Source organism: Pinus tabuliformis, chromosome 6 (assembly GCF_031772625.1).
Source record: "Pinus tabuliformis cultivar Carrire ecotype Pingquan chromosome 6, CPIR1, whole genome shotgun sequence".
In the NCBI taxonomy this organism is placed as follows: domain Eukaryota; kingdom Viridiplantae; phylum Streptophyta; class Pinopsida; order Pinales; family Pinaceae; genus Pinus; species Pinus tabuliformis.
The window spans coordinates 799,578,004-799,650,092 of record NC_142292.1 but is presented as its reverse complement, the minus strand read 5'-3'; positions in this window follow the sequence as shown (position 1 = coordinate 799,650,092).

Below are 72,089 nucleotides of genomic sequence, written 5' to 3'. Positions count from 1 at the left end.
ACCATTGTTCAATCGTCTAACAATGCATCTGAGGGTGAACAATGGTATAGAGTGGCAACTGGGGGAGTTCTTCCAAGAGGGAAACTCCTTACGGCATAATTATTATCCAATTTTATGGTCACGACCAAGACAAACACCACATTGGTCTATGAGACCCCCTTCTTTGTGGGACAAGGGACCCATCACCGACCATCACCGAACAATTATTTGACTGCTAAGTCTACAAAGGCATACATACTCTACCCCCCTCCGGTTTTGAACCCATGGCCTCTTAGGAGGAAACACATGCTCTTAACCATTAAGCCCACTCAAGCTATAAATATAGGTTATAATTTTTTATGCAACTTTTCCAAATTATAATTTATAACTTCAGTGACAGGGACTACGCTTCCTTGAGCACTTGTGATTCATAATGTTTATAACACGCTATTATAGATAAATCAAAGTGATGATTTTCACATCGACACATTTCAAACCACATAATGTGTATAATACCTCATAATAATAATAGTAATAGTAATAATAATAAGTAAATAAATAATAAATATGATTTAACATACATTCATATAAATAAACTTATAAGAATTGTAGTTTTTTTAATTGTATCCATTGCTTATAAGAATTATATTGTATCCACTATTTAGGAAATAGAGTCTTATATTTAATATTATGTCCCCTTTTTCTGCTTACACCCTCCTTGGGGGATTCCTTCTCTATATTTTCATCGGCCAACATTTTCCTTTTCATATTTACAATCAGTTGGACTTGTTTGGTCAAAATAGTGGTTGTTGCCATAGTGGTGGGTTTCCACATAGCGACCTCCACTCGAACCAAAGGATCGAGACCATGCAGGAATATTTCATCTTGGTGTTTATCATCTGCTATATAGTCTACATGATGTACCAATGCATAGAATTCAAATTCATAGTCCTTGATTAATCTACCATTTTTTCGTACTACATGGAAGACCCCTATTTGTTGGTCATATTCCTCTGATAGGTACATGGTTCTAAAAGCTTCCTCAAACATCTACCAAGTAACTTGCAATGAGGTGAATTGCATCTTAGTCTATTTGTTTACCCACCTTAATACAACTTCCCCTTTTAGTAGACATTACTATTTGGGACTTTTCCCCTAAAGAGTATGCCTTAAAGTTAAGTGCTCTCTTGAAACCAATCACCCAAGCTTCTGCTACTGAACCCCCATCTTGACTTGTGAACTCTGGTAATTTGGATGTTTTTACTTCTTCCATAATATCGAGGTTTGTTCGTCTATCATTGACATTGAACTGAAAATTTAATACTTGTCTCTATTTTTTTTCCAACCCCCTTTCTTGACTCTGATCATTTCTTTGATCTTGATCTTGATTCATGACTCAATCCTTAAAGATGTTTGTCATTTCTCCTAGGGAATGTAATATGGCTGTTTTGGAGAATTTGGTATCTACGGATAAATACTAATACCCTAGATAAGTAGCCATATCTAAAACAACAATTTAAAGTATTTTAGTCTTTTCCTATAAGAAATAGATAAGATGAGAAGATGAGAAGACCTACTTGTAGTTCTGCTTTCCTCTCATCTCCTTTGTATCGATCCTGTCGCTCCTTCCCGTACTTAATACGCTTGAGAAGTACCTGTAAAAACAATAGAAAACAAAGAATTGATTAAGGAAAAAGATCTATTGAATATAAGTGAATGGAATTAGATACATTTCACACATATAAGCATTATAAGACAATACAAACATATGGGAGAAAGGTTCAAATACTTTATTGAATAGAAGAAGGAATTACAACCATTATGTCTGATTCAAAGTCATTCCTCCAGCTTGGATCCCATCCACATCACATCAAAAGCATGACAAACTTGTAGCATTACAATACTTGCTTCAAAGCCAATTCTCATAGCAACATTATCTCCTTACAATTCAACATAGTCCAACCCCTGATCACTTAGATGAGTGGTCAATTTATAGGGAGATGAAGGAGGTTTTGTCATAAATGGTGGTATTGAATGGCCTTCCATACTTAGAATTAGTTCCATGGAGGAAGGGATGAGAGGATAGGATGCATCTTAACTCATTCCTCATCCATTTTCGAGCTCATAGGAGTTGATAAGTGAGGGAACCTTCTAGATGATTCCAAAAGATACGAATATTCCCCAAACCCTATGTGAATTTCGCTCAAACTCACCCAGTGCAGGTGAAAGGAAGCCTAAGTGCTCTGTAGAGCACCCTGGCATGGACTTAACTGCTCTGTAGCGCACCTTTACATGGGTCTACCTACGCTGGTCCCTCTAGAGGCCATTTCTGGATGTTTTCAAGTCATGAAACTGTCTGGGAAGGAGGCATTCAAAGGGGTGACTTGTTTAGGGCATGTAACAACTGAAATTAGGGTTTGATGAGCCCTAAAACACTGATCTGGATGATGGGATTGATGTGCCCAAATGGATCTGTAACAATGACTTGCTCAATTGAGGTTCCAATCTCTGCAATAACTTGAGGTGGGGTTTCCACCCTAGGGGTGACTTGAGTTTGTCTTCGACACTTAGTAGCCATGATCTCCCCTATAAAGCAAACAAATATCCAGTTCCCTTTTTTCCCATTCATCCATGGGAATTCTACATCATTTCAAATTTTACATTTACACAATACAACATGACATAAAAAAAAGTTTACAAATACATCCCAAAACACAATACCTATCAAAATAAAACAAAATTAGATGTTATTTTTAAACACATGTTACCGTTACTAATATTATCAGTTTTAAATATTCTTCACATTAATCTTATTTATGTAATTTATGTAATTGTAATTAAACTATATATATATATATATATATAATAAAGAAAACTAAATTTATAAATAATTTTATTAATAAGAAACATACAACACATTTATAATTGTTTTATAAAAGTGATTCACCATTTTTTTTCCCTCTTAACTAATTAAAAAAAAAAATTTTTTAATCTTAACAAAACAATTATTTCTTATTATAATAACGAAGATCATATACATAAAAAAACTAAATTCACATCTTATTTATTTCCTTAATTTAAAAACCCATTTTGTTTACCAATTGATTCTTTCAACAATAAATTTTAATATTCGAAACATGTATGAGTAGTATTCATATTGATTCAATAATTTTTTATTTTTTATTTTTTAAATTAATATGGTTGTTTTTAATCGATATTATTCAAAACTAAATAATAAATATACACAGCAATAAATAAACTCTATCACTAAATTTATAATTAAAATCTCATTTTAAATCATAAGTATTTTCAACTATATTTAAAAATCATTATATATCTTCACACATCTATTATAATATATTAACCATATAACATTAATAACCATATAACATTTTACTTTATGACACATAGACAACATTATTATTGGTATATTATACTCGGACAATCATGATGTTAAATTCATTAATTAATAAATCAAAATAATAAAACACAATAAAGTGATTTAATAGTTTTATGGTTGCTCATATGAGTTGAATGTTGTCTTTTTCGAACCTCGAAAAACAGGGGATAATGGAATGACAAAATGAGGTAGAGAAGACTGAGATTTAAAAGAATGAAAAAAATGAGCATGGAAAAATGGCCATGGCTTCCTCCCGGCAAAAAGAAATGAAATGAACTTCAAAACTTACAAAGAGATTGGAATTTTAATGGAAGTCGGATTTGGAATCTCAATTTCCGAAGGTTTACACGGACTAGGTAACAAACAATTAGTTTGATGGATTGGTTTAGCGTAATTAATAAATAATACTCGCATCTTTTTCAAATAGAGATTTAATTTATACCTTTCTCTTAAAGGATAAAGGATATTACATTTTTTTCAAATAATTTTGATAAAAAAAAAAACATTTCAAAATATTAGACTCTTTCACTTTGTTCATATTTATCAAATTATAATTCAAATAGTTAAAAATTGAAATACAACCATTGAATATTTTTATCCATATTCTTAGTTTATTATAAATTAAAAAATACAATTTCATATATATATATATCATTTTATTCGTCTCTCGTCTTTTTTATATATAATTAATTTTAATTTTAATTTTAAGGGGAAACTATATAAAAAGAGACTGGAGGCAAATAAGAAGGAATGGTTGGGAAATAATATAGCTTCTCTTCATTCTTTTTCTTACTTTGATTTTAATGAAAGAGAATGATTAGGGAAATAATGTAACACAAAAGAAAAGTGGTTTTAGCTTCTTCTTCTTTTTTTAGTTAGTGCGAAATATTTAATATATGTTTTTTATTTGTTTAAATTAGAATTAGAATTAGAATTGTATCAATTTACATATATTACTAATCAACATAATTAGCATTTACTACAATTTAAAATTCATTTAATAATATTTAGAAATTATATGTATAATAAATTATTTAGCATATCAAAATTAATGTGGAATTTTATTCCAAAATTTTTCTCTGTCGATTTTTTATCCAACTTCAAGATCGTCGAACTCGAATTCGAAATCGAACTAGGTGACATAGGATGCAACAAGCACACGACGAGTTTAGGAGAGCTCAGGGCTATTCCTCCTTCCAACAACAATGGCTTCCATTTCCTAAGAAGACATGGCTTTGCCTATGTTGTAGAAGATAATGTTTAGGATAGACCCTTTTCCTAGAAGATTTCCACCAAAATAAGATGACATGGACTATTTTAATGTGAAACCATTCCTTATACAAGAACTACTTATGCATCAGGTCTCTGAATTTCTTATATGCAAAGATTTGAACTTTACCAAATGTTGTGTTGAAAGTGCCTGAATCTAATAATATTTCAACTATATACAATTTTTAGGTCTTTTTGAGAAAAGAGCATGCCATACTTTTCATATTTGAAACGTATTCAAGCTTTAGTGGATGAATATTGTTGGATCCAGGTCCAAGCAATGGAGTTATGCCTTTGGTGGTTACATGAAGTCATGGGCATTCTTTCATAAAGATATTTGAAGTTTGTACCACATTCATGGATTTCAAGCATATGTAGAATGTGAAAAGAGATGGATCTGAGTTTTAAGCAACTCGTAGACATTTTTTAGGTGTTGCATTTTTTTGAAATTTTACTTAAATGTTGGTTTTAATTACTTCCATATTCCCCATTTCTTCTCTCTACATTCCTTTGTACCTCTCGGTGTAAATTATAGTATACATATTATATTTATACTAATTTACAAAACTCTCCTACCTGTATGCGTCCAATTTCAATATCATATTTTCTAGATTTCCTTACTTGTTCAATATAACCAATTTTGTTCTATTTACAACATGAGCGTGAGAGATAAACCGTTCTTGATTATTATTTATGGCGTACTCTTTTAATCACATGCAACCACTTGTGACATGCATGGTCTTCAACCAATTGTTGTACAAGCATGCATGTAGACTGACATAGAAAATAAATAAAAATAAAATAAACTCCAGTTATTGTGTCTGCATAGCCATCTTAAGAAAAAGAAAAACCTAAAACTCACCCACAAGCAAAACACATAGTGCAACTTTCTGTCCATTCAATTTTAGAATTTATTTTTATTTTTATTACTATTAATTTATTTAAATTCCTAATATTTACAAACCCTCAAAGAGGAACCAAGACTCAACGTGGAGCATCGAGATATAAGGAACTTGTCATAGTCGATTTCCATGGCTACAATAAAGGAGCAATAACTTCCCGTTTGAAGCAATGATGGCTCTAAAACGAATTTAAGAAGCAAGAAAAGAAATTCACGTGTACCCGAGAAAGTGTTTGTGGCGGAATGGAACAAAATACTAGCAAACTCTAGAATTGAGCGCAAGCATTGTAAACAACTGGCCTCATAGTGGTAACCAATCAAACAAATAACTCAAATAAGCAAGAGCTCAGTTGGCAATAAATTCTCTTTAAACAATCAATTTTGAAACAAAGAAATATTAGTTTTAATTGTTTCTTGAATTTTCTTGTGAAAGAGTGTTATTATAAAAGACTCCACATTAAAGGAAATTTTAGCCCAAAAGTGCCAATGAAATTTTCATATAATTTCCATGTCATAGTCATGTAAACCAATCAAAATCCAAAAAATTAAAAAAGAGGTATATGTAAATATTTTGGAGGAAAAAGAAGAAAAACTATTTCTTTTTAATTGTATTTTTTGCCTATCTCCTTATAGGTTTACTCAAATTTCAAGTGTAGACACTCGTTGGATGCAAAATTAAATTTCTCATCCAACAAGTACCCATTATGCATACTTTTGAGAAGACCTACATTGATAAAAATCGAAGATACATTAAAAAAGCGTGTTCAACATGCTTTTTTAATGTATTTTCAATTTTTATCAATGTGGGTCTTCTCAAAAGTATTCATAATGGGTACTCATTGGATGAAAAAATTAATTGTGCATCCAATGAGTGTTTACGTTTGAAATTTGAGTAAACCCATAAGAATATAAGCCAAAAATACAATTAAAAGAGCAAGTTTCTTCTTTTCCCTCCAAAATTCATAACTCTTAGTTTATTATTTTAACTATTAGTTTATTATTTTTCCTTAGGAGGCCACTTTTAGGTTAAAATTTCCTCTAATGATATGAATTCCACAAGAGACAAAATAATGTTGCTAGGATTGCTAGTGCAACCTCTGGGTTACCTCCAGAAGAACGTAGGAATCAACCCTACTTGATTGAAACAATGTTGCTAGGATTGTTAGTGGTTGTAGGCACTGGTTAGTTTCTTGGATGAATGACTCACACATGGGTGATGGGTTTGTACAAATGGATGGAATTGCATGGGAAGGGAGGGATAGTGTCCCTGATTTCACCCGCTAACACTCCTGTTGTGACTTGAGCTGGAAGGGTTAGGACACCTTCACCTTGAAGATCATGATGCCATGGGGGAAGCTCCCAAATTGGGTTGCTCATGAGGATTTCACTAGGGAGGACTCATCAAGGAAAAGCCCTAGCACCATTAGTCTCACTATAGAGGGAAACACGAGAGATGATAGTGGTCTTTATCGTTGCACTAGATTCTCCCCTCGTAGTCACTAGATGTTTGAAGAGAAAGCATTGTTGCACCCTTGGGACTTCAAGGGAAGTTCTTGAAGGGCACGACTAACTTGGCACCCTTGGCATCAAGAAATTGTTAGGCGTGGAACCCTTGGAACTTCAAAATGAAGTTCTTGAAGGGCACGACCGACTTGGCACCCTTGGAATAAAAAAGAAACTACTAAATATAATCAAGATATGAAAATCCTATTAATTCACATCATGTGGTAAATGAGGTTAGAACCAAGGAAATTAAATCAATAATAAAAATTGGGGTAAAGGGAGAATAGGAAGAAATAAAAATATTGTACGTTGAGAACTCTACCCTTCCCATGTTGGAAAATAATAGGTAGATAATGTAAATAAGTATTTTAATTAGGTAAAAGGGGGAATGAGGGACATAGAGTTAATTATAAAAATTAATCCTAAAATAGTAAACTTCATTAAGAGAAGAGAGTGGTGAATTAAAATAAATATTAATAAATTAAAATTTGGTAAATTTAAAGAAACTCCATGTGGCAAGAGCCAACATAAGAATATTCGTCTAAGAGGCAAATTGAGTTAAACTATGAGGTAGTTAGGGGACCAAATATGAGACTAATTAGTTGAATTTAGCAATGAATACAAATTAAGGAGTAGAAAATGGGGATAAAGAGACAACTAGGAGAAGAAATAGGGGGTCTTGTTGGGGGGAGGAAAAATATCATTTTTGAATTAAAATTTAAGTAAATAATTTTGGTGAGCCTTGGTGAGAGGGTAACACATGCGTGGGTGAATAATCAAACTTCTGGATTTCTATTATGCATAAATTTCCAAGTGTCACCTATGAAGCCTCCTATAAAAGAAGGGGAAATCCATGGGAGAGGGGAATTTTTGCTTACCCTATTGTTGGATGGATGAGATTATGTCTTTGTGAGTGGCTATGAGCTTTAGTTAATCCTACCCTCTCTGAAATCCTCCAATGATTTTCTTCCGCCAACGGTCCTCCATCCCGCAATTTAATCGTTATCCCTTGACCAGTCCAATACCGCCACCTCACATATCCATTGTCCACCCATTCTATCTGTTGCCACCTTACGTATCCTTTGCCTAGTTGTCATACCCATTCCTATTCATCTGTTACAGCTCCTCTCCTAAACATTAAAGTTGCTACGGTCATAAAATAAACCGTTAGAAAAATCGTGCATGCTATAAATAAACTTAAACCCGTCTATTTGTCACTTTCCTTTGACTCTTTACTGTTATTTGCAGGTGAAACAATTTCTTGTGAAATACCTCTTACCATTTGATCCATCTGCCGCCAGAGTCACTCATTCTTATGTCTGTTAGCATGGCCCCAAAAGGGAAATCTAAAAAGTAGAATACATAAGAATGTGTTGCTACCACCACCCCGCTCGATGTTGACCATGTTCCCCTCGTTGACTCCCTTTTCAAGATTGCAGATGCCAAGTGCGAGTTCGACTTCCACGAACTGCACCTATGGCTCAAACAAAAATACCTTGACAACCAAGACCCAATCGGATTCCGGGAATCATGGTTGCCTATCTTCAGCTTCCCAAAAACTCATGATTTCCCTGACCTAATTACTTGGTGCAAAGCCAAATATGACCCTGTAAAAAGAGAAATGGTGGCTCAGAATGGAGACATTCTTATCACCATCTCTGCTGAAAGCATCAACCCGATGCTCCTAATTCCTAAATTAGACTCTTTGAGCCATTTTTCACCAGCAACACTTATGGATCTGTACCATAAGCTAACCTTCCCACAGAGAGCCCAAATATTTGAAATCTTTTTACCTGAGGATGCAAAATTACCAAAAAGGAATCCACCCTACCCTTCTTCCATGTTACTGAAACCTCCAGACATTGTACTTCTCTACTTTCCTACTTGTTAGGATGTCCACATGACCAGTCTGTTGATGAACCCATCCTTGGATTCCTTTCCATCTTCAACAAAGATCAACAACCAACATTCATGTATAATTACAGTCAATTCCTGGCTTATAATATACATGAACAATTTATGAATCTTACTAGACAAGGAGTGTTCAGCTACAACTCTGTAATTGTTCACATGTTTCTTTTTTAGTAGGAGATATTTTGCCTACCAAGCTCAGCAAACATGATGAACAAGGAGTGAATCAAGTAGTGAGTCATTCAACCAAAATAGTCAGGACCACTTCCACAAGCTCTTAATTTTAAGATTGTATAGATGCATTCATACATCCAGTGGCACAACTTCTCAACAGTCAGACAGAGCAAAGGATTGGAGATGAAATAAAGAGTATTTTGCACTTAAGTGAGCAGACTAAAACTAGTGATTGGTATTTATACCAGAACTATACAGAGATAAGGGTATATGGTTGTCAGCTTGCACCATATAAAATGCCCAAGTACGTTCCTATGAGAATATTTTATCTGGAATATATTAGGCAGATGATCAACATGGATGATCTGCACTTTGTGTCGAGCAAAAGCAAATCTCAGTTCAGAATCAATTCAAAGATTGGATCATTCATTTGCAACACCAGATCAACTAGTATTGAGGCAGATACATTGTTAAAGAAAATAAATTTCCAGCCTATATTTACCTGGTCTTATGACCCTTTTGGTATTATTTCTGCCTTGAGAGTTGAATTAAAAATGACTCCTTATAATCATACTCCAAGACTAGAAATAGAAAATTTCATGAATCAGGAGCAGTGGGTTGATGGGACACTTCAAGAGGCAGATGAACAAGTGGTATCTACCCCTAATTAACAGACTCTAGTTGCTCAGGGCAAGCAATAGAAAAGGGTGAGAAAGGAGACTTCATCTACTAAGGAGATTATGAAAGGATTCATTCTACAACAAAAGAAGCCAAAGGTAGTCTTGTAAACATCAACAGAAGAAAATCAACCAATAATAATTGATCTCAGAGATTCAGAAGTTTCTACATTAGCAGGAGCTAGTGTTTCAACAACTCCTCCTACAACTTCACCTTCTACGGAGCCTCTAGAAATCATTCAGTCCACAAGAACCAGTTCCTCAGATGATCAGAACATATTCTCAAGGTTCCTTGAGATTAAACAGAAGAATGAGACTTTGAAGTCTAATGTATACAACCAATTTTGGAAACAAACATCAACTTCCCAGCATAGACTTCTTTCTGCTTTTGACATTGAGAAAGGCAGAATGCAAATGGATTTATTACAAGCCCAAATCCCATTTCCTAAGTCTCCATTAGATTATAAAAAGACTGTGTTTTCATTTGATACTAGTCAAATCCATCCAATTGACCAGATGGATATGCATAGACAGATTGGTGAGATGTTGTTTTCCACCATGACAACTACAGCTATGTCTCTTTCCAAACTTAGGACTGCCCTATCCAATGTTCAATCTCAGCTCAAGATAGAAAATATTTCTTCATTATCCAAAGATAACAGAATAAAGGCACCAGAGGACTTTTTGATTAAAGTAGCATATGATCCCAAAGATGTCAAAGCTGCAGAGTTACTCCTCAAAAAGAAAGATGCAGACATTGTTGTGTTAAAGAAACAGTTGAAGTTGCCTTCTACAGAAGATCCTCTAACAAAGGACATAGCAGAAAATGAACAACAAAAGGAGGACATGCTCAAGCTTATCATTGAGCAAAATATACAACTAAAGAAAATGGAAGAGCAGCTTGAAGAGTTACTAAAGGAGAAAGAAGTAGCACAACTTGCTATGGTTCCAGTCACAGCAATCCCAATAGCAGTTGTAGGTATAGAACCTAGTTCATCATCAACAACCATTGAGTCTACATCAACAACAGTTGATCCAGTAAGATTATCACAAGAATTGGCCATACAGGAACAGGAAAATGAGAAGTTACTGCAAAAGTTCCAAATTTTAGAATTACAGAAATTCAAGAATGATACTTTGTATGTGTAGGAGATGCATAAGTCCCACAAATTGGAACTTAAGATCCAGAAGTTGGAAAGTGAGTCCCTAATGGTAGATACTTTGGCCCATGCCAAGGAAAAAATTTGGATAGACATCAACCAATATATGACAGATGTATGGCCATCCATACAAATTATTTTTGAACAACAAGAACTCATCACCAGATGCAGAGCAGTAATAGAAGAACAGAAAGTAGCTTTGAAGACCAAGCCAACAGAAGCCACAAATATGATAAAGGTGTTAAATTCAAAAAGCAGAGAAGAGTTGGAAGGAATAAATATTTATGACAAAACAACTACCATCTTAGAGATTAAGAAGGTCTTACAAAAGAAGAATTTGATTAACCAGTTAGAAACAAAATGTCAAACCCTGGATATTGTTGTCCAAAGGTTTCATTCAAAGTTTAATATTTTAAATCAAAAAGGACTACCAGGATTGGTATATCTAAGTGATAAGTTGATCAAATTAGAAGCTTATTGCAAGAAATTGTATACAATTGCAGTGGACCGAGCCAAGTATGCAAGAATCAAAGGACAGATAACAGGGAAGGCCTTTCTGGATGTCTTGGAGTTTGATTTGACCATCAAGCATGAAATTAGACATATGTTCCTCAACAAGCCAACTTTCAAGAGGTATACAGAAGTGGATGAAACATTTAGAAAGATGGTGAATTTTGAAATCCCAAGTGAACAAAGATGGGATCAATTGTGTGAAACAATTGAGTAATTTCTGATCCTAACAGTATGAAAACTCATGAGCCTTTTCAGGCCATATCATCAGCAGATTCACAAAAGATAGAGCCACCTCTTCAACAGTTTCTCGGTTCCTACAATATTGTCCTATTTTTGTAATTTTGTCCTATTTTGGTATGTTGTTCCAACAGATCATAGATCTTTTTCAAATTTTTGTATAAATAAATCCTTCTTTGATTTATTATGGGTTGAACCCTTAAACAAGCTATTAAGCAAATTTGTACTAGCTAGAGCATTTTTTTTGGAATAATAAAGGATTCTGGATTTATCTCATATGATTTATTTCTCAGTGAGTTCTATTTCATGTTATTCATTCATTATGTTTTCTTCATATAAATTAAATCTTTTACAGTTATCCGATTCAAAATCTGACTGAGTTTCAGTCTCATTTTGAATCCTCTGTGAAGTTGTGATTATAAATAAGAGAATAATTTACTGAACTGTTTGTTATTGTAAGTTCCTCTTTAAATATATTAGATCATATTTCTGTAACAGCTTAATTATAATTTTTTTATTAAGTGAACACTATTTTCTTAATTTCTTCTTGTAGTTTGTTAAGTATTCATTTGGAATATTAAATGAATTATACTTCTTTATGCTCTACTTTTCCACCACATTAAAATCAAATTAACTATGTGCAGTTAAAGAACAACCTTTTATTTTACTTGGAAATCTATTTGAGTTTAAACCGCATGTTTATAAATTGTTCACTAGTCATCCAACCATTCAAAATAGCAAAAAATTATAGATGATTTGGCATAACTAATTGACCTAGAGTTATCTCAAATGACAACATCAGATTGGCACCATTGCCGGGGAGCGAAGGATTGAAAGATTTATTTTCCATGGGAGCAATGATTTTTCTCTTTTCCTTTAAGGTGAATAAAGGATTAGATATAGGTTAAAATATTTCACTCGAGGATTCCACTTTTTCAAGTTGGCTCCTTTTAAGCATACTAGATCACGCTCTGATTCTGAGATTGTTAATCCTCTACCAGATCCAGAGAGACTTATTAGGGGAGCCTCTTTAAGGAGAAGACTTCAAACCTCTCCTTCTTCTTCGGCATTACACCGTGAAGATATATCATCTATAGATCCTTTTTCATTTGTTCCATCTAATCCTAATTGAACTGAACTACCTCCTAGGGTTTCTGAACTCCATTCAAAAGGATTAGATCTTCCATCAGCCTTTTTAATCCAATCACTTGAGTCATATCAAGTTCCATCCATTCCTATAAAATCACCTTCATCTGAGGAAGAATTTGGTTTACATTTACCTAAATTCAAGCCTATAGATTTCATCTCTCCAACTCCTTATTCTATTCCATCAACTTCTACTAATCTTGAAGAGACATTCTCTGTGTATTCAAATCCTTTGTTTGATAATAAGGAAGACTTTCCATCAAGAGTTCAGAAATTGGTTATTAAAACCCCTTTCAAATCCTCAAGGAGGTCTCCTCCTTCTTTCTCTCCTCCACACACTAATACCGCCTACCGATTCTTCTTCACCTTCATCTTCATCATCTTCCTCTTCTTCTTCATCATCTACTCAATCACCCCAGACTCCACCTCTCACTATGGCTTTTCAACTCATTGTACAAGCAAGATATTTTGCTTTAGTCCTTCCTCAAAACTTGGCAAATTTTCATGATGGATATTTAAAGCATTTACCAATATTCAATGGTGAAACTGGTCCTTCAGCAGAAGATCATGTAGTAGCTTTCTTAGATTTTGCAGATAATATGAACATAGAACATGAAAATGTTTATATGATATTATTTGTGCAATCCTTAGAAGGAAATGTTAGGATCTGGTTTAGACAACTTAGACCTGACTCTATTAGAACATGGAATGAGCTCATAACTATCTTTAAAAATCAATGGGGGGTAAAGAAGGATCCTATCTACTTTCTCACTGAATTTGAAGAATTGAAGAGAAACCCTGGTGAACCAGTGGCCAAATTTATCAAGAGATTTAATAAAATCTATCATAAAATGCCTGTTGATTGTAAGCCACTAGTAGTAACTGTAAAAGTTAGATTTTCCAAAGTATTTGAAGATGACTTTGCAGTCATGTTAAGAGAAAGAGTGTCCAATACATTAGAAGATATGGAGACAAATTCTATATAGGTTGAAGCTAATAGGTCTGCTTCTATCAAGCTTAAAGCTAAAGAAGAGAAAGAAGAAATAAAATTAAAAGCTAGGATTGATGACTCATCTTCTTCCAAATCTAAACTTGAAGATTAGAAAATTGATGATATCACATCCTTACTTAGAAACCTTTCCAATAGGATTTCTAAAATTGAATCACAACCTAGAACTACCCAACAAACTTTTGTTAGGCCTCAAGCTCAAACGTGATTTCGAAGAACTCCTCAAATGTAGATCCTTTAGAGACCAGGTTCTGATCAAAACATCTAACCACCATTGTTGATTGATGATCAACATCCTCAGGATGCAGGTCCTTTAATCACTGAAGATATCAATAATCTTGATTCTTCAGCAGTACAAATGGTAATAATACCTACATCTTCCTCTCAGCCTTTTGAACAAGAGCAGGGAGATACTCAACTTTCCAAATATCAGGTATTTTCTGAAATTTTGATTACATAATTAAATAGGAGATATGATCTAAGACCTAGATCAGGCCCAGGTAGACCTCCAAAATCTACAACTATATTTGAACCTGCAATAAAATCTATCCAAACACAAAATCCAACACCTCAAACTACAGAGTCATCTACTGAAACCTTTTCGTTTGATAAAACCATTTTGACAACTTTTAATATTGAGAAAGAATAAGAAAGAGTCAAGATTCCTATACCTTTAGCTGAATTTTCCAAAAACCCTGGTTATAAAAAACAAGTGTCTAAATGGATACAATACTCTAGTGTAGATGCTGAGGGAGATATTATTAGTTTCCAATATGAAAAACCCTCAGTAGTTTTTGGCCCTAGTTCTGATATGATTGACAAGATTGATCCGCCCTTTTATGTAGCTTTAAAGGTCAGTGATTTTCTCTTGTATAACTGCATGTTGGACTTTGGAGCTTCTCATAACCTTATGCCAAAGGTAATTATGGACTAGCTCCAGTTACAAGTTACTCCTTCCTATCATGATCTCTGCACCTTTGATTCAAATAAAGTACCATGTCTAGGACTGATCAAAGACCTAGTTGTGACCTTAGCCTAAATACCTGTTAAGAGTGTAGTCTTAGACATAGTTGTCACTGATATTCCTGCCAATTTTGGCATGCTTCTGTCTAGATCATGTTGTGCTAAACTTGGAGGATCACTTCAGATGGACATGTCTTTTGCTACTATTCCAGTCTATGGAGGTGAAATTTAAGGTTATATAGGGAAGTTAGATTCCTCCATATTGTTTGCTTGTCTGATCAAGCAAAAAATCACCCCATCTATGTAGTAGATTGGTTTCTTTCAGTTATCATTGAAAAATTCATCAAACACTCAACTTGCCATCGAAAATATAGTTTCCAAACCTAAAATTGTAAAATCAGATATCTGGAAACTTTATTTTGATGGCTCTTGCTCAAAGGAAGGAGCAGGAGTAGGGATTGTTTTAATCTCACCAAATAAAGAAAATATTACTCAGTCATGTAAACTTGAATTTGAAGTCACCAATAATGTGGCTAAGTATGAGGCTTTTCTTCTTGGTCTTGAACTAGCTAAGAGTCTAAAGGTTCAAAACTTGAGTGTCTTTTTCTATTGTGAACTAATAGTCAAACAAGTTAGAAACTTGTGTCAAACAAAGAACCTAAGACTTAGATCTTATAGAAATGAAGTTTGGGATACAATTGAAAATTTATTTCAAGGATTTAACATAACTTCTATACCTAGGGATGAGAATATGCATGCTGATTCACTTGTTGTTTCAGCAAGCTCTTTCAAAATCCCTGAGCCAGTATTGTTGGAATATCATATTAAAGTCAAGTATAGACCATCAATTCCCGATAACCTTAAACATTGGCAAATTTTTGAGAATGATGAGCAATTAAAATCTTTCCTTCAAGTCATTGATGAATTTTCAAATATGCAAATTGAAGAAGATAAAAAAGATGTCCAACAGTCAAATTGACATATCTCTGACACTTCATTTAGTCCTAAAATTCTTGATCATGATATCATTCAATTATCTAATAATTTTATTCCCAAAGGATTAGTTCCATTGGAAAAACTATTTGATAATAATGATGTCTCTAAAAGTCCCTTATCTAATTCAGTTGAAGAAGAAATTGAAGAGTGAAATATTGGGACTTTAGATGAAGTTATAAATGTTAAAATATCATCATCTTTGCCCTTGGACGTTAAAAAGAAATACTTAAATCTTCTCAAAAATGACAAAGATGTTTTTTCCTGGTCTTATAATGAATTAAAAACTTATGATACATCTTTGATTGAGCACAAAATTCCTTTAAAACCAGAGGCAAAACCCTTCCAACAAAAATTAAGAAGAATCAATCCAATACTTCTTCCAACCATTGAGAAAGAACTTAAAAAGCTGCTTGATGCTCATATCATAGTACCTTTGAGGTATTCTGACTAGGTGGCTAACCTAGTTCCTGTCAGGAAGAAAAATGGTGAAATTAGGTTATGTGTAGACTTCCGAAATCTGAAAAAATCATCTTTAAAGGATAACTACCCATTGCCCAAAATGGATCATCTAATTCAGAAAATTTCAGGTGCAAATAAGATTTCTATGCTAGATGGATTTTCTGGTTACAACCAGATTATGGTGAATCAAGCTAACCAAGACAAAACTGCTTTTACTACTCCCTGGGGTACATTCATGTATGCCAGGATGCCATTTGGACTGACAAACGCTGGAGCCACTTTCTAGAGAGCCATGGATCTAGCATTTGTTGGTAAGACATCTGAATTCTTTTTCATTTATCTAGATGATTTAAATGTTTTCTCTGATTATGATGAAAAACATTTAAAACACTTGAGCAAGGATTTTGACAGGTGCAGAAAATATGGCATATCCATAAAGCCAAAGAAGTCTTTATTTGTTGTAAAAGAAAGGAAATTACTGGGGCATATTATCTCCAAGGAAGGAGTTGTTATTGATCCAATGAGAGTCTCAGCTATTCAAACTCTGTTTTTGCCTAGAAATAAGAAAGAGATACAAGCCTTCCTTATGAAAATTAATTTTCTCAGAAGGTTTATCCCTAATTATGCAGAGATAGTAAAAGATATAATTTATATGTTAAAGAATAACAATGAAGTGAAATGGACATTTTCTGCCATATATGCCATTTTCTGCCATATATCCCCTTTTAACATATTTTCTTTTGCATCAGAGACAACCTTAGCAACTGTATTTTTATAGAAAAATATAAATGGTGATGACCAGCCCATAGCCTTGTTTAGTAAAGTCATGAGGGATGCCAAGCTTAAATATGATATTATTGAAAAACAAGTTTATGCTTTAATCCAATCCCTCAAAGCCTTTAGAACCTATGTTTTGCATTCACGCATTACAACCTATGTCCCTAATCATGCTATCAAAATTTCTTTGACTCAACCTGACACTGATGGAAGAAGAGGGAGATGGATTGCCAAAATTCTTGAATTTGATCTTAAGATAAATACCACTAAACTAGTAAAAGGTCAAGGTTTGGCCAAATATCTAGTTGAATCCAATTGCAAAGTATTGGGAATCAATCTTGCTTTTGAACATTCATCAGGGAAGAATCCACAAGAACATTCCTTAAATGTATAAGGGGAGAATCCACAAGAACTTCTCAAAATTTAGGGGAGAATCCACAAGAACCTTCTTCTTCAGATCAAATGATTCTCATTCATATATATCAGAAATATCTACTCTTTGATTGGTATTATGATATTGTGAAGTTTCTTAGAGATTTTCAATGTCCAACTGAACTTGACTTAAAGCAATGTAAAAACCTGAAGCTCAATGTAGTTAAATATTGTATTATCAATGCTAATCTATACTGGAAAGATCCTCTCAATATCCTTCTACTCTATTTGGCTGAAAATGAAACAGAGGGAATTATAGATCAGTTCCATGCAGGGTTTTGTGGAGGACACTATTCCTAGAGAGCAACAGCTTACAAAATTTTAAAAGTAGGTTTCTACTGGCCCACACTATTTAAAGAAGTTGGAGCAAGAGTTAGAAGTTGCACCAAATGTCATATATTTGCAGGGAAATAGAAGTTGTCAGCACTCCCTCTTGTTCCAATATTGGTTCAGGCACCTTTTCTACAATGGGGGTTGGACTTCATAGGGGAGATTCATCCACATTCAAGTAATCAACATAGATGGATTCTAACTACTACAAACTATTTTACCAAATGGGTAGAGGCTATACTTGTTAAAAATGCAACTAATATTGTTGTAATTAAATTCCTTGAGGAAAATATTTTATCAAGATTTGGATGTCCTCAACAGATTGTTACAGACAATGCAACAACTTTTAGCAGTGTTAAAATGATTGAGTTCTGTCAAAAGTATTCAATTATGTTACATCATTCTACACCATACTATCCACAGGGTAATGGGCTAGCAGAGTCCTCCAACAAGAGCTTAGTTAAGGTCATTAAGAAGACTCTTGAAGACCATAAAAAGAGTTGGGACAGTCACCTGATCCATGCAATTTGGGCAAACAGAGTTTCTCCCAAGAGGTCCACAGGCAAGTCTCCTTTCCAATTAGTCTATGGTAAGGAAGCAATTTTTCCCACTCATTTAGCTTTACCAGTTATGAGATTCCTTCAAGAATCTTATGAAGAAAAAGATGATTTTTCAAGAAGGATTAATCAAATCATTGAGTTAAATGAGAATAGGGATGAGATTCAGTACAAGCTAAGGAAATATCAAAACAAGATGAAGGAGTTGTTTGACAGAAAGGCCAGAGAAAGAAATTTCAAGAAAGGAGACCTGGTGCTTAGATGGGATACAAGAAGGGAAGATAAAGGCAAGAATGAAAAATTTGACAACCTCTGGTTTGGTCCATTTAGCATTGCAGAAGTCAAAGGAAATAATACATTCATCCTACAGAATTTGGAGGGGCAGTATTCCTCATTCCAGTCAATGGGAAATACTTGAAGCATTATATCCAGTATTAGATTTTCATCCATTCATTCATCATTTGTGAATATCTAGAGAGTTCATTTTATTTTGAAAAATTGCAAGTATGTAATTGTTTCAACAAAGACTCCATAGCCCAAGGAGAAGGCACTTGGATCTACTTTTTCTCTGCATCCCACAGGGGAAGCAGCCCCCAGCTGGAGCTGATGTTGTAACATTATTTGGTTTGATAATATAGTATATTTGTCAAAAATAAATTCAAAATGTTAAGTAAGGATATGGATGAAAAAGACATGAAAAAGAAAAAAATAAAAAAAATGTTAGGACAGTTGTACATCTTATATATATCCATATCAAATAAAATGTTAGGAGTTAGTTGCCCTAAAAAATGGAGGCAAAAGAAAACAAAAAATGTTAGGGAATCAAAAAGAAAATAAAAGCTTTGGTTTCAAATAGAATAAATGCAAAGGTTTCTCGCTTAAATGCGCCACATTAGAAATGTTAAATTTTTTATTAATTGATGATTAATTTCCCTTAAAATGGTATTAATCCTTGTTATAATCTTTTGACATAAACTTTATGTTATATGGCGCATATATTGTTTAGGCCAAATTCGATAGTCGACAAAACATCTTGTCGGCTCAAAATAAATGGCGTGCATCATCAGACGGTGGATCTAATCCCCGCCCAGATCAACGACGAGGGAGAGACTTCGCACCCCCTTCGACCATTTCCCATTAACGTGAGGGGGGGGGGGGGGGGGGGGGGTCCGAAAAGTAGTTTTAATGGCGGACGCCCCAACCTTATGTGTCACCATCTCATAGCTCCCCCCCCCCCCCCCCAACGCTCAAAACCACAAACCTTTCGCTACCCCCTTCAAAATCCACCAATTGTTTTCTTCCACCAACGGTCCTCCATCCCACACTTTGACCCTTATCCCTTGACCAATCCAATACTGCCACCTCATATATCTGTTGTCCAACCATTATATCCACTTCCACCTCACATAGTTGTTGTCCAACCATTATATCCACTGCCACCTTACATATTCATTGCCTAGCTGTCATACCTGCTCATATTCATCCTTTACAGCTCCGCTTCTAAACATTAAAGCTGCTACGGTCATGAAATAAATCATTAGAAAAATCCTTCATGCTATAAATAAACTTAAACCCATCACTTTGTCACTTTCCTTTGACTCTTTACTGTTATTTGCAGGTGAAACAATTTCTTATGCAAAACCTCTTACCATTTGATCCATATGCCACCAGAGTCACTCATTCTTCTATCTGTCAACATGGCCACAAAAGGGAAATCTAAAATTAAAAATACAGAAGAAAGTGTTGCTACCACCACCCCACTCGATCTTGACCATGTTCCCCTCACTGACTCCCTTTTCAAGATTGTAGATGCCAAGTGTGAGTTCGACTTCCATGAACTGCACCTATGGCTCAAACAAAAATACCTTGACCAACAAGACCCAATCAGATTCTGGGAATCACTGTTGCCTTTCTTCAACTTCCCAAAAACTCATGATTTCCCTGACCTGATTACCTGGTGCCAAGCCAAATATGACCCTGTAAAAAGAGCAGTGGTGGCTCAGAATGGAGACATTCTGATCACCATCTCTGCTGAAAACATAAACTAGATGCTCCTAATTCCTAAATTATACTCTCTCAGCCATTTTTCACCAGCAACACTTATGGATATGTACCATAAGCTAACCTTTCCACAGAGAACCCAAATATTTGAAATATTTTTACCTGAGGATGCATAATTACCAAAAAGGAATCCACCCTACTCATCTTCCATGTTTCCTGAAGCCTCCAAACATTGTATTTCTCTGCTTTCCTACTTGTTAGGATATCTAGATGACTAGTTTGTTGATGAACCCATCCTTGGATTCCTTTCCATCTTCAACAAAGATCAGAAACGAGCATTCATGTATAATTACAGTCAATTCCTGGCTAATAATATACATGAACAATTTATGAATATTACTATACAAGGAGTGTTCAGCTACAACTCTGTAATTGTTCACATGTTTCTTTTTCAGCAGGGAGATCTTTTGCCTATCAAGCTCAGCAAACAGGATGAACAAGGAGTGAATCAATCAGTGATTCATTGGACCGAAATAGTCAGGACCACTTCCACAAGCTCTTCATTTTCAGATTTTATAGATACATTCATACATCCAGTGGCACAACTCCTCAACAGTCAGACAGAGCCAAGGATTGGAGATGAAATAAAGAGGATTTTACACTTAAGTGAGCAGACTAAAACTGGTGACTGGTATTTATACTAGAACTATACAGAGATAAGGGTATATGGTTGTGAGCTTGCACCATATAAGCTGCCCAAGTATGTTCCTATGAGAATCTTTTCTCTGGAATATATTAGGCAGATGATCAACATGGATGACCTGCACTTTGTGTCAGGAAAAAAGAAATCTCAGTTTAAAATCAAGTCAAAGATTGGATCATTCATTTGCAACACCAGATCAGCTGGTATTGAGGTAGATACATTGTTAAAGAAAATGAATTTCTAGCCTAGCTTTACCTGGTCTTATGACCCTTTTGGTATTATTTTTGCCTTGAGAGTTGAATTAAAAATGACTCCTTATAATCATACTCCAAGACCAGAAATAGAAAAGTTCATGAATCAAGAGCAGTGGGTTGATGGGACACTTCAAGAGGCAGATGAACAAGTCGTATCTACCCCCAATGAATAGACTCCAGTTTCTTAAAGCAAGCAACAGAAAAGGGCAAGAGAGGAGACTTCATCTGCTGAGGAGATTATGAAAGGATTCATTCTATAACAGAAGAATCCAAAGGTTGGCTTGGCAACATCAACAGAAGAAAATCAACCAGTAATAATTGATCTCATAGATTCAGAAGTTTCTACATCAGCAGGAGCTAGTGTTTCAACAATTCCTCCTACAATTTCATCTTCTAGGGAGCCTCTAGAAATCATTCAGTCCACAGAAACTAGTTCCCCAGATGATCAGAACATCATCTCAAGATTCCTTGAGATTAAACAGAAGAATGAGATTTTGAAGTCTAATGTATACAACCAATTTTGGAAACAAACATCAACTACCCAGCATAGAATTGTTTCTGCTTTCGACAGTGAGAAAGACAGAATGCAGATGGCTTTCTTACAAGCCCAAATCCCATTTCCTAAGTCTCCATTAGATTATAAAAAGACTGTGTTTTCAATCAAATCCATCCAATTGACCAGATGGATATGCACATACAGACTGGTGAGATGTTGTTTTCCACCATGACAACTACAACTATGTCTCTTTCCAAACTTAGGATTGCCCTATCCAATGTTCAATATTAGCACAATATAGAAAATATTTCTTCATTAGCCACAGATAAAAAAATAAAGGCACTAGAGGACTTTGTGATTAACGTAGGATATGATCCCAAAGATATCAAAGCTGTAGAGTTACTCCTCAAAAAGAAAGATGCAGACATTGCTGTGTTAAAGAAACAGTTGAAGCTACCTTCTATAGAAGATCCTCTAACAAAGGACATAGCAGAAAATGAACAACAAAAGGAGGACATGCTCAAGCTTATCATTGAGCAAAATATATAGCTAAAGAAAATGGAAGAGAAACTTGAAGAGCTACTAAAGGAGGAAGAAGCAACACATCTTGCTATGGTTCCAGTCACAACACTCCCAATAGAAGTTGTAGGTACGAGACCTAGTTCATCATCAACAACCATTGAGTCTACATCAACAACAGTTGATCCAGCAAGATTATCACAAGAATTGGCCATACAGAAACAGGAAAATGAGAAGTTACTGCAAAATTTCCAAAGTTTAGAATTACGGAAATTCAAGAATGATACTTTGTATGTGCAGGAGATGCAGAAGTCCCAAGTCCCACAGATTGGAACTTAAGATCTAGAAGTTGGAAAGTGAGTCCCTAATGGAAAATACTTTGGTCCATGCCAAGGAAAATATTTGGACACACATCAGCCAATCTATGGCAGATGTATGGCCATCCATACAAATTATTTTTGAACAATAAGAACTCATCACCAGATGGAGAGTAGTAATAGAAGAACCAAAATCAGCTTTGAAGACCAAGCCAACAGAAGCTACAGATATGATAAAGGTGTTAAATTCAAAAAGAAGAGAAGAGTTGGAAGGAATAAATATTTCTGATAGAACAACTACCATATTAGAGATTAAGAAGGTCTTACAAAAGAAGAATTTGATTAACCAGTTAGAAACAAAATGTCAAACCCTGGATATTGTTGTCTAAAGGTTTCATTCAAAGTTTAATATTTTAAATAAAAAAGGACTACCAGAATTGGTAGATCTAAATGATAAGTTGATCAAATTAGAAGATTATTGCAAGAAATTGTATACTATTGCAGTGGATAGAGCCAAGTTTGCAGGAATCAAAGGATAGATAATAGGGAAGGCCTTTCTGGAAGCCTTGGAGTTTGATTTGACCATCAAGCATGAAATTAGACATTTGTTCCTCAGCAAGCCAACTTTCGAGAGGTATACAGAAGTGGATGAAACATTTAGAAAGATGGTGAATTTGGAAATTCCAAGTGAGCAAAGATGAGATCAATTGTGTGAAACAATTGAGTAAAATATGATCCTAATAGTATGACAACTCATCAACTTTTTCAGGCCATATCATCAACAGATTCCCAAAAGATAGAGCCACCTCTTCAGTAGTTTCTCGGTTCCTACAATATTGTCCTATTTTTGTAATTTTGTCCTATTTTGGTATGTTGTTCCAATAGATCATATATCTTTCTCAAATTTTTGTATAAATAACTCCTTCTTTGAGTTATTATGGGTTAAACCCTTGAACAAGCTATCAAGCATATTTGTACTAAGCTGGAGCATTTTTTTGGAATAATAAAGGATTCTAGATTTATCTCATATGGTCTGTTTCTTAGTGAGTTCTATTTCATGTTATTCATTCATTATGTTTTCTTCATATAAATTAAGTCTTTTACAGTTATCCGATTCAAAATGTGACTGAGTTTCAGTCTCATTTTGAATCCTCTGTGATGTTGTGACTATAAATAATAGAATAATTTACATAACTGTTTGTTATTGTAAGTTCCTCTTTAAATATAAATTACATCAGATTTATGTAACCATTTAATTATATTTTGTTGATTAAGTGAACATTATTTTCTTAATTTCTTCTTATAGTTTGTTAAGTATTCAGTTTCATTATTAAGTGAATTATACTTCTTTATACTCTACTTTTCCACCCCATTAAAATCAAATTAACCATGTGCAGCTAAAGAACAACCTTTTATTTTACTTGGAAATCTATCTGAGTTTAAAGCACCTGTTTAGAAATTGTTCAATAGTCATCCAACCATTCAAAACAAAAAAAAACATTATAGATGCTTTGGCATAACTAATTGCCCTGGAGTTATCTCAAAGGACAACAAGTTCTAATGTTTATGTATTCCTAGTTGGTCTACAATGTTTTATATATATATATATATAGAGAGAGAGAGAGAGAGAGAGAGAGAGAGAGCGAGAGAGAGAGAGAGATGGAAACTACATCTTTGTATCAAAGCCAAGGTTCAATCTCTAAGACCTATGGACCCTTCAAGTTTAAGTTTCAAAAAGTGAAAGGATAAGCTCCCTTTCAGACTATTGTTATAATAGTGTGTTGAACTCATAATTCTCGGTGGAAATCATTAAAAAAAAATCATAAGGAAAGAGCATTTATGCCGCCTACAAATAAATAAATAAATTAATTGACAATGTTGACACCTTCTTAAGTTGAAAATGGATCAAATCCTTGGTCAAGTTCATCAAGATGCATTGCCTTGGCATGAGAAGGGAAGGTATCCATATTTGGTGGATGTCATAGTAGAAGTGAACCCTCACATATCCACTCCAGGCCTTGACGAACGAACATGCATCTAAACTCTCAACAGCCTTGGAATATTCTCTAATGAAGATTCAAATATGGGAGTTGGAAGAAACATGAACAAGAACGAAATACATATATTGTGATGTAATTAATATCTATAAATAAGACTTGAATGTCGAAATTTAGTTACTAAGCCAATATAAATTTTTGACAGTATGATAAGAATGAACAAAGGTTTATCAAGAACAACAATTTGTCAAAACCCAGTCTTCCCTTCAAGAGTAAGAAAACAACTTTACTCAAATCTGTCAATGGGAACAAAAACTTACATAAATTCTATGGGTAATATCTAACAAAGAAGAACACTAGTGAAGAATATGAATACAAGGCTTCCACGAAAAAACCCATGAAAATAAGTTTGACATGTAATGAATTTAAAGAATATGTTGTATGAGATAAACACACAACATAAACTTGAGAAATGATATAATGACTAGTAGAGTACAGAGACAATCTCTAAGGCACAGAGAGAAGTATAAGCCTTATAGATTTTAATATTTTTAACCTGGTAGAATGAGAACATCCAAATTCAAAAAAAGATTAGCTAGGTAGAAGTACAAGAGTTGACTCAGATCCTGGAGAAGCTTAGGAATTGACTCCAGAAGTTAAAAAAATGATAATAATGATACACAATACACACACACACACACACACACAATGTCCATAAAATGCATATTTACAATATATTACACTGATTTTAGATAGTTTATAGGTTTGTTGGTTGCATACTGTGAAATCAGGAAAACAAGGAAAATGTTTATTTATTTATTCATTTTCTTTCTTTTTATATCTCTTGCAAGCAGGGGTTGTAGTTTAACTCGGGAGGAAGACTCTCTAACCTGCATTTGACTTGGGATTATGAGTCATACTCACGAGTCAAAACTGCGAGTGATTGGGATCCAAGTCTGACTTTTAGAAAATTATATATTACAAAGCAATGGAACACATAAAATATTGCAAAAACAAGAACACATAAAACAAGAGATACACAAATATACGTGGTTCACCTAATTTGGGCTACTTCCATGGAGAAACAGTCAATCCTTCCTTTTATATTATCCAACAAAATGAAGAGATACAACCTACAACAGATTCGTTGTAATTTCTTTTTCGCTCTCACACTGTCTCCTCTCTCTTTCTTGCCCATAAGACACATACTCATAGCCGCAATACAATTCCCTCATATAAACTGAGGGTTTCCTTCTAGGGAAAAGAACCCTAAATTCAACATAACTTATACAATCAGATCATCCGCCTAATGAACGGCTCAGGTTGACTACGAAATTATAATATTTTACAAGGCAATTTTACATCTATTTTTAGCTTCGACAACATGATGACGATTAAATAGGCGACGTTGCCACCCCATTAGGAATTGGGGTCCAACAAAACGGTACCTCTGAATAAAGAAGATAATCAGGCTCCACACCCAACACTGACTAGGTGGAGCTTCCTCAAAGAGAAAATTCAAACTTAACAGTCCCCCAGAAAGTGACAAAATCATATTTTGGGCCTGCATCAAGGACCTATGTATCATTGTTTACAAAATCTATAAAGTATTGCTTCATGAATAGATTTATATATTTATGCCAAAATATCTATCCTGTGGAATTCCCCATAATACATAGTGAGTATCCTTAACAACCTGCATCAATTGATAAAGAAGATGATCTCCCAGCCGGATGATTGAAAGGAGTAGATATATTTTATCTTATTGAGAAATATAAAACCTTTTTCCAACACAAATAACATTATTTTCTAGTACGATCGTCATAAACATCTTGTAAATTTCAATCTTCAATTTATTGCCTCGATAGAGAAGTCATTTTGGGTTGTCTCAATTGAACTAAATTATCGTTGATAAGATTCCCAAAAATCCCTTCAAATAGACAATGCATATATCTGAATAATACAATGTAAGAATAAATTTCGAATCGCCTACAATGAGAATAACACGAAAGAGTAACAACATAATGTCTAAAAGATGAGCGTCAGGCCTGTGATTAAATATTGGTTACAATTCCCTTTTTGGTGGATTTCTGAGGAGGTGGACGATCCCATAGAATCATGTGCCCAAGTCCAAATCCATAGCCAATACCAACACCACAACCAACACCTAATCCAATTACAATTTTGAGATAATTCCAAGTGGAAGCTCTGATTCCCATTCCCCTGACTAAACCCACACCAATTCCAACCCTACAGCCAACACCCACTTCTCCTTCAAGCCCCGGGTTAACATTTTTTCTTCTTATTTGAAACCTCACCATAAAACCTTATTGAGGGAAAAGCCATGTGTGTTTGCTTTTCATCTTCCTAAAAACCACTTGATGTGGGGATCTTCTAAATCCTTGAGATTAAGGTTCTCAGATTGAAGCAACTCAATATTATCATAAAATTGACTTAACTCCTTGTCTATCATATCTTTTGAATACTACATTATTTTCACACACTATTCATTTATTAAAATATCAAGCCTTGTAACACATATACCTAGGTTTATTGAAGATGAATTGTGTTTCTATTATATATCTCTTATTATTTATTGAGCAATAAAAAAAACTAAAATAAACTAACCTTTAAATTAATTTAATGTTTTTTCATCTCATTTAAAATTGTCTTCTATCTTATCTTTAGAATATCACATTATTTTAATTCAATTGATTAGATGAAAAAAAAAACGTTAAATTATTATATAATATTTATTGTGTACCCACCACATTTATGTGCCCTATTAAATCTTATCACTATCAAACGACAATTACACAATAAATAAATAAATACAAAATTACTTTTTTTTTTTTTTTGAAGAAAAAGCGATATAGATTATATTAAGACAATATAAGAAGCCTGATAAGGTACAAAAGGGAGCAGCCTGTGAGGCCTCAAAAAAACCAACAGACATAAGTTTATAGATATGCAGAAGAACACCGGACACATGAGACATATAACAAAATGACTGAGAGGAGCCAAGCACAGATTCAAGGCAAAATACACAAAATAGCAAAAACTAGAAGAGACCTATTGCAAGCTGAAAATGAGCCTGATAAAGCCCAGGTAATAGATAAGCCGAGAGCAGAAAAAACACAACGTCCATAAAACATTCCAAATACTTATTTGGGAATCTTTCTTGGGATCAAATCATAGAATGCAGAAATATTATGCAGGATAGACTTGTAAGGGATCTTTGAGTCTTTGAAGATCTTGAAATTCCTCCATTTCCACGCACTCCATAACATAATGACCAAGAGGATACGCTTAGACTCCTCTTGCCTGCCCCACCACTCGAACGCTGCATGGATAGAAATAAAAACAGTGTGAGGAAAGCCAAAAGAGGTGGCTAAGTCATACCAGATTTGTTGGGAGGCCTTGCAATGAAAGAACATATGAAGATTTGTCTCCTCATCAGCTTCACACATCGAGCACCTACTTGGTCCATGCTAGCTCCTCTTCCTCAAGTTATCCCATGTCAAGTTTTTATTGTTATATACTAACCATGAGAAGAGAATGATTTTAAGAGGGCAACCCACTTTCCAGAAAGCCATCGGGAATTTTGATCTTGAAGACGAGGCCTTTGCAAATACAAGATCAAAGTAAATGTATTTAACTTGTGCTGTCATATGAGAATTTGATAGAGACCATGTTAAGTGATCTTTTAGCCTTGCACATTTAATCCCGCTTACTGCTAAGGCGACTTTGACATTATTCCAGGATGAACACAAATCAGCTGGCAGCCCAATATCAGAGGCATCCTTCCATAAGGGCGAAAGGCCTCTCCAATCAGAAATGAGCTTGTCCCATGTAAAATAACCCATTCTGTGAAAGATAAAGATGAGATTGTCTGGAATAGATATACTTCCCTGAGAGCAAGCAATAGGATCCAAACCAATTAAGATATTTTTTTCCAGAGAACATCCTCCATTTTAGATTCTTCAAAAAGTATTTCTCAACCTTTCTGAAACTGAGCCAGATAGCAGAACCTTGTTTAGCTCCAATAGCACCTGTTCTAAACCAATATTCTAGACTTTTGCCTTTCATATATTTTTGCTTTACCATAATACTCCATGGACCATCCCCAGAAACACCCCTCCACAGCGATTTACATACCAGGGCTCTCCCAAAAAGCCTTAGATCCATTAGACCCCATCCCCCGAGGTGCTTAGGCAATGAAATGTTGTCCATTTTGGATAGATGAAATTTTCTCTGTTCAGATTTGGCTCCCCAGATAAAGTTAGCCATGATCCTGGTCATGTTATGAATAATTCTAGCCGGGAGGATAAATAAATGTGCCCAGAAAACCGCCAACTGCAACAAGACAGATTGAGAGAGGATGACTCTGCCTGCCAATGATAGAGATCTATGTTCCCATGCTGATATCTTCTTAAAGAATCTATCAATCAGCCACTGCCAGTCATTTCTTGAGTAAGCTTTTGCTTTAAGGTGAAATCCTAGATATTTGAGGCCTTCCTTAAGCGATTTTGATTCTATGCCAAAAAGCTGAGAAATCCAAATAACCATATCCATGTTGGTATCATTGTGGTATAGAAAAGATTTCGCTTTGTTGATAAAAAGCCCAGACGCTCTTTGGAATCTCTCGAGAATATCTTTTAAGCATATCCATGATGATCTGCATAACATTGCAAATAAAAGGACATCATCGACAAAAAGGTTATGCGATATGAAGTTGTGCCTGCAAATCTTAACCGATTTGCATATGTTCTCAGCAACCGCTTTGTTGATGTGGGCACTCAGGGAATTCCTGGCCAAAATGAACAAGAGTGGCGAAAGGGGGCAACCCTGACGCAAGTCTCTCTCTACTTGAAAAAAGTGAGAGGGAATGCCGTTAATAATAACCACATAGTTAACATTTACTACGCATGCCATGATCCACCGAATGGAGTTGGATTTCAGGCCAATCTTTGCCAAAAGACTTTCAATAAATCCCCAATCTAAGCAATCATAAGCTTTTTGCAGGTCAATTTTCATAATGGCAACCTCTATATTTTGAGAGAACATGGAGTGAAGGCATTCCTGAGTATTGGCCACAGCATCCAGAATATTGCGCCCCTTCAGAAAAGCATGTTGATTTGATGATAAGCAGGAGGCCAGCGTTCCTTTTATTCTTTCAGCAATAACCTTTGTGATGATTTTGAAAGAGATATTGCATAGAGAAATTGGTCTAAAGTCATGAAAAGAATCTGGCACCCCCTTTTTTGGAATTAGGGCAATCAAAGTAGAAGTAGTATTATGGTGAATGCTACCAGACATCCTGGATGCTTCCACCATTCTCAGAAGATCCTGTTTGATAAGGTCAAAAAAGTGGATGAAGAACTCAATTGTCCAGCCATCTGGGCCAGGGCTCTTGTCTTTCTTGAAAGACTTCATAATTCCAAGAAGCTCCTCTTCAGAGATTGGCTGGAACAGGGCCTCATTCTTCTCATCATCAAACATTTGAGGAATCAGATCAATACCCCATAGAATGTCCCGGAATGCAATGTCTTTCCCTCTGCTGAATTGTTTCTTGAAATAACTGACAGCCTGCTTTGTAATATCTTCTTGAGAAACAACAAAACCTCCTTTATCATCCCTTATCTTCCATATGGAGTTTTTAACTCGTCTGGCGTTTGCATAATTATGAAAAAACTTAGTGTTTTTGTCACCTTCCTGAAGCCATAAGGCCCTGCTTTTAAGCCTCCAAAAAGATTCCTCCTGCTTCAGCAATTTAAATTTTTTTCTTTCCAGCTCTCTTATGCTGCATTTCAACCTAAAAGAGCATGTATTAGAATCTGATAATTGCAAAAGAGTGTCCAGCTCTTGTTGGACTGATTGAAGGTCCCGCTTATCTTTCTGCCTTTTTTGAATTTGCCATTTTTTCACTAGCTTTCTGATCTCTGTCATCTTTTCTCTGAATGTTGAAAAAGGGGGGATCTTATCCCTTGCTTTTAGCTCTTTCCATGCATTGGAAATATATTCATTAAATGCTGGATCCTGTAAGAGATTTCTGTCGAACTTGAAAGGATATCCCTTTCTGAAATGCTTTTCCAACCAAGTTAATAGAATGGGTCTATGATCCGATACCAATACATTTTCCACTGCTGAAAAGGGCATGCCCATCTTATCAAGGATACTGATATGTACAAGAAATCGATCAATTCTTTTAGCAATATAGGCCTTATCAGATCTGCCATTTGTCCATGTCGGCTTCATCTCCGGGGGGACGATATCCACCATATTTTTGTTTAGCAGCTCAAGCTTAATGTAATCAGCAAGCAGGTCCTTTTTCTTTCCATAACCCCAGCATTCTTCTGAACTTAGTGTAACATTTAAATCACCAACAATTAGGAGATGTTCAATATCAAACATGTCTGATGAGAAAAAATTATCCCAAAAAGGAGCTCTATTTTTGTATGGCGCATAAATATTTAAGATATTAATAGGAATGTCTTTGCCCCTAATGGATGCCGATATGATAATCCCAGCAAAACATTTATAAGCTTTAGCTCTTACTCGCGAAGGATCCCACAGAGTTGCAAGTCCCCCTGATAAACCTTGAGCCTCTATAGCTACCATATACCAAGATGGAAGCATTTTCCTAAAGTAAGAAATGGTAGCTTCACAACTGTGCATAGTTTCCTAGATAAGAATTATTCTAGCCCTGGAAGAGAAGAAGAAATTCTTTAGCGTTAAGAATTTGGGATCAACGCCAAGACCCCTGATATTCATAGAAATAATTGGAATCATTTGGACAGGGAAAATTTTAAGAACCCCCCCTAAATTTATAAATATAATAAATGGGCGAATATCCATGGTATATAGGAAAAATGGAAGGCGATTTTATCAATAATATAATATGTATATATAATTTTTTGGCGAATCTCTCACCAGGCATGGCGAATATTTTACTCAATTATAAAATCTTGTAAGATCTTGGCGAGTCTTTCACTAAATAATAAAACTTTGTAAAATCCTAGTGAATCTTAGCATAGGCTACATGCTGGTTTAATTCCCCCATTTAAATAGGCTACATTCCAGGTGAATACCATGGGTGAATACCATGTGCCATTTTTATTTTTATTAATTCTAATATTAGGGTTAACAATGGTTTTTTGCATGGTATTAATAACAATCTAGTCCATGGTATTGTCCCATAGTATTTTGGCCATAGGTTTCACCTAAATATAACCCATTTTTTGAGTGTTCGTAAATATAAGGTGACTTATGGAGTAAATATAAAAAAATGTGTGACTTATGGAGTAAATATAAAAAAATGTTTTATTTGTTTACCATACCTCTCGTTTATTTATATTTTTATTAATTTACCATACCTCTTTTACAAATATGGTATTTGGCCCATAGGATTCACTTAAATAAAACCTCTTTCTTGAGCCTTCATAAATAGAACGAGGGTTATGGACTAAATATAAAAAGAGGTTTTATTTATTTACAATACGTATAGTTTATTTATATTTTTATTTATTTACCATACCTTTAGAGTAAGTATAAAAAGACGTTTTATTTATTTACCATACCTCCACTTTACTTATATTTTTATTTGTTTACACCCTTACATGTATATAAGGTGACTTATGGAGTAAATATAAAAAATGTTTTATTTATTTACCATACCTCTCATTTATTTATATTTTTATTAATTTACCATACCTCTTTTATAAATATGGTATTTGGCCCATAGGATTCACTTCAATAAAACCTATTCTTGAAAATGGGCGAATGGATTCACTTAAATAAAACCTATTCTTTAAAATGGGCAAATGGAAGGTTGTAAGTCTTAATTTCAAGGGCTAAATTTACCTTTTTTACCCTCTCCCTTAAAATAAGGTGGGCTATTTGAGGTGATTTGTAAAAATGTACTATGATACAAAATATTCGCCCACTAAAAATTCAGAACCCCTTAATTTCGCCAAAGGGCGAACATTCGCCCCTAAAATTATCCTTGCATTTGGATGATTCACCAGCCATGCTTGCTCTAAGAGGCTGTGAATCTAGCATATCATAAATAGGCACATCAACCAAAGAAAGATTTCTAACCCCTCTGTCTGTGACAGTAGTTCTTCCTCTAAAATGCCTGCTGCCACCTCGACTCTTTTTCCTAACGGTTATATTTTTAGCAGAGTCCGGGCTGATGAAAGGTGAAACCTGGTTCCCAGGCTTATGGATCGTTAAAGGCTCCAATTCAAGAGACTTTCGGTTGAGAAGAAAATCCAAATCACTGTCATAAGGATTGACTAGGGATGATGCAGGTGAATTTACAGGGGTAACCGACATACAAGGCTCCTTTCCTTTTATATGGGATAAGAGACTTTGATCAGGGGGAGGTGATGAAGACGAAATAGGAATGGGGATAGAACCAACAGAAAAATCCTTTACCCGCATGGGACTCGGGGGTGGAATTGCTTGATCGTCTCTTGGTTCCGGGATGGGAGAGCATTGAAACACTATAGGACTACTGTTCAGGGGATCATTGAGATTATCAGGGCTGCCAGGTGGAGGATCCTGGGTTAATACTCGCGGGGAAGCTATAGATTTAAGGAGATGGCCTTCCATCATCTCCGAGGAGGAAGGACTAGTTGATGATGCTTGTCTGCTCGCCTTTTGCCTAAGAATCCTGTTTTTATGAAGCTTGTGGCTGGGGCAATTTTTTATTAAATGGCCAGTTTTATGACAAGCTGCGCATCTGAATAGGATGCCCCAGAAATCCAATCTTTGCTTGATAATCTGATTCCTCCAGGCAATCTCAATATGGTCTGGATATCCCCCTCTGTATGATTTTTCTATGAGGATCCAAGCTATTCTTTTATCCTTTTCTCCTAAACACCATGGGTCAACATAGATAAATCTACCTATAGAATTACCAATCTCCTCGAGGGTTTCCTTTGACCATAGCTCTAAGGGAAGGTTTGGACATTTCACCCATATGAGATTGTTTGAGGGTGTATTTTTCAGCGGGTCGAAGCCAATATACCACCTATACAGAGCAAGAAAACTCCTTTTGAAGACCCACGGACATCTTTGAATAGCTTCGGCATCAGCAGCATTTAGAAAGTGGAAGCAGTACCACTCCTTCATAAGGCTTGAAATAATAGGAATGTATCCTATCACTGGTTTCCAATGAATTGCTAGCCATTTCCTCATATCGGCATCAGACATTTCAGGGAAATGCCATCTACCAATGAGGGCGAGGTTCTGTAAACTCTCAATCCTTTCGGTCAGGTGCACACTATCAATCTTTATTGCCGGAGGAGGGGCGGTAATTTTAACAGGTTTTCGGGTCTTGTTGTAACAGTCTTGGATCTCATGAGGTCCCTGTTCCTCCCGAGCCACACTCTCTTTTCTACGGGATGAATGGTATGATTTTTGCAAAGCAGAACTTTGGATAGATGGTTTTACAATTACGTCATCCAAAGTCGTTTTCCAATCCCCAGCCAACGTGGCATTCTCCCATGCCCGCTCAGCTTCCATAGTGGCCCTGATCAAATCCTCCATGGCAGTGGCATCGGGGTCCCCGTCCATTTGCCTCCAAAAATCTTGCCTTGGATTTTGGTGATTCTTTGGTCAGTTACCAAATCCGGAAAAGTACTAAAGCTTTAAAGGTCTCTGGCTTCTGTCAAAGGGAGGATCCAAATGGAATTAATAGCTGGATGGATAAAGTACCAGGAAAAGGCTGTCCTAAAACCAAGGTAGAATAATCTGGAGGTTAAAAGGACATATACACGACGTCGCCAGGATAACATCAGAACGGATCAGCATCTAAAACTTTATGAATGATGTCATCTGGCCGTCAATTTGACCACAAAAAGGATGTTTCTAGGATTTTGTTGATAGTCCAAGTACATAACCAGATGTTGAAGGACAACGGATTCTAATCCCGATGCCAATTTGAAATTTCTGGAAGAGGTCAGGAAAAAACCGATCATCGGAAAGAATTTCCGACATGGGGGGAGCTGCTGAGCCGCGTCAGGAGAGCTGAGAGAATTCGATTGCGAGACCTCTGAGAGCTAATCTAAGATGAAGGAGACTCATTACATGCAAAACAGCAGCAATAGACCTCAAAAATACACCACCAGTCACCAATTCTGAATCTTATGTCTGTACACGGCTTGTATATGACTATGAATTTCCTAAATCTATGTAACAGATCCTTTAACATCTTAAGAGCAATTCAAAAGACGAACCAGACTATAAAACACTCATGAATATTGATGTATCATACTCAGACTAAGATGATTCCAGCTTTAATCATGACAAACGTGTTATGGACCAGCTTTAGATTTCCCTTAAAAGAATAAAACCAGAAAACAGAGCATGAAAACCGGGTACTGACCTCAAGCGTGAGCGGCCACCACGAGCGTGAGCGTCAGAGAATGCATACACCAAGCATCCAGCCAATAGCGAGCAAAAGATATTTACAGAGGCTTGAAGATTGCGAAGAACATCGACTCTTACTAAGACATGGGAAGATAGACGTAAACCTCTTCAGACCAGGCGCGAAGGGGCATGGAGGGCAGAAGGCCGCGCACGATGCAGAAGAAAGGGATTTATAAACATCTACGGTCCTTGCGAAGTGAAATCCTTACTTGTCCACCTAGAATCGTTCATGCATGCATGAAACACCTGCCGTTGACATGTAGCAGTAGACATAACGTTGGATAGTCTACCTTCATGCATGAAGAAGGATGAGGCATGGCGCAATATGTTGAATGGCAGATTCCAGGCGTTGAAAGACTATTGGTTCGGGGAGTGTGCTGTTATTTACTGGTTCTTTGTCCGTCAAATCGCATCCTGCGCTTCTGGTAGGTCACTTTGATAGGCTGATATCCCTAGCTGGAGGATGCTGGTAAGTCTCTTATCTGATGCTGGTAGGTCTCTTATCTTTAGAATATCACAATATTTTAATTTAATTGATTATCTTTGGAATAGCACAATATTTTAATTTAATTGATTAGATGAAAGAAAAAACATTAAATTATTGTATGATGTTTATGATTTACCAACCACATTTATGTGCCCTATTAAATCTTATCACTACAATTAAACAATAAATACTTAAATAAAATAAAAGAAGAGCAACAAAGAAAATTATTGTTAAAAATAAACCACATTAATAAAATAAAAATCAGTGAAGTTACAAAATCTTGTGTTTTTAAATGTTTATGTCGAACTAATGATCTTTTGCAATTATTTATTTTCGAGTCTATATTCTGAAAATGGAAGTCTCATATAGTGTCTTCCTCTACTAATAATGGCGATGCTAGTGGCCAACAGCTTCATGTAATGATGTTTCTGTGGCTCGCTCACGACCAAAAATTACTCACTCTCTTCCAGGGTAGAATTCAGCTAAATTCCCCATGTCATTTGACGTTTTAAAAATTCAGGGCAACATAAATCAATCTGCAAGCAATAGTTTGGAGTTGGAGAATTTAGTTTAAGTTACCAAAAACTATATCCGTTGTTGTGAATACCATCTCTGGTAATTTATTTATAGTTATTCAAAAATATTTATTTATTATATTTGTATTTGTATTTGTATTTGTATTTGTATTTAGAACTATAAAAAACTAGTAGTGGATGGTTATAAGTTTCCATTTAATAAATGGGGAAGGGGATGACTGTTATATTTATAAAGTCTTTCCTTTTGTATCGTATATATTTATATTTATATACCATGTCTAATTCATTTTGTATATAGATATATACATTTTTTTTATTTTTTTTATTATTGAAAGAAAGGTGTTAAATCTACTCACAAGCCATCCCCGCTATCGTGTATAGTTATGTGCATTATAGCTCATAACTCTTCTTATATAAGGCCTTAACTAAATTATCAAACAAGAGTATTTATATGGCTTAGGAGATGGCGAAATTTACTCTAAAACCAAAATTAATACTTGCCCTAAAATGTTGTAATTTATTTATTTATTTATTTATTTTTATTTATTTTTTATTTCAACGTGGATCTATGGAAAATTACCTTTTGTAAAATATGTGTGTGATTCCTTGTTGGTGTCAATGTACGGTGGAAGTGCAATGTTGCCTAATTTAGATAGGATGTTTAATTCTTTCATGACTTATAGTAGGCCTTAAAAATATTAGTTCTTCTTGATTGAAATTAAGGCAACCTTATGTGGATTACGACAAGTGTCATGGTTGGAAGAGGAGTCGGGAAGAGAAGGGCTATTAGAGGGCACAACATAATTCCCCCAAGGAAACCAACTCCTATCACCCCACCTAATGATGGGGAATACATCGAAATGCCAGATCAGATTCCTGCCAAAGAAGTATTAAAATTTAATAAGGTCATTCCAACATATGTCTGAGGCTTTGATAAACCATTTAGAATGGGAGCATGTAGGACCTATCATGCATAATTAAGCATGCCAAACCACTACAAGAAATGATGTATGCTAAGATTTGGAAAAGGTGAAATTTCTAGAGTTTTTTGGGTCCACAGATGGTCGAATTCCAGAGGCATTGTTGGAAAACATTGCTATGTGCTTTACCCTGAGAGATTACACCTCAAACCCGAAGGCCAAGATGGGTATATTTCAGTTAAAGGGAAACACACTACTTTTGTAGAAGACATTATTACCCAATTGGGGATGGATATCTTAGAAGTAACTTGGGAATTATTGGAAGAAACGTATAATGGATGAGTTCCTTATATTGGCTAATTACATTAGTTCTAGTTCACAATGAACAACGATATAAATGGCTAGGTCATGTTGATGATGCTATTATGACAATGACTAACACTGAGAAAATTTGTTACTGATTATTACCAAGTATGATAGGAAACCATTAGATGGACTCGCATGTGATGAGTTGACGACATCTAGTTTGATGGAAATGAATATTTTATCTTTGAAATTTTAAAGTTTAGTTTGAATCTTGCTATAAATTCTAATGACATGTTAATAAATGCAGGAATGGGTTAGTTGCTTGACCGAATGACTCACACATGGGTGATGGAGTTGTATAAATAGATGGAACTGCATGGGAGGGGTTGGACAATTTCCCTGATTTCACCCCTAGCACTCCCATCGTGACTTGGGTTGGAAGGGTTGGGACATGTTCTTCTTGAAGATCACGATGTCGTGGGGGAAGGCCCCAAATTGGGTCACTCACGAGGATTTCACTGGGGGGCACACATCAAGGTGGATTCCTTAATCCTTGACACCATTAGTCTCACTATAGAGGGCAACACGAGTGATGATAGTGGTCTTTGTCGTTGCACTTAGATTATCCCCTCATAGTCACCAGATGCTTGAATGCAAAATGATGTGGCACCCTTTGAACTTCAAAAGGAAGTTCTTAAAGGGGACAATCAACTTGGCACCCTTGGCGTAAAAAAGAAACTACTAAATATAATCAAGTTATGAAAATCCTACTAATTCACATTAGGTGGTAAATAGGTTAGAACCAAGACAATTGAATCAAGAATCAAACTTGGGGTAAAGGGAGAATAGGAAGAAATAAAAACATTTTACCTTGAGAACTCTACCCTTCCCATGTTGGCAAATATTAGGTAGATAATGTACATAATTATTTTAATTAGGTAAAAGGGGGAAGAGGCACATAGAGTTAATTATAAAAATTAATCCTAAAATATTAAACTTCATTAAGAGAAGAGGGTGGTGAATTAAAATAAAGGTTAATAAATTAAAATTTGAGAAATTTAGAGAAACTCCATATGGCAAGAGACAACATAAAAATTTCATCCAATAGGCAAATTGAATTAAATTAGGAGGTAGTTAGGGGACCAAATTGAGACTAATCAGTTGACTTGAGTAATGATCAAAGATTGAGTAGAAAAGGGGGATCAAGAGACAACTAGGAGAACAAATAGGGTGTCTTGTTGGGATGAGGAAAAATATTATATTTGAATTAAAATTTAAGTAAATAATTTTGGAGAGCCTTGGTGAGAGGGTGACACATGGGTGGGCGAATAATCAAACTTTTAGATTAATAAATATAATTAATTATGCATGAAGTGTTAAGTGTCACCTATGAAGCATCCTATAGAAGAAGGGGCAAGCCATGGGAGAGGGGACTTTTTGCTTACCATATTCTTGGATGGATGGGATTTTGTCTTTGTGAGTGGCTACGAGTTATAGTTGTGTTTGGTGAGATAGAGGTCTTTAGAGAGGGCACTCTTGGCCCAAGGAGTGCTCACCTCTATCAGCTAGCACATTTCCTCCATTATATAACCCCATTGCATCTCGATGGTCTGTAGGGATGGAGAGGACCCAAGGAGTAGGTTGGGAGATCAACTGATGAATCACTACATTCGGTTGGAGCACATTAACATTCACACTTAGAGGTGGACGACGATAAGGGAGTGTGAGTAGTGGCAAGGCCAAGATCGAATCTCCTCTCTGGGTGAACAGTACTCATAATATTTATGATTTTTTGTTATATGATTATGTTGTGCCTATGGTTAATAGAATGTAAAACCAATGATATGTGGAATGCATTCTAATTCATGGTTGTTTATGTAAATGCTCAATATCTCTGAGTTCCAATGTTTATTTGTTTATGGATGTATTCCTAGTTGATCAACATTGTATCTATATCTATATCTATATCTATATATATATATATATATATATATATATATATATATATATATATATATATATATATAGCGAGAGAGAGAGAGAGAGTACAAGGATGACCACTACACAGATTATACTATCCCTATTCTCAAGAATATTCCCCACCCTTCGTACTTTCGTTAGAAAATTTGTTTGAATTTGTGAGTGAGTTTTTAGTTGTTCTTTTACTATTTCTAATGTGTCATCATCTTTTTTCTCTTTTAAACAATCAATTATAAGTTTCAGAGCTCTTTTGTGGCATTCATGATTCAATTCAATTAATTTTCTCATTTTCTCTTTTATAGGTTTAATATCTAGGCTATTCATTATGTTGTTGAGGACTGAATTATTATCTAGTTTTTCTTTTAATTCTTTAATCTTGTCTCTCAAGGAACAATTTTCTTCATCTATTAATTGTTTTTTGTGTTCCAAGTCTTGCATTTTATCTTTCATTCTTTGGCTTTGAGTCTCGAATGATGTCATTTTATCTTCTAACGATTTGTAGTTATTGTTAATCATTATAGATAAGTCAGCTTTGCATGCATTGTATACAGTTCTTGCTTATGTTATTTTTTCCTTTCTTCTTCGTTGTTCTAAAGATTCAATGTATTCATAGAGACTCTCTAGGGTAATTTTCCTTGGCATTCCTCTTCTATAGGTAGGATTAGAAATATTTGAGGAAGTACTCCTTTTTAAACAAATCATCTAATGAATTGATGGCTTGAAGAAGAGGAATTTTGACACACAAATTCTTCAATTCTCCCAGAAGTTAAACTTCTTTTGGGGTGTTTGCTTTTTGGGTGGTCAACCTTTCAGTATAGGGAGGCATTATCTGAGTGACTTATGGTACGAGATATTGATTTTCCTTATGTATATTTTCTATTGGAGAAGATGACTAAGCATCGAGAAGGACCTTCGCAGATGTAAGGTTGATCTCTTCAGTCTATAGCATAAGTTGGATAGGTGGTTTCTCCACTGTAGACTGGTTAAGCCTACTTATTGTTGGGATTTGGGATTGGTTGGTAGGTATATGAGGATGGTTTAGAGGATTATTCTGGGGAACTTGTGGTTGAGGTGGAGGAGGCATCAAGGTAGGTGCGTGGGCTTCTTGAGGTGTCCATCCTGAAGATGGGTTGCCTAATTAAGGAGGTTGATGTGAATATGGCTAAAAAAAGGAATAGTATTTTGGGGAGAATAAGGACATGGAGTGGGAGTAGCCCATTGTGAGGTACTAGGAGGACACTAAGGTTGATAATGTTCATTATAATTTGTATTAAAAGCATAGGGGTAGTTCTTACCTTATTTAAATTTCCCTTGTGGCATTTTTTAATTGACAAAGAATAGTTTCTCCATGCTCCTTTCTTCTCCTTGGCATACACCTTTCAATCCTAGAAAATATGAACATTTATTATTGGAGTGATTTTCTTCACATACATTACATATTTCTATGACATATAAAGAACACTTATTCCTAGGATGTCTCTTGGTGAATTTAGGACAAAATACAGCTAATGCCCTTTGTGCTTCTTCTTGTTTCATCTTGATCTATATTGTATCCATTTGCATAGAAAAGGTGTGTAAGATCGTAGTTTTCATGTACTCTGTCATACCTCCTATCTCAATTTTAGTAATCAAGGGGGATGAAGAGGGAATTATCGAACTCTTGTTAGCTCTACCTCTTTTTCTAGCAACCCTTGACTAGTGATTTTTTAATACTATTTTAATATCATCATAGTTGAGTTAATATATGTCTCTATTGGCTAGTAGGTTGAGTGCTTCCATTAGTTCTTCCTTGACTCCTCATAGTTAGAATAACTTCAAGGAATATGGATCTAAAGTGCAGTGTGCACTCTTCCATAACTCAACTAAAATATTTCCTCAAAATCTTCCAAAGATTCATCTGCTCCTTGAGTTATTTGGAATATCTCATCCCTAGTGTCTCTTTCTCTACAAGATTCTTGGTACATAGTATTGAAGGCTTGTTGCATCTTCTCCCACGAAGTGATGTTTTTTCCTTCAAGACCCATGAACCAAAAAAGGGTTGCATCCTTAAGAGTGGAAGGGAATCGTTTGACCTTTTGCTCATCAACTGTGTAGCCATAAGTCCTAAAAACTACAACAAAATCAAACATAAAACTATTAGGATGTTCAGTAGTCAAACTATAGATGTGTGTAAGGACATACGGATTGATGTTTTTCATTCTAGCTTCACCCTTTATCTCTCTAATAGGAAATGTGAATACTTTAGGTTGTCTGTTTACATCCATGGTATTGGTGAGTTGTGAAGGTATTTCTCCCTCTGCAAGCTCCTTAGATATCCTCGTTTGCTCACCAAAAAGTGCCTTAATAGTCCTTGTGTATAGAGTAGGAGGTTTCTATTCAGCAAAAAGAGGTTGAATTCTAGTGGAAGTAGTGGTTTTTGGTAAAACCTTTCCAATCTTATACCTAACTCTTCAACACATAAAAGAAAGAAAAATAGTTTTGTTTTTGAATTTTTTTGAAATGATAATTCCTAATGCAACTACTCGGTTTTTTGAAAGTTTTTGGAAATGAAAATGCTTAATGCAACTTTTGTTCTTGCAGAAAGTGAAATGAAAGAAATGGAAGGTAAACTAGAGATAAAAAGACAATACGTACTTTAACACCTTCATGGAAATGACACCAAAAGTAATGGCCCTCAATATTACAGCAACAATGTTGCAACTCCTAATGGTCTCAACTTTAATTGTCAACCCGAGGTACATACAAACTTAAGAGGGGTAAGCGTTATATGTGCAATAAGAATTATCTTATTCTTTTGCTAAATTTTATATAGATGGAAGAGCTAAGAATAAATCTAGTTACACAGGGACCATTCTAATTGTCCTATGTTCTAGGAAAAACTTTGAAATTGTAGGGAACGAAAGACAAAAATTAAATATAAACTAATTGCAATGAAAGAAGGTAAACCATATTAACTATAATAAAAAGAAAGAATATCTATTCTACTTATGAAAATAAAGTGAACAACGTATTGAAGTAAATGTTGTAAATAACAAAATGTAATTTTGCAAGAAAAAGGTAATTTCTACAACAAACTAAGTCAAAGAATGTACTTGGTCTCTATGCTTATAAATTCCATCTTCAAAGCTCCAACGACATTTTAACGCATCAAATAAGGTGAATCAAGACTTGGATGCAAATATGGGCACATTTCAGAAGAAAATTTCAAACCGCTACAAGAGTCTCTATTTTTCTACAAGAGACAACCTAACGAGCAATAAATGTGCTAAAGATGAGGTTGGAAAGCAAAAAGGGATCAAGACTAACTACGAATTATATAACACTCATGTCCAATTCATTACATCAATGGTGATAGGATTTCTTCAACAATATACATGGTTGTAGGGTTTCCTATAGCTACAAAATAGGGGGCTATGGAGGCACAGTTAAACAAGCTTATCATAGATAGCAAATAAATGGCATCAACTAAAGTAAATTGAAAATGATAAGAAAATCATAATTGATTTATGTAACCAGTATCAATGTTTTCATCTAATGCTTAAAATCTCTATAAAGAAAGACTATTCATAAATCAACTAACTAACCATACATAAAATCAATATTTAGAAATAAACTACATAAATAAAGATATGCATATTAAGGAATAAAGGTACAAAATGGGTCTTGATTATCTTGGGTGGGCCATAACCCAAGGAAGCTCATATCCCTAAAGGAAAAGTAGACTAAGAGCTAAAACCAATTATAACATTTATTAATTGAACAATTGCTTGTCTATGGAAAAACGTTGGAGAACTTGCAAACTAAATTTTTTACATTGTTATCCTCTTGCTTCTACTTGCTGCTAGCGTCCTAATGGGATACTCAATCCATCTATTTATAAAAAAAATTATTGAGGGGTAGCCTCCCTGAAAGGAGGATTGCTTTCGCTCCAAAGCTCCTAGAAAACTAGATCATGTTACCTTGGTGACCTCACAACTATAGGGAGGAGTATTTATTGTCCTAGGTGAGTTGATTTTGAACCTTTTGTAGTAGGTGGTAGGCCCCATAAATATTTTTTTCTAAATGCCCTTGTAATATGTACAAAATCATCTTAATATCTCACACAATAATCATGTTAGGCACATAAAGCATGACAAAACTATGTAACCATCCTAAGAACTCATTTAAGTTAAGAAGGTTTTATCAAGTGTAGAAAAGGAAGACCAAATACAACCTTTATGGTCTTTATGTTTTACCTAATTTGGAGTCCCATCAAAGATAAGGGAGTATCAATCTCTCGGTCGGTTACAGATAGTAATAGAAATAAATCCTTTGTACAAAAGGATCATCCAAAGACTTGGAGTTCAACAGATAGGACTCAAGTTCAATCTACCCTTAATACCAAGGCTCCTAGAACACCAATATCAAGAAGAAGAATCAAGGGAATGGAAGTCTATAGAATAAAATGTAGGATTCTACTCAATAAGGGCAACCACAAGTAGCTCAAATTGGGATATCAAGCAGGTCATCAAGGAGATCAATGAAAAGGAGCATGGAAGATAATAAGTGTGAGTTTCTCATGGTTGAGAAATAATTCCAGTAGGTTGGTATGATGGGCCTCCACAATAAGTAAATTATAGGGCCCATCAATCCACTCCTAAGCACATAAAGCTATGTTGAGCCCACCTTTTGCACTTAATGATACATTTTCAAAGCTTAATGGGTCCTTTTAAGAGTTCAATGAGGATTCCATATTTGATGTTCCTTAACATTTTTATTGTGCAAGATTGGAAGAGATATTGTGCATATTCCAAGAGATCCATCAAAAGAGATATTTTTGGGACTTATTCCCTGTTGTAGGAGAGCCTCAACTTTGTTGGTTAAGGACATTTAATGCTCCTTCCTTTTGGTACAACGTAGAATGGGAGAAAGATACCCTTTTATAGGAGGTTTCTCCCCATTCTATGTATAAATATGAGGCTCGAGCATACCAATAGAAGAGATAGAGAAGCGAATGAAAAATAGGAAAAAAGATTAGATTTGTATTCTCAAGCAAGTTTTGTAGTCATGTAATGTGAAGATTGTTTCTCATTTAATGAAAGAAATGTTATATTTTAGTTCTTAGCTTGGTTTTCCTTTAATAACTCTTAGCATCCTTGGGATGGGCCCACCCCCAATAGCTTTAGATACCTCTTGTACCTTTGTTACTGTTATGATTTTATTCATTTTCTAGCATTTCTAAAAGTTATCTTTTCATAGTTCTATTGCATGGATAAATAGAAAATTTTATGAGAAATTCCTTCTTATAGGTTTTTGTGCAGTTTTTAGCAATAATAACATTTCTTAATGAAATTTTAGGTCTCCATTCATATTGTTTTCTCTTGTTGCTACAAATTTCAGCATTCACTGATTTGTTGTATAACTAGCTTTACACCTACAAGAAACACACAGAGTTTGATTTTGCTAGGATAAACTTGCAACATATTTCCTTAAATTTTTTATCAATTTCATCTTATCATTTTCTAACATTTCCACAACTCCTCCTCATCTCAATCCCGCATTCTTCATATTTTACATGGTCACTAGATTGTCTCTTATAGAAAAACAAAGAATCCTACACCATCCTATGACCAACCCTCCATTCTCGCTCAACTTTGAAATAAAATAATGGTTTGACTTAATAAACATGCTACAACACCCTTGGGACATTGGAAATGAAACTTGGAGGTGTAGAAACCTCATAGATGTTTTTGTCAGCTTGTTTATCGAAATTGTTTTTCGTGCAAATGAGTGTTTTTATTTTCAATCTTTCATTTTATGAAGTGTGCTTTTCCATTCGTTGTAGTATAGCTTATTTAAATTGGTCTCTATGCATCTAACCTTCATTTCAATACTTTCACCTGCATAAATATCAACAAGAGAAGAAGATAGTGCTTATTTCACATACAGTGTCGACCCCTCTTATGTTTGTACGAACCCCTGGTTGAAAATTAAAGTTGATACCCTTGGGAGCTATAGTATTGTTGCTGCAATACTTAGGGCCATCAACTAGTTCCAATAAAATCTACGTTGTCAACCAAAACATATACAACCTACAAATATCATTGCCATTATTGGAAGAAACCCTAAAAATACCAATTTTAAATAGTCGATAACATCATGTTTTGGAATCTGTTTTGATTGATTTTTTTTAATTGCCTGATTTTCTGAAATGAATTTAGTCATTTGATTATATTCTTAAAACTTTGCACAAAATATTGCAAAAAACCTTTAAAAATGTTGATTTTCATTTATTAATAACTTCACTTTGCAGAACCCATTTTGGAAATTTTTTTCTTAATTGGGAAATTTTTTAAATTTTGGTTAGATGATTGGATTCTTCCAATTCTACATAGAAAGTTTTAGAAATTGACATGAATTCTACCACCCTCTTTTTTTCATTAAAAAAAAAAACAACAACAAAAAAGAAAAAAATTCTCCTACAAATAAAGAGCTCTAATACCACTCTAGTGTAACTCACATGAAATAATGTGAAATGAAACTCAAGAACCCAAGAAAAAAAAATATAAACCTAAGAAATATCTCTTTGATAATAGAAAATAGAGAGCTACGTTCACTTGCCTATTCAAGGGGGAAACCTCCAAGAGCAAAGCTCCAAATACAATCAATTCTTAACAAGGGAATTACACAACCTTCTACTCAATATATATCTATCCGTAGATAATATTAGCTACCTATGGGCCCACTTCTAATGAGATCTTACTAACTAATTTTGACTTTATTAACTAATATGACACTTTTGAAAATGATTAACTATGAACTAACTATTTAATGGGCCATATATATAAATAATGTTTCTAAGGGGGTTAGGGTAGGACCTTAACAAAACTTATTTCTATAATTTAGGAGATTAATTCTCTCTCTCTCTCTCTCTCTCTCTCTCTCTCTCTATATATATATATATATAAAGATAAGTTGATAGATACATTCTTGTACACCAAAAAGGCTCAAGAGATCAGTTGAGCATATTTAGAGCATAAGAGAGGAATTGAGGTCGAGAAGTAGGCCAAAGCAAGTAAATTCTCAATTGTCCAATAGGTATATTCATATGAGTAAGTGTTGATCTATTTTTTTGTGTATATCATACAACTATCAATCTGACATCTTATGGAGGTTTCCTTTTAAGCTTGGAATGTTTAAATGAAAAATTAATTGAGGATGTAATGATTGGTGTATTGCATTTATGCTTTCAATTTTTCTATTTGTGTGAAATTTTCATGTTCAAGCATATTTATTTCCATGATTGATTTTAGATTTGATTTACTTAATTAATATAAACATATGACAATAGTCATTTTCGACTTAAAAAAATTACAAGATAGTGATGCTCGTCCTCTAGTGTACTATAGAGTGTAGTCATATAAAAAATGCATGATGGTGGGATAATGTTATAGAATAGCCCCAAAGACAAAGCACTAGGCCATCCAAATATGCACTTCCTTCAAGAGGCATAGTTGTCTTGCATTTAGATTCAAACATCAAAGTAAGTAGCATTGGACAATAACACTACTATTACACATCAACACGACACAAATAAAAGGGTCATTCGATTTTAGCAAATCAATGAGCCAATGTGAGCAACTAGCACTAGTGCCCTAATTATTTCATTAGCACGTTATCACCACAAATAATATCTAACTATGTTTTGTTGCGTGTGTGTGTGGATTTGCCACTCCAATAATGGTTTTCTGTATCATCAACTAGCATAAATGAATGGAAAATAAAAACACCTTGACCTTTTTCTAATTATCAATGTAGTTATAATACTATGGAGTAATATAAGTAGTGAGGCTCATAAACACATTATCAAGTAGTGTGCAAAGTTACAATGGGATACACCAAAGGCAATTTCTTTCAAAAAAGGGAAAACCTGTGAATTTACAAACTAAATGGAAAAAATACAACTATGGAAACATGGAGCCATGGTTGACGTTGAAATCTCAAATTGAATTCAAGGATAAGGGCAGGCTTAAAATGTCAAGAATAAAATGGCATGCATCATGAATGAAAGTTTCTAGTTAAATCCATCAATTTGGAAGCATGGATAATGAGGCACTTGTACATTGCCTGGTTGGACGCGTTGGAAACACTATGGATATTAAAAATGAGAAATTGAATTCATAATTTTGTATCTAATCCTACCATAATTTTTCTTGTATTCTAATGTTTCAATGTAGTTATGTTCATAGGTACATAATTAAAAATTTTCTAAAAATTGAACCTCATCATGGTGTGTCATGTAGGCTTATTGACCAATGTGTTTATAGTTTAGTAAGTAGAACCATTTATTTTTTTTAAATATAGTTTTTAACAAAATTCAATATTTTTTATTTAACCCTAAAGTAAGGTACCTTGTACTGTTGCATGTTGAGTGCATATCGCACCACAGTATTTTTTTAATATACTATGTTTTACAAAATTAGAGCATGGTTCAATATTTTTTTGTTCAACCTTATTATCATGCGCCTTGTACAATAACACATTGGTTCATTAATGATTTTAGTAAGCATTGTTGAGTAAATTTTTAAAATATAACTTTTTTACAAGATTTGGCTCTTTTAATTTAACCTTAAAGTTGTGCACCTTCTTTATGGTAGCACATGGAAAAAAAAAAATTCAAATATTGTGTTTTACACAATCCAAGAGCCCACCTTTTGAATTAATATTTGTAATGTGTTTAGAGGTATATGTACATAGATGTATGTGTTATCAAGGAGCAGTAGTGCAACCAAATTTTTTAGGTGGACCAAATACAAAATGTCCACTAAATCTACCCTTTCTATTTCTAGAAAATTCCATTAAAAGTAGAACAACGAGAAGTACTTCTGATCTGAATTTAGACAGGAACGCAATAAATTATAGAGATAATCATAAACACAGAGATGCGATAACCATAAAGACAAATATGCAGCGGAAATAGTACTTCATTTCATTACTGTAAAATACTGAAATATGCATACAAATAGAAATAGAAATAACCCAGCTAGGGCGATGGTAGCTTATCTCTGAGAAGAGATGTGTTGGCTACATGCATCTGAACTGTTCCGAACTGTGTTTACAATGAGGCTCGAAGGCCTATTTATTGTTGAGAAACAATGGAAAACCCTTCACATTCCAAAACCTAACCCTAGAAGATGAAACGCCAAATTGTGGGCCCCGTTTTGGGGTGAGTTGGACAGCCAACTTCCCGGGGTCGCGAATTGGTCGTATTATCTCAGTTTGACGCGCATGATAGCCCGTTGGAAAGATCTCTCCGAGTACTACGACGGAAAAGACAATTTTTATCAGAAAAATCACTAGTGATGGATTTCCCAAAAAACGTCTTTTAGGGCCTCAAAACGGCTCCGAAAGTTTAGGACCCGAAAAACTGCTAAAAATAGTAAACTGCGCTATAATTAAGGAAAGTGAAAAACTGAAAGAGACAGTTGTGGGGGTCCAAATGGGATAGGTGGGTGGCCACCAACATCCACCTGGATCATTCCTCCCCCCTTAGGAAGCAATGGTCCCCATTGCGTTGAGTTCCTCCCTGAGATGAGGAAGCTTCTGCTGAGCTGGGTCTCTGGTGAGCTGTTCTGCAATCTCTAATGTGTCCAAAAATGGTGGGAAGCATGGTCGGCGACGGTCCACATTGAACACTCGGCGAAGGAATGGAGGAATGTTGTGCTTCAAAGCATTGTTGCCCGTAGCCTTGGTACTGGTGTAAGGACCATGTCGGAGTGGCCTGAGCTTCTGATGGGTTCTGGTAAGGCGTTCTTTTTGTCGATGCAACCAAACTTTGTTCCCCACCTGAAACTTGTGTGGTACCCCTGTGGGTGAGAAGAAGTTGTTCTTGTGTTCTGTTCTTACTGTATCCCTCTGTTGTTGCTGCTGCGTGGAGGAACCCTTCGTGGGGGTCATGGATGTAGCAACGATCTTCCCCTTACTTTGGGAGCGAACCAGACAGAAAATAAATTTCCTAGTCTGTGAGATGAGCTTGCTGCCTTTCTTAGCAGTGATCAAAGAGGTGGCAGTAGGTGGGGCTACCTCCGGTATCCTGTATAATGAATTATCCAAATAAATAATGACAGCACGAGGCCTTGACTCATACACAGCATGTCGCCTCCACAAGTATGGTTGGCCTAATAGTACATCACAAACATCCAAAGGTGTAACATCACATAATACCTCGTCTTGTGAAGGGCTTGATGCTGTAGGGAAGGCGGCACTGCTGGTGAACTTTGAGATCTCGTCCTTCGTGAAGCCACCCGATACTGTACGGTTGTGGGTGTGGCGTAGTTGGTAGGCCCAACCGCTTCATGACCTCTGCTGAAACGAGGTTCTTTTGGCTGCCACTGTCGACAATGAATTGCAGCGGTGAACCCTTCACCCACATCTGTGAGTGGAAAAGACGTTCCCCCTCCTCTGGCTCTTCGGGCTCATTCTTTTGGATCTTGGCAATGGCAACAGTGGCACTAGGATCCGCATCAATGATTTGCTTCCCTTTGCCGTCCCCCTTGTTGGGTTCTGGCTCAGAGTCGGAACATGCATCTAATTCGGAAGCCTTCAACTCGGCCACCAGTGACTGCTTGGTCCGACACTCACTTGTGTTATGAGTGGGACTCTTATGGAACTCACACCACTTTCCTGTGTCCTTCTTCGGCTTCGTGGTGTTGTTATTTTCTTGCAGCTTCGAGGGGTTGTCTTGGGTCACCCCACCTTGGCTTTGTCCTTTGGGCTTCGGATTTGCAGATCCAAAGTCTCGCTTCTTTTGTTTGAACTTTTGCTCGATTTTGACAGCGTATCGGTATGCTGTGCTGAGTGAGGAGATGTTCAAGAACTCCATCTCTTCCTGGATGTATCTGTGTAGGCAGACGCGGTATTTGAGTACTAGATGCAGCTCAGAATCTTTGATACCCAACTATGTGCGAAGGGTATGAAAAATATTTTTGAACTCTGGCACATCTTGGTGTCGTCCTTGCCGCAGTGTGGTCCATTTGATGTATTTGTCCTCATAGCTTTTGACAGGGTAGTACTGCTCCTTGATGGCATCCCGGAAGTCATTCCAAGTGGGGGCGGCTGAAAACAGTGAGTCTGTACTTTCATCCTTCTGCTCGCAGTATGTTTCCCACCAATCCTTGACATGGGGGGCTGCTTTGAGAAGAGCGAAAACAATCTTTTCCCGACTTGAAAATTCATGAACAGAAAAATACCCATCTAGCATATTTAACCATTTATCTACGGCATCTGCGTCTATTTGACCCTCAAAGATGGGGATTTCAAAATTACTTCTACCTTAAACGGTGTGGCGTTTCTAGAGTAGCTGTTGGAAGCCGATGCGTCACCTCTGGGTAGTCGCTGAAGGATCTGCGCAAAGCTATCCATCATCGCGTTCCTTTGCCGCTCGAGGGCTTCTTCGAGCAAGATTCTGATAGGATCTTCTGCCCCCTCATCTTTCTTCTCATCCACCATGGGAGGTCGTTGAGATTTGCGAGGCTGGTCTTGCAAAGGTTCGACCAATTCAAGCCCTAACTCCTTATATCCCGACCTCGTTGGGGACATGCAAAGAAAAACAGAGAAAAAGCAGACCGCTCTGATACCACTAATCCGGATTTAGACAGGAACGCAATAAATTACAGAGATAATCATAAACACAAAGATGCGATAACCATAAAGACAAATATGCAGCGGAAATAGTACTTCATTTCATTACTGTAAAATACTGAAATATGCTTACAAATAGAAATAGAAATAACCCAGCTAGGGCGATGGTAGCTTATCTCTGAGAAGAGATGTGTCGGCTACATGCCTCTGAACTGTTCCGAACTGTGTTTACAATGAAGCTCGAAGGCCTATTTATTGTTGAGAAACAATGGAAAACCCTTCACATTCCAAAACCTAACCCTAGAAGATGAAACGCCAAATTGTGGGCCCTGTTTTGGGGTGAGTTGGACAGCCAACTTCCCGGGGTCGCGAATTGGTCGTATTATCTCTGTTTGACGCGCATGATAGCCCGTTGGAAAGATCTCTCCGAGTACTACAACAAAAAAAGACGATTTTTATCAAAAAAATCGCTGGCGGTGGATTTCCCAAAAAACATCGTTTAGGGCCTCAAAACGGCTCCAGAAGTTTAGGACCTGAAAAACTGTTAAAAATAGTAAACTGCGCTATAAATAAGGAAAGTGAAAAACTGAAAGAGACAGTTGTGGGGGTCCAAATGGGATAGGTGGGTGGCCACCAACATCCACCTGGATCAACTTCTCTAAAATTTCTACAAAACCATGTTTTCTTTATAGTGCATGTGCCACATTAGTGATATCCATTACCAAAGTGCTACATACACCAACCATGAGGAAGGTGCCTCATGGTATGTGTCGCGTCAATACCAACCATTAGGAAGGCACCACATGGAACATTCCACGCCATCACTTAACCAATGTAGGGCATCAATATAATATTGCCTTACCAATTGGGTGTTGGTATATTAGCCTGTCACTTTGAGTGTCCTAAAACTATTTATTTTTACATCGGGTTAATGTTATAAGCATTGGTCCAATATCAAAATTTACATCTAAATCTAATTATATAAGAGTTCTATATGAGAAGACAAATAAAAACTAGGAATGAGATCAAAGGAAGCAGGGTGGAAACCTAAGAATTAAGCATACATTTAGTAGAAGGTGGAATGTATACTATTTGAGAAGTTGTAAGTAGTTGTCTATTAAGGTATCAAGTGCGAAAAAAATATCAATAAATAGAGGATGAAGTGATTATGGGAATCAAACAAAAAGAAGTCAGCAAAGATCAAATATGAGATAACAAGAGTTGATGTTTAAAAAAGGACTTGACAATGGACATGGTGTTGAAGGAAGAAAGGTGATGAGATGGCATTGAAGCCACAAGATGAATGGTCATTGGAAATTGAATGTGAAACTTTTGGGAGGAGTTGAGAGGAAAACTCCAAAAGGTACCAATGGCATAACAGAATCTTTCAGCATAGTTATTATTTTTCGCTTTAAATATCTATATAGTTTTAAAGTAATATGGAGCAAATATTTTGTGAATATTAGAAGCAAAAAATGACACAAAAGGTTATCTCAATTGGTTGTTAACAATATGTATGGGCATTTGGATAGTTCAATGCTAATGGGTGTCCAATTTAAATACTCCTAGGTGAGGCACAACAATGTTTTTTAAAGGACTTACTAGAGATTTCAAGGACAAATGTAGATTCAAATCATACCTTGAGATTCCCCACAAAGGCTTCCTTAGAAAAAAATAATATTTTGCATAGAAAAAATTACTACGTAGCAAGGAGGAGAAGTAGTTGAAAAACATATATGCCACAAAGAATTACATAATAACAAAGATGAGAGATTAAAATGAAAAGCTAATGTTAGTGGTTTTGGCCACATGGAATTGGTGACTAGTGTTATTTGCCCTGTGACATGACATGTTTTAAATATTTCAAAAAGCCCTAGGATACTCCATTATAATATGCCAAAATAGCCTTTAAAAGGCTTGGGGTTATCAATTGTAATGTGCAAGAATTGAGAGGAATACTCACTTGGTGAAGGATTGTATTTAAGTAAAGGATATTGATAATAAATATATTGTTCATTATTTTTTCTAAATTGAATTTTTTTAAGGTAAATCATGTGTGTTGTTGCTAAAGAAACTGATAATAAATTTATTGTTAAATAGATTTTGCTAAACTAATTTTTTAAAATAAATTATATATATTGTTACTAGTATATAATTAATTTTAATTATTTTCTTCTTACATTATTTTAATTATTAACAATAGATACATAAAATACACAAAAATCTTAAAAAAAAATACACGTAAACTTTTAAGAAATAATTATATTTATGGTGACTGGTATATAATTAATTTTAATTATTTTCTTCTTACATTATTTTAATTATTAACTATAAATACATAAAATACACATAACTCTTAAAAAAAAATACACGTAAACTTTTAAGAAATAATTATAATAAATATATTAAAACTATACAAAATTTGATTAAAAAATTATTAATTTTCATTATACAAGCACAATTTATAAATCTATTTGATATTATAATATTCAAATAAAAAAAATACATATTATTAAAAAAAAAATTAACTTAAATTATATCTATAAACTAAAACATTTCAAGTTATAAGCAGATAAACTATATCTATAGACTAAAACATTTCAAGATTTAACATCTGCTTATACAAATTTATTCTGCATTACTAAATTATAAAATGGCACTTGCAATGAGATTTTCAATGGAATAATAATTTATAAGTTATTTAAATTATTTGTATATTTAAATTCTTTATAAAATTTATTTTACATTAATAAATTATAAATAAAATCCAATTTATAAAATTTTATTTTACATAAAGAAATTATTAATTTATTAAATTATAAAATTGCACTTGCAGTGAGATTTTCAATCAAATAATAATTTATATATTATTTGAATTATTTTTATATTTAAACGCGTTATAAAAATCCACATTTAAAATTTAAAGAATTGCAATGTAATTTATAAAAAATTCAAAACAATAATTAAAAAAAAAACTTAAACTTTGGTATAGGTTGGATTGTTTTATTGGATATGATTATAAATAATTATTTAAATTTTATCAGATTCCAATTTTATTTTAAAATATATATATTAATGTGCATTTTTTTTTAATAGAAATTACAATTTAAATTCAAGTGAGTAAAATATTAATAAAATTACATAAATATAAATTTTAATATATATTAGTTTATAATAATTACTAAAATACTTATTTTATTATTTCAATAAAATAATTACATATATATAAATATGATATTTTTTAATTAAATTATATATCTAACGTTATGCGAAAATCGAATCCCTTATCTTGCGAATATTTTGTAAAATTTTCGGTCGTAATTTTAGTGATTTTTTTATTCGATACGCTGCATTTGAAAATGGAGCATAACTTATCTCATGCCATCTAGCTAAAGAAATATCTCATCTTAATCTTAATGGTAAAGGTACCAAAAAAAAATTAACATTACATTACGATTTATATTAGTTGAAATATTAACTAATTTTACGTTGTTTTATATTAACATTGAAATATTTTATTTGTAAAAGTGAAAATGAAATTTTTTGTCACTTAGATTATTATTATTTTATTATATTTTTAATTAAACAACTAAGTATATATATTTATTTTTGTTTTTTTATTATACTAGATTTGAAATATTTTATTTATAGTTGAGAGTGAGTGAAATATTTTTACCACTTTTCTTTAGTATGGACATTGAGAGTGAGATTATTGTTGTTTTATTATACTTTTAATTAAACAAACCAAACACATATATTCATTTTTGTTTTTTTATTATATTAGATCTGAAATATATTATTTATGGTTGAGAGCGAATGAAATATTTTTACCACTTCTCCCTAGTATGGCCACTAAGAGTGAGGTTGTTGATGTTTTATGATACTTTTAATTAAACAAACAAAACACGTATATTCATTGTTGTTTTTAATTATATATGACATTTTCTTTTTTTACTTAAATATTTTTTTTTTTTTCATTTTAAAAGGGACGTGTCAACTCCAAGTTGAATACAGACATATTTCACATTTCTCACATATTGGGTTGTAGAATGACCTTCTCGCTTAATAAATAGTTTGTGAAAAATCATTGGCACCGGAAAACTACCAATAACTTAACCTAGTCAATTTTACCTAAATTACCTTAATATCTTCTTACACTACTTAAATTTGTTTTAAAACTAGAGGCACCCTACAACCCACTTTAGGTTGGATGGGTGAGTGTTAGATGTGAAATGTGAGATATTTTTTAAATTCGATTTTTTTTTTTTTTGTAACTTTGTTTTTTATTAATAAAATTACTAACAAATTTTTATATAAGAGAAAGTAAAGTATAATATACATATCACATTAAAATATAAAACATATAAATACTACTTATAAATTAACATCCATTTTACCATATAAATTAAAATAATGATTGCATAACCATTTTTAAATTTAATTAATAAGCAGAGAAAAATTTAATATTTACAATATTAATCATCAATATTTACCATGGATATTATTAACTTCTAAATAGTTTTTTTAAACAATACCATGGGCCAATACCCATAAGATAAAGATAGAGAGGGAGGGAGAGAGGGAGAGGAGGGAATAAAATCATAATACCATGGGCTAATACCATGGGCCATTTATGCTTTTGACTATTATGTTATGGATCTAGGCTTTTAATTATTCTATGAGCCAATACCATGGCTTATTAATACCACATGTTTACAAACCATAACTTATTTCAAAATCAAAATATTTCACAAATACTTTAATTTAATTTAATTTTATAACATTTTTTAATTAAATCTAAAAGCAAAAAGGTTATAATTACTTTTGAGGTATATCTAAACTCTCCTTCCTATCATGCACTAAAAATATTCTCATGGAGATTAAATCCAGTCTTAAATACAATAAAATGGGATCATATTTAAGAGAGATTGGGATCGAAGAGGAATAGAGTGGGGGAGAGAGACATAGAGGTCGGAGAGACACAGAGAGAGGAAGGAAGAGAGAGAGGAGGGGGAAGAGAGGAGGAGAGGGAGGGAGAGAGAGATGGAGGAGGGGGAAAGAGAGGGAGGGAAGAACAAAGAAATTGAGAGATAAAGCTGGAGAGAGAGAGGGAGCGATAAGTGAGAGATGAAGATGGAATGATGGAGAGATGAGATGAGGGAAGGGAGAGAAAAGGGGAGGATAGAGATAGGGAAAGAAGGGGAAGAGAGAGATAGGGAGACGTAGATATGAAGGGGGCAGATAGGGGGAGAGCGAGAAGGGGAGATAGAGGGAGATAGTGACAGAGTTGGAAGGTGAAGAGAGAGATAGTGCGTGATGGGGGGAAGAGACAGGGGGAGGTAGGAGAGAGGAAGGAAGAAAGAGGGGACTTGAGAAAGAGGAGAGAGATAGGGGGAGATAGAGATGGAGTTGGAAGGGGGAAAGAGAGGGAAGGAAGAACAAATACATTGAGAGAGAGAGGAAGTGATAAGAGAGAGATGAAGATGGAATGAGGGAGAGAGGAGATGAGGGAAGGGAGAGAAAAGGAGAGGATAGAGATAGGGAAAGAAGGGGAAGAGAGAGACAGGGAGACATAGATATGGAGGGGGGAGAGAGAAAGAGAGAGAGAAGGGGAGAGAGAGAGGGAGATAGCGACAGAGTTGGAGGGTGGAGGGAGAGAATGTGTATGATGGGGGGGAGAGATAGAGGGAGGTGGGAGAGAAAGGAGAGAGAGAGGAGAGAGAGAGGAGAGAGAGACGGGGAGAGAGAAATGGAGTTGGAAGGGGAAGAAATACATAGAGAGAGAAAGGTGGAGTGGGAGAGGGAGTGACAGGGGAGATATGGCGAGACGATGCGTGAGAGAGAGAGAGAGAGAGATAAGGGAAAGAGAGAGGGGGGGTAGGAAGAGGGAGGGAGAGGGATATAGATACATATGGAGAGAGTGTGTATGTTTTGGGGGTGAGAAGGAGAGACAAGGGGTGATAGAGATATATATGGAGGGGGAGAGAGGGTAGAAGATAGAGGCAAAGTGAGAGAGAGAGAGAGAGAGAGAGAGAGAGAGAGAGAGAGAGAAGAAGAGGGAGGGAGAGTGGGAGGGAGAAGAAGAGGGAGGGAGAGTGGGAGGGAGAGGAAGAGGGAAGGAGAGTGAGAGGGAGAGGAAGAGGGAGGGAGAGTGAGAGGGAGAGGAAGAGGGAGGGAGAGTTATAGAGATAGATAGATAGATTTGGAGAGAGAGTGTGTATGTTTTGGGGTTGAGATAGAGATATAGATAGAGAGAGAGAGAGAGATAAAGGGAAGAGATAGAGAGGGAGGGGAAGGAGAGAGAGATAGATAGATAGATAGATAGATAGATAGATATGGGGAGAGAGTGTGTATGTGTGCTGATATAGAGAGTTAAAGAAGGAGAGACAGAGGGAGATAGAGATATAGATGGAGGGGGAAGAAGGAAGAAGAGAGAGAGAGAGAGAGAGATGTGTTTAGGGGGTTGAGATAGAGAGACAAATAAGGAGAGATGGAGGGAGGTATAGATATAGAAGGCAGGGGGGAGAGGGAAGAAGATAAAGATAGAGAAATAGAGGGAGAGGTGGAGAGAAAGAGATGGGGGAGAGAGGGAGGGAGAGGTGGAGAGAAAGAGATGGGGGAGAGGGGGAGGGAGAGAGAGAATGAGAGAGTGAGGGAGATAGACATAGAATGGAAGGTGGAGAAAGAGGGAAGAAGAAAAATACATACAGAGACAAATACAGTCATAGAAATTGGATTTAGAAAGCCATGACTATCTTGGTTTTCCACTAAAATATATGCATGATTTTAGTGTAGTTGTTGATTTCTAATCCTATTTGATCACTTCGACTAGATGCATTGATTCCAGTGTAGATGTCGATTTCTAATCCTATTTAATACCTTACACTAGATGCATTGATTCAGTGTAGATTTAGATTTCTACTCATATTTGATTGCTTTCACTAGATGAATTGGCTTCAATTTAGATATTGATTTATAATCGTATTTGATCACTTGCACTAGCTGAATTGAATTTAGTGTAGATGTCGATTTCTAATTCTATTTAATTCCTTATACTAGATTCACTAGATTTCATTGCAGATGTTGATTTCTACTCCTATTTGATTGCTTGCACTGGATGAATTGGTTTTAGTGTAGATATTGATTTAATTCTATATGATCACTTTTACTAGATGCATTGATTTAAGTGTAGAAGGTTTATAATCATATTTAATACCTTACACTAGATGCATTGATTTCAGTGCAGATGTTGATTTCTACTCCTATTTGATTGCTTGCACAGGATGCATTAGTTTCAGTGTAGATATTGATTTCTAATCCTATTGATTGCTTACACTAGATTCATTGATTATAGTGTAGATGTTGATTGCTAATCCTATTTGATTTTTGCAATAGATGCATTGATTTTAGTGTAGTTGTTGATTTCTAATCCTATTTGATTGTTTGCACTAAATGCATTGATTTCCGTGTAGATGTTGATTTCTGATTATATGCAAATAGATGTATGATGTACATTAATTTCAAAGTAATTATATTAATAGTGTGCATTGATTTCAGTGTAAGCACATCTCTTCCCCCTCCATTTATATCTCTATCTCACATTGTCGTTCCTTCTTTATCTATCTATCTCACCTCCCAAACATACACACTTTCTCTCCATATTTATATATCTCTCTCTCCCTCCCTCCCTTTTCCACTCCCTCTCTCTTTCTTCCCCTTCTCTCTCTTTCTAACTCTTCTTTCTCCATATCTATATCTCTTCCACCCTCCATGTCTTTACCTCTCTCTTATTCCCTCTCTCCACCCTCCATCAATATCTCTATCTCACCCCCAAAGCATACAAACTCTCTCTCAGTGTGCACACATAAACATTATTCATGACGTGAATTGACTTCTTTGTTACAGTAATTCAACCATAAATACAATACTTGAATTTTCATCCTAAATAAAATGTTCACTTATCCAAAATGTCTTCGTCTTAAAACTGTAAACTATTTGTAATTGGCCGCATTCTTATTATTCCCATTTTCCATCATTCAACATTGTTAATCACTTTACATTCAAACTTGGTATTAGAAAATAACTAATAAGTGTGACAATAAGAATAGTAGAATAAAATAGTTTCAAATTGATCGCAATGAAGATTGTTTATAATTCACTATATTCTTATTATTCACATTTTCTATCATTCATAATTGTTACATAGTCACTTTGCATTTAAATTTTTTATTTCATCATTTTTCATCATTTAAGTTACTAAGAGTCTCTCTTATCTCAACAAACTGAGGTAACTAAGAAAATTTAAAGTTAAATTGACCAAATTAATATTAGACATATTTGGCATATTTGGAATTTTTAAAATGATCAAAATATTGACATGTTCAACAAATTTTGTATGATTGCACATGAAACCAACCTAGATCCATCTTAACCCAAGATCTATCAAGTGTCGAGTCAAATCTTTTTTGAATGCAAAGCTTAAAAAAATATTTACACTTCAAGAGATTTGATCTCTCCGCACTTGATAGATCCACGGTTATAATAAATTTACCAATAACTTAACCTAATCAATTTTACCTAAATTACCTTAAAACAATTTTAAAATAATTATTTAAAAAAAAAACTTTTAATTTTTTTTATCAACCATAGATTCTCATATAAAATACTTTATGATTTAGGATTCTTATAGAAAATACTTTAAGATTTAGGATTTTATGAACCTTAGCAACCATAATTTTTAATAGATGTGATTTATTCAAAAGTTATAAGCAATATTAACTTAAATTCAATTGGAGAGAAAAGAAATAAAATCTCATTTATTTTTATTTATTATTATATTTATAAATTTTATTATGAAACTACAATATTATCACAATATATCTTAATATATTTTATTTATTATTTATTATTATATTTACAAATTTTATTATAAAACTAAAATATATATTATTATATGAGAAAAACAATATCTTTATTGGAAAAAAATCCAAATTAAAAATCCAATCCAATCTTTATAGGATTTTAAATATATTTTCCTGAGCCCTTATTAAATTCAATATAATTTCTTAAATACAAGATACAATTAAATCAAACGACATAGCCTTATTCAACATGTCCAAAACCCTCAAAGTTGTGTAGCAAATGGCTCCAAAAACTTTAATATTTCTTAAATATTTTTAAGAATAATTTTTAATAGCTAAAACCACTTTAAGAAGAAAAAAATCCATACTAAATTGTAGCATTTTAATTTTTTTTGTAAGCTACGACATTTCTATTATCTACATTAAATTTAAAAGTACAAACTTAGAAACCTCAATCCGCCCAACTGGGAAACCGGATCTGTTGGCTCCTCTTCATCAGACGTTCAATACTGTTTTTCATTCTGAATACTGTCAAAAAATTTTGCAGGACATTAAACCCTCTCTCCCCAGATTTTTCCAAAAACTATTCTTTCCAAGATCTACTAAAAGACCTAACTTTACTACTACTGCTATGGCATGCAAACTAATATCCAAAAACCAGAGCAATATCATCTAAATTCAAAAAGAGGACATTTAAAAGGCCTCTCAATTATCCGCGTTTCCTCTTCTGGTTTCATTGTTGTCATTGGTCTTCACCAGCTCCTTCAGCATCTCTCGAATTTCCTTGAGTTGTTCGTTATATTGACGGAGCAGCCCTTCAACGTTTGCCACCTCCTTCTTCGCTGCCGCCGTTTCCTGAGCCATTTCCACCATCTCTGCCGCTACTTGCTCCATGGCCTTTGCCAAGAGATGCTTCAGCACCCAGTATGTGTGAAGAGCGCGGCAGTAAAGAGTTAATCTGCCTCTGGTGTTGCCTGGGTCAGGCAGCTGAGAAGTCCATTCTTCCATCTCCAGGTCGGACGGTTCCTCCAAGACTCTGTCTTCCATAACATCAATAATTTTCCTTATGTCTACATTTGTCTCCAGATTGTATGCCTGTTCTGCTTCATACGTAGCATTTTAAAATATTAATTTTATGTAGCTTTATTATAATTTTTATTATATATATATATATATATATATATATATATATATATATATATATATATATATTTGTTAAAAATAAAGATTAATTGAAAGACTTCTATGTAGGGTGTTTTAGTGCGGGTTTATGTTATTATTTTTATATGGGTGTGAATGAAATAAGGGGGATATAGTACAAGGTTCGTTCAAATGGTTGTGCATGAGGTGAGTTTGTGGGACGCTTAGTTCATTATGAAGATTGACATGTGAGAGGCCCTAGAATGACAATGAATTATAACCCACTTTCAAGTCTTCACGTGTCATAATTATGGTGAAGTCTATAAATATTAGGGAGAATCATAACCTAGAGTAGTGGGTAAAGTCAAGGAGTTGGGTATGTTACATGAATTGATCACTTTCTTGTTGGAATTTATAATATGACTTGTCATTTATGAGTGCTTTTCCTCTTCGAATTTATTAATGGTTTTATTGTTGGTTTTGTAACAGCCTTAGTGAAAATTCCATATAAAAATATATAAATACCACGGATAATGAGACATGTATTCCAAGCTGAATGGTGGGCAGGACATCCTAGTGGGTGTTCATTAGGTTTTTTATGGGTAAGAAAATTGGCAAAGGCAATGGCTAAGGCATTAAAGAGGCAAAAAGGTATTTTGACACAATTATATATGAAAATAATGGAAATTAGGAGAAAAGGAAGATGAAAGGTCACATGTTGCATGTGAGGAGGAAAATGAAGGAAAATAATGCAAAATGAAGAAAATAGAGGTATCATTAATAAAAAGGCTTATGAGGATCAGTAGGTAAACTCTTGGCTAAGACTTGGTCAGTTCAGTTTTGGAGATCTCTCTCATTATTCTCTCCCTCTCTCTCATACTCTTGGAGACAGAGTTTTCTTGGAGCACTCTTGGAGGGTGTAGCATATTTTAATTCTTGGAACAAGATGACAAAGGAAGGGAAGGAAAGTGCAAGAGGGCATCGAGATTAGTAGCTACATCAGATTGGCTTGCATGTACCGATTTGCATGTATGATTTCTTCACTAGTTTTGGCATGCATGTGGTTTCTTGGTTGTGATCTACCATTGGCATGGAGGATTTCCTAGATCAACAGTGGATTGCCTAGCCTTGTCATTTCCTATATAGTCATGGTTCTTGTGGGTTTACTTTCATTGTTTTGTTTTGGTTGGTTCTCATGTTTCCTTAGCTTGGGTTGAGTTATTAGTCCTAGAAGCCCTGGTTGAACAAATGCTCTGCAAACCCTGTAACATCTTTGATTGAGTTACTAGTCCTGGAAGTCTTTGTTGGACAAACACTCTGGAAGCCCTTGGTGGGTTGAGTTACTAGTATTAGAAGCCCTGATTGGAAAAACACTCCAAAATCCATGTATAAGTTGTGGGTTGAGTTACTAGTTCTGGAAGGCTTGGTTGGAAAAACACTTTGAAAGCCTTGGAAGGCTTGGATGGAGACAAATCTGATGATGGTTTTGGTGATGTTTGACCGTGAGGTGGAATCACTGTTTGATGGGTTGAAGTGGATGACCTATTGAAGCCCTATATGAGTTTTGATTGATGTGTTCTATGAGATCCCACATTCATGCTTGGAATATGGCACAGGGGTGAATGGCTTAAGAGAGATTTGGCTCAACCATTCTACGGTTAGGTGGAACGTGGTAGTCCCATCTCCAGTTGGTTCATTGCATTCATTAATGAGAAATACTTTCCTTGATTTCCATGTGTAAAGGTAATGATGTATTTATGGATTTTATGGATGTCATGTTTATTGTATTTTTGTTCCTATTATGCTAGTTATATGCACATTTTATGACAACGGTTATGTATGGATCTCAACATGTTTTTACCTGTATGTGAATGAATAATGTGCCTATGACCTTATAGATGATAATGCAACAAATGGCATGAGGGAACAATGGTTCATATGACTCTCAAATAAGTATGAGATCCCTACACTTAACTCTGTTATTTACACATGTAGGTTACATGTCGATGATATGTTTGATGAAATGCTTGTCATGGCTAGTAGGGATCCATTCAAAGTCTTGAATAAGTATTTGCTTTAATACTTTCATTTCACTGTTATTTTACTGATTTGAAGAGATGGATCAGTTATGGGCAATTTCATGCGCTCCGAGCCTGAAAATTTGGCTTAAACCCCGGGGTCGTTCACACATCACTGAAAATTTTGGTCCACGGTCACTGGCAGGCAAGCCTATGAGAGTGACTTTAGGTTTGAGTGGTTGACTTGTCCTCTGAGGGTTTTGTTGATGATGGTGGATGTTTGTATGGTGTGTTTCCATCGGTTCCACTTCCTTAATGTGACTTAGGAGGTTGAATCATATCATAGTGGCCTCTCCTTGGGTTTTTTGTTGGTCATGATTTCATGTTGGTTGCATATGTGTTCCTTATGCATATAGTCCATGTGCTTGTTGCATTTGCATGGTGTTGATCATGGTTGTAGTGATGTCGCCATGTGAAGGTTGAAGGTGTTGTTGTGGAGTATGTCTGCATGTGTATATGGATGACTTATGCATCTTTATTCCTGTCAGTGTTCACATGTTATCAAATTCATGTGAGGTGGTTTTTTTTTCCATGCATGAGGCCATGGTTTGCATTGTTGATGTGGTCGTGCATTGATGACTGGACTGGACTCTAGCTAGGATGATGGGTATATAGTTTTTCACTCATGTGTTATATGCTTATATGTAGTTATTATGCAGGTATAGCCTTGGTTATAGTTACGCATGAATAGTAGGTCAAACATGCCTTGTGAAGTTATGGTATGAAATTTAGGTCATCATGGTGCTATTGGTTGTCATGATGCTAATGTGTTGGCTGAGATAGAGTAGGAGATGCAGATCATTATAATGAGGTTGCAACATTGGGTCTTGTGGTAAGAGCAGATCATCATACATGTATTGTATGTTTGGCATGCAGGTATGTAAGTTAAGGAATTTTATATGCATTAGGTTATATACATTAGGTTTATGTACATGCCTTTTGATGTTATGGTTGCATACATGATAAATGCTAGTTGATTAATGTGGTCTTATGCCCATGTGTAGGATAGTCATGAATGATAGTAACTTGTGGTAGTATGAATTGCTATTGTTGTGTTATAATAGATAGGTTTATGATTACGCTATATGTTGTCGATGAGCTTAATATATAACTTCTTGTGGTTTTATGCTAGTAACTTAATTATTATGTTATATATTGTTGATGAGAATGATAGTTAGCTTGATGATTAAGGTTATAACATTTATACCTTGATGTTATATGTATCATGCTAAATTGGATTTGCCTATGCAGATGGTTATGGTTATGAAATTCAGGTATGAGCCGACATATTTGTGATATGGTGTTGTACTAATCTAGATTGATTTTGCATATATGTGAATGATAATTGTGTATGAGTTATGATGTAAACATGTTAGCTAGTGATTATTCTAGATATCATGATCTTATTTATGTTTGAGTTGATATGTTGTGAAGTTATATCGTGCTAACTAGATTGACTGTGCAGACAAGATAGCCTCCCTTGAAATACACTAAGGTATGAGTTCGCTTATGTCATATATTTGGTGCTTGATTATTTGATTATGTCATTTATTTGGTGTTCGAATGTTTGGTGTCTATTACGTCGTCTAGTTGAATGTTTGATGAATTGCATGATATGAGTATGAATATATAGGATTGCATGAATGATCCAGGTGGCTCCAAACACATGCATAAGTCCTAGAGGACTCAGAAAGGGGAAAATTCAAAGTGGTCAGATTGCTCTCAAACCAGCACCAGATCAAAGTGCTCGTCGCCCTGTTTCCAACGGTGTGAACAACACTCAAATCCAAGCTCGTATGAGGGAGAAAGATCCAGTCAAATTTTTGGTCAAAGTTGGGTTGTGGGCCAGGTTTAAGTGTCCTACAATTTGATCGACCCCAGGGCGTGAAACCTAGCTCCTGAAAGCGGGCGAATTTGTTGGGTCTTTAATTTGTCTAATATCCTCGATATTAGACCAAATCAGAAAAATCTATTATTATATAAAAATAAAAAAATAGGTGGTGGGCCATGACCCCTACCACCCCCACTAAAACCGAAAACAAATTTAATAATTAAATATGGGTTGGCGGCCATGACCCCGCCGAACCCTCCAACCAACGAATCCAAACATTATATAGATAACAAATATGTTGGGGTGTGCGCGCCACCTCTGGTGCACCCGGCCCACGCCCCCACCCACTAAAAAAACATGTGCCATATATATATGGGCCGACAGGAATTGAACCGGCCCAGTCACGTGGCCGGCTCGCTCCACGGGAAGCCCAACCCACACATTAATACACCAACAAACACGCCCAAAACATTAATATATAACCGTTGTTAAAATTTATACAACGCATTAACTCCACCAAATTTAAATCAAACTTAATACAAAATGGTTCCACACCATATTAAAAACTATTGTGTTGACCAAAACGACGGATGTGTTAAACGTGGTTCCATGGGGGTTCGAACCCAGAACCACCTCTAACTGGGCGTCAAACTTAGCCACTAGGTCAACGGACGGCTTTGCAAAGTCCGCCCATCAAAATATTAAACAATCTTGCACATTGCGAGCGAGGGAGGACGGACCCGGCGCGAAGTCCGAGACATATATTTTTAATTAATTTAGTAGGTGGAACATGACCCTGGAAAAGACGCCGGTGGAACCATGATTGAGCCCAATTTTCAGGAGGGCAAAATTTTGCCAATGTCCAAATTGGACAAACTTTATGTCAATTCTGCACCTCTCAGCGACACGAACCTAATGGTGCAGACATAAGTTTGATCCAAGTAGTATATCTTCAGATGAACCGGAGGAGGGAATCTTTGAAGAATCTAGGGGGAATCTAAAATATTCCTGTAGCCCCAGATTTTCACTTTGTCAGAATTCAAAAATTTGGCAGTCGATTTCACACTATTCGATGCCATGAATCTGATGGTGCAATCGGATTTTCCATTTGATCATTCCATTTTTCTGCCACTTTTCAAAGTGGAGTGCAGGTGTCAGCATTCAATGTGCCAGCAGTGATTTCCATGATATTCGACACCATGAGATTGATGGTGCAGCTAGATCCAATAGTTTATCATCCTCTTCTTCAGATAACTCCTTGATGTGAGGTATATGCAGTGTGATCATGTACTTCTTTATCTCTTGGCTTGAGATGCATTCTGCAGTATAGATCCCTGTTTCATGTTTGATGTGGGATCTTGTTTTGTTCTTGATGTGAGATGTACTTATTGTTATGTTTTGATTGATATCCCTTTGTTGCCATGTTGACGGGATACTCATGTGTTGCCATGTATGTTTGAGTTGAGATCTCTTTGATGCCATGTTGGCGGGATGCTCATTATTAACATACATGAAATTATGTCATGTTGATAGGAGTCCTTTTTTGAATGAGAGTTCCCACAGCGGAACATCTCTTGGAGCCACACCTGCGTGAGAGCATATTCCTTGTATGATAGAGAAAACACATGCATGTACATCATCACTCTTTCCAGCACTTAATGCAGTGGCCTACACCATCTTGACAGTGGGGCCCGAAGACGTAGTCCCTCTTGGACAAACTCCGTTATCAACGTCTTGTGTTTTATGTTGCCGATTCTTGTCATGTTCCTTCTTCTTTACAACATGCATATATGTTCCTTTATGCTCTTTTAAATGAAATTCTAATCACATCATGAAAGCAAAAGACCTTGGTTAAATCTGGGAGTTGAGTCAACTTGGATCAAGTTTGGTATCAGAGCGGTCTTTGCGTGGATGTGAATTGCAAGCGTGAACAATGGAACATGCAATGATGGAGGATGACAAAGAAATGTACGAGACCATGCTCAGAGTTTCCCAAAAGGTGGAAATAATGTATGAAGCTCTACAAAAAGAGACAGAGGAAAAGCAATGATTGCAGCTTCAGTTCCGAGCCATGGAAGATGCCCTGGAAGAACTGGAGCACAACAACCAGAGTCTTCAAGCAGATAACGTTGAATTGAAGATGCTTCTACGGGGAGAGAAAGAGGAGAAACAGAGTTTTGTATGGCAGCTGCAAGCTAAGGATGAGGCCTTGGAAAAGCTGCAGCGTGACCAATGTGAGGTAAAAAGTAGTTTTCTGTCTTCATGTATGTTTCCTGATGATGATTTCGCTGTTTTTGAAAATCATACCACAGGAATTGGTTCCAAACTATTGAAGAAAATGGGGTATGAAGGAAAAGTCTTGGGCATTAATGGCCAAGGCATTGTCAACCCCATCAAAGTAGAGGAATTACCCATCAGGAAGGACTTGGATATGTCAGGAAGGAAGTTGGGGAATGTGTCGAGAATGCTAGTGAACCACCACCAACAGATGATGAGAAGCCCTCGTCAGTTATTTCCAACTCGACAGTGGAGGTAAAAGATGTTGATTTCCCTTCAGTTTCATCTTCACATAGTATTATTTTTGTTGGAAATGTGGAGATACCAATTATAGGGGAAAATATGAGGCTCCTTACCAGGTTGAGATACACTGAAGGAGAATGCTTGAAGGTGTCAGATTCTTTCGAGACATTGTCGAAATCGTCGAGGAAATAGAATGATGGGAACACATCACCATCATCCCATGACAGGGAAAGAGTTGAGGCAAGCTCTCATCGCCATACTTACACCAAAGATGATAAGGAAAGGTATAACAAATCTCAAAATGCGAATGTTCATTTCGATTACAATCATGTTGTTAATAATGGACATAAATCAAGGCATCGAAAAACATGTACTTTTTGTGGTTTACATAACCATACATTTGTTGAGTGTGGAAAAGAATAGCAGCACACAAAAGGATGAGGCGTCAAATACCCTTTGAATAGGAGGCAAAGAAGAAGGTAAATCAAATCTGGAGGAAGAAGACCTATTGCAGTCATTGCGATAAAGGTGGCCATCAAAGAGCCACATGTTGGAGGCTCCATCCAGAGCAGCGCCTTAAAGACAAAGCGTTGGTGCATGAACCAGGTGAAATAGTCGTTCGATAGGAAAAACCCCAATAGGGGGATGACCCATTCACATCGATAAGTGAAAAATGGTTTCTAGATATGTTAGCTTGTCATGGTCATGCTTTTGTAAATCATTTGTTGCATTTTAAAATGTAAAAGTGATGATGTGTTTTCCATCACTTGTTAAGCAACAATGATGTTTGGTCTTATTTTGAGTTGCATGATAAACTTTGAAAGTGATGTCGATTTTCCATCACTTGTGAAAGAAACAATAGTGTTTGGCCTTATTTTTGTAAATTATGTGTTGTAGTGATGATGTGTTTTCCATCACTTGTCGAAGAAACACTGATCTGTTGGCCTTGTTTTCATAGCTGGGGTATTGTTTCCATTTTGATGTAAACTTGACCATCGAGTATGTGTTATAAACTCATGGTAAGTATGGGATTCTTGGGTCATTAGTTGATCATGTAAGTCAAGCATGTAATTTTCAAAACAATGTACTACATGATTGCAGAGGTTGCAGGTGTCGGCTCATTGCTTATGGCTCCGAAGGACAAAGGTGAAGGAGAAGGAAGGGTGATTTATTAGACATTTCTAAGTGCGGACAAGGTACAAAGAAGTGGCATATTATTTTCATGCTTTTGGAGGACCAAAGCTCCTTAATGGGGATGATCGATCCAGGTGGCTACAGACACATGCAGAAGTCCTAAAGGACTCAGAAAGGGGAAAAATTCAAAGTTTTCAGATTGCTCCCAAACTAGCACTAGATCAATGTGCTCATCACCCTGTTTCCAACGGTGCAAACAACACTCAAATCTGAGCTCGTATTAGGGAGAAATATCTAGTCAAAGTTTTGGTCAAAGTTGGGCTGTGGGCCAGGTTTAAGTGTCCTACAATTTGACCGATCCCGGGGCATGAAACCTAGCTCCCAAAAGTGGGCGAATTTGTTGGGTCTTTAATTTGTCTAATATCCCCGATATTAGACAAAATCGAAAAAATCTATTATTATATAAAAATAAAAATAAAATATTATAAAAACAGGTGGTGGGCCATGACCCCCACCACCCCCATTGGAACCCAAAACAAATTTAATAACTAAATATGGGTCAGTGGCCATGACCCCACCGAACCCTCCAACCACTAGATCCAAACATTATATATATAACAAATATGTTGGGGTGGGTGGGCCACCTTTGGTGGACTCGGCCCACGCCCCCACCCACTAAACAAACATGTGCCATATATATATGGGTTGGCTAGAATTGAACCCGCCCGGCCACTTGGCCGGCCTGCTCCACGGGCAGCCCAACCCACACGTTAATACACCAACAAATGCGCCCAAAACATTAATATATAACCGTTGTTAAAATTTATACAACGCATTAACTCCACCCAAATTTAAATCAAACTTAATACAAAACAATTCCGTACCATATTAAAATCTATTGCGTTGACCAAAACGACGGATGTGTTAAATGTGGTTCCATGGGGATTCGAACCCGGAACCACCTCCAACTGGGTGCTAAACTTAGCCACTAAGCCAATGGACGGCTTTGCAAATTCCGCCCACAAAAATATATTAAACACTCTTGAAAAGTGCGGGCGAGGGAGGATAGACCCGACGCAGAGTCCGAGACATATATTTTTAATTAATTTTGCAGGTGTGACCATGAGCCTGGAAAAGAGGCAAGTAGAACCATGATTGAGCCCAATTTTTAGGAGGGCGAAATTTTGTCAGTGTTCAAATTTGACAAACTTTATGTCGATCATGCACCTGTCAGCGACATGAACCTGATGGCACAGACAAAATTTTGATTTGAGAAGCAAATCTTCAGATGACCCAAAGGAGGAAATCTTAGAAGAATCTAGGGGGAATCTAAAAGATTCATGTACCCTATATTTTCACTTTGTCAGAATTTAGAAATTTGACAGTCGATTTTACACTATTCGACGCCATGAATCTAATGGTGCAATCAGATTTTCCATTTGATCATTCCATTTTTCGGCCACTTTTCAAAGTGGAGTGCAGGCGTTAGTATTCAATGTGTGAGCAATCATTTCCATGATATTCGACACCACGAGATTGATGGTGCAGCTAGATCCATCAGTTTATCATCCTCTTCTTTAGATAACTCCTTGATATGAGGTATATGCAGTGTGATCATGTACTTCTTTATCTCTTTGCTTGAGATGCATTCTTCTGTATAGATCTCTGTTTGATGTTTGATGTGGGATCTTGTTTTGTTCTTGATGTGAGATTAGCTATTGTCATGTTTTGATTGGGATTCCTTTTTCGCCATGTTGACGGGATACTCATTTGTCGCCATGTATGTTTGAGTTGAGATCCCTTTGATTCCATGTTGGCGGGATGCTCATTATTAACATACGTGAAATTATGTCATGCTGATAGGAGTCCTTTTTTGAATGAGAGTTCCCATAGTGGAACATCTCTTGGAGCCACTCCTGCGTGAGGGCATATTCCTTGTATGATAGAGAAAACACATGCATGTACATCATCACTCTTTCTAGCACTTAATGCAGCAACCTACACCATCTTGACAATGGGGCTCGGAGACGTAGTCCCTCGTGGACGAACTCCGTTATCAATGTCTTATGTTTTCTGTTGCTGATTCTTGTCATGCTCCTTCTTCTTTACAACATGCATATATGTTCCTTTATGCTCTTTTAAATGCAATTCTAATCACATCATGAAAGCAAAAGATCTTGGTTAAATCCGGGAGTTGAGTCAACTCGGATCAATGAAGGAATGATCTTGTTTTAATATGGTTTTACTAACACATAGGTGTTGAGACAATTGATATGTACATGCATGTAAGTAGGTGATAGTTGTAGAATTATGTATTATGACTGATGACTATGAGTTGGTTATGGATTATGACATGATTGTTAGTCCTGGTAAAGGTCGATTTCAATTTATACATATGATTGTCTTGATGTTTGGAACATGTGGTTGACATGTTTTAGAAGTTGAAGGAAACATGCTTGGTATTAGCATGACAAGGTAATAGTCTATGTGTTTATATAATTAAGAGTTGGGTAATGTGATGGTACATAGTAAGCCTTGATTTCAACAAGGTAAAATAGGGTAAAAGAAAGGAATTGGACAAGAATTCCTTTGGATATGTTTGGAAATCCTAATTCCAAATGAATGAGTGCCTCCCATACAGGAAGTCTTCTGAACCTTGATTTTGTTTGACATTATGTGGATACGTGCTAGATTCATGAACATGTACTTGACAGGTATATTAGTTAGTCTCTAGTTACAGGTGGATTTGTCCAGGGAATTGGAGCCCTTGAGAGATAGCGTGGATGTGTTCAGTTGCAAGCAACGTGCTTGTCACAATAAGATGAGGTAAATGGTGTATTGGTTATGTTTATTTATGCACTAATAGTTATGTGTTAATGATAGCATGATGCAGTGAGTTGCATGGCAAGAGAGGTTTCCATGAAACCTTGAAGAAGGCTCTAGTTGAGTTTCCTTGGGAACCATGGGGATTGAGTCATGGTGTCTATTATTAGTATTATGCCTTCGGTATTTTTTGATTTGCTTGCACTTGATTTGCAGTTTTTTTATGTCTAGTGCAAGGCCTTGCCACTTTGTTTGTGATATCGTATTGCTATTGGTTTTCATGGTTTTCTTCTTGTTTGTTTCTTGTCTCGCCTTTATTGTTTGTAGTCTTGGAGCTCGAGGAGAGTTGTGTGGTACTTGACAAGTGATGTAAGATTCAGATGAATCTTGGTGCATGAGCAAGCACAGTGGAAGGTAAGACTATGACATTCGGTTGGACTGCTTGGGTCCATTGTGGTAAATGGATGGTGGCAGTAAAATCATGAGAAAGGTAACCAAAAAGATAAAGTAAATAAATATGAGGCATCAGACGCCTTGGCTATGTTGGGAATGACTATTCATAATGTTGTGCATGTGTTTCATGAATAAAGGAAGTTCTCTTAACCTTGACCTTATGTCATCTGGTAATTACCTTATGTTTATGATTATGTTGATGTTTATATGTATATGTATGTATGTATCCATTTATCTTTGTCACTGTCTAATAGGTCATTAGGAATCATTCTCGTGGAGGAATG